The sequence below is a fragment of the Aquarana catesbeiana genome, linkage group LG04 (assembly GCF_042186555.1).
Source record: "Aquarana catesbeiana isolate 2022-GZ linkage group LG04, ASM4218655v1, whole genome shotgun sequence".
NCBI lineage: Eukaryota > Metazoa > Chordata > Amphibia > Anura > Ranidae > Aquarana > Aquarana catesbeiana.
The window spans coordinates 21,442,224-21,514,312 of NC_133327.1; the positions used below are offsets into that span (position 1 = coordinate 21,442,224).

A 72,089-nucleotide genomic window follows, 5' to 3' on the forward strand; every position below is an offset into this window, starting at 1 on the left:
TTTTGATCGGTACTCGCTCTCCACCAGCTTCCGGGTCTTCAGAGAGTTTCATTGGAAATCCGGTGACGTCACGGACATCTACGTTGCGTTGGGTTCCACCGACATAATTTCCAGACGATGCGTCATCACAGAGGTTTGTCCTTCCGTGATTGGCGTCATTTGCTATCTAGCCATTAGGAAGTGTTAGGCGATGAGGCACAGGCGCTGTGCGTGTTGCGCTCCACCGACCTCGCTTCCTGTTGACACACCATCCATGGGGTTCGGTCTTCCTGGACTGCTGAGAACTGGGGAGCTAAAACAGTGGAGGAGTACTCAGTCATAAAAACTGCATTATTCATCAGGTTCAATGAATTACAAATACTGCAGGAAAATGATTGAAATTTAAAATAAGTGTCATGGTTATGCAATAGAGTTGTCTATCAGCATACCTGTCTCCATGTGTTCATCTCTAGAGACCAGCTGACCCTCACCTGACTGCTTTTGTAACCTCTCCTCTAAGCATGGCCCCACCCCAGGCCCTATCAGGGAACCCTATATTAACCTGTGCACTGCAAGCCAGCAGTGCTGATCAACTATTGTGTGTTAGCCTCTGTTTGTACTTGCTGTGTTTCCTACATCTGATTCCTGTTACCGACTTTGGCCTGTTCTTAACTATTCCTGTCTGCTCGTGACCCTGACCTTTGGCGTGTTCTCGACCATCCCTGTTTGCCTGTGACCCTGAACCTTGGCGTGTACTCTGTTGTCCTTGTCTGCTTGTGGCCCTGACCTTGGCTTGTCCCTTACTTTCCCTGCTGCCTCCTTCCTCTTCTCCTGTATTCTACCCTGAGCGTGAGCTGTAAGACCCTGGGGGCTGCGACCTGGAGCCAGACTGCAACACAGTCCATCCTTACCATTAAAGGCTCTGGTGAACACCTGCTGGCTCTTAGACTCTGCACCCTGGGAATCTATGCTCTAGCTCCCAGTGGGATCTGTGTCAGTGATCCAGTAGACCTGCTTCCTGAACCTCCCAGGGTTCAATCCGCAGCAGTCAACCGTAGGGTCCACTACCTTGCGGTGCACTCCTGATCCCAACGGTGTGCATCTGTCACCCAGCCTCTAGGTGACCTGACAGTTTGATCAGCCATGGACCCGGCTGATGTGCCGCTACCTGCAGATGATCCGTTGCAGGGCTTAGTTCGCAGACTTGAGACCCAGGAATCGCATCAGACCCAGGTGATGCGATTCCTTCAGGATTTGGCATCCCGTTTTGAACAGGTTCAGGACCCATTAGGATCCCCGCTTCAACAACCTCAACCGCTATCTACTGCTGCACCTATCGCACCAGTCGCAGCCACACATTCATTACATCTGCCAGCTCCAGCCCATTTCTCTGGGGACTCCAAGGCCTGCAGGGGGTTCCTTAGCCAGTGCACAATTCATTTTGAGCTTCAGCCCCAAAACTTCCTGTCCGATCAGGCAAAGGTAGCCTATATTATATCCCTCCTGTCCGGCGAGGCGTTAGCCTGGGCTGCGCCTCTGTGGGATCTAAATGATCCAGTGGTTTCTAGCCTGTCTGATTTCTTGAAACTTTTTCGGAATATCTTCGAGGAACCGGGTCGTGTCTCCTCAGCGGCCAGCGCCCTTTTACGTCTCCGTCAAGAGTCTGCTTCTGTGGGACAGTATGCTCTTCATTTTCGTACTTTGACTGCTGAGCTGAGTTGGAATAATGAGGCCCTAGTTGCAACCTTTTTACATGGCCTCTCTGATAGAGTGAAGGATGAATTGGCAGGAAGATCTCTCCCTGCTGATCTGGATGGTGTCATCACCTTGTGTAACCAGATCGATATTCGCTTTCAGGAGAGGGCCCTGGAAAAACGACGCCAGCACTCCCCGTCCTCTAGGCAGCCTGAGCTCCATGTCCCTTCTCTTCATTCCGAGGAGCACCTCCTGCCTGCTGAGGAACCTATGCAGCTGGGCCGGACCAAGTTATCTCCCAAAGAACGCACTAGGCACAGAACTCTGGGCCTGTGCCTCTACTGTGGCGTCAAAGGTCATTTTCGTGATACTTGTTCTCTTCGTCCAGAAAAACGATCGGGGCTAATACATCTGGAAGGTGGAGTATTAGACCCTGAAGTATCATCTTCACCTTCTCGTCTTCTTCTTTCTTTGTTCCTTCATGTCAGCGCTTCCTCTCGTTCGGTCTCGGCACATCTGGATTCCGGAGCCGCTGGCAATTTCATGGACTGGGGAACTGCGTCTTCCATGAGACTTACCCTTTTGCCCCTTACAATGCCATTGGTGGTCTTGGTGATTGATGGCACTGTTCTCCCAGGGGGCCCTATCCGCTTCCAGACCCTCCCTGTTAGGATGTCGGTAGGGACACTCCACCAGGAGTGGATATCCTTCCTTGTCTTACCTAAGGCTTCGTCTCCTATCATATTAGGTCTTCCTTGGTTACGGCTCCATTCTCCACATGTTGACTGGACTACTGGACAGATCTTGACTTGGGGTTCCTCCTGTTCCTCCTCCTGCCTACTCAAGGTTACCCCAAAAGAGAATCCTCCTGTTGCCACCATCCCAGTATCTTCTGCTCTTCCCACTGCGTATAGCAATTTCTGGAATGTCTCCTGCAATAGTCGGCCTGAGGCACTCTCTGGGTCGTGTGGCACTCTGGATGAGGAGCCTACCTGTGAACCTGAGCCGATCATTCACTCCAGTTTGCATGGCCATTTCCCTTTGCCTGTCCCTGGACCCCTTTGGACACACACCCAGGCTGACTCGTCCACCAGTTCCACAGTCGCTACGCCCTGCGATGCAATTCTGGTTGTCGCTGCACCTGGCAATGCTGTTCAGTCAGCCTTTGCACCAGTCCAGCCTATGCCCAGTGAGCTTCCTTGCTTCTTGTTCAGGACCTTCTGTAACCTGGCCTCACCCTACTGCTACTACGTCCGTTCAATCCTGTTTAAGGGACTCTATCCATCCTTTGGATAGACTGCCTCATTCGGCCAGGTGGGGTTTTCAATCTTTTGTTCAGGGCTCTCTGCATTCTGTTTGTGTTCCAGCTATCCAGCTTAACTCTTGCGACAGGTCACCTTTTAACCAACCTGACCTCAGGGATCCACTGACCTCTACCCAGTCTGATGGTCCTGTGTTGGATGTCCAGCACATCTTTAAGCGTCTGGGGGAGCCTGCTCAGACTTCTGATGGTCTTCTCGTGCCCTTACCCATTTCTAAAAAGCCTTTAGTCCTCAATAAGTCCTTTTGTCCTCTCCTTACCTTGGTTCCGGCCTCTGAGGATAATCTAAAGAACGAGGTTAGTCAAGTTTTGGATTCCCAGCTCCGTAAAGGCATTCTTCAGTACCTCGTACATTGGAAAGGGTTTGGTCCTGAGGAGAGGTCTTGAATCACTGCATCTGAGGTCTTTGCTCCTCGTCTATTGAGGAGGTTCCATCTGGAGTTTCCCTTTAAGCCTGGGCACAGGCGGGGGAGGGGGAGGTGTTAAGAGGGGGGTACTGTCATGGTTATGCAATAGAGTTGTCTATCAGCATACCTGTCTCCATGTGTTCATCTCTGGAGACCAGCTGACCCTCACCTGACTGCTTTTATAACCTCTCCTCTAAGCATGGCCCCACCCCAGGCCCTATCAGGGAACCCTATATTAACCTGTGCACTGCAAGCCAGCAGTGCAGATCAACCATTGTGTGTTAGCCTCTGTGTGTACTTCCTGTGTTTCCTACATCTGATTCCTGTTACCGACTTTGGCCGGTTCTTAACTATTCCTGTCTGCTCGTGACCCTGACCTTTGGCATGTTCCCGACCATCCCTGTTTGCCTGTGACCCTGAACCTTGGCGTGTACTCTGTTGTCCTTGTCTGCTTGTGGCCCCGACCTTGGCTTGTCCCTTACTTTCCCTGCTGCCTCCTTCCTCTTCTCCTGTAGTCTACCGTGAGCGTGAGCTGTGAGACCCTGGGGGCCGCGACCTGGAGCCAGACTGCAGCACAGTCCATCCTTACCATTAAAGGCTCTGGTGAACACCTGCTGGCTCTTAGACTCCGCGTCCTGGGGAATCTATGCTCTAGCTCCCAGTGGGATCTGTGTCAGTGATCCAGTAGACCTGCTTCCTGAACCTCCCAGGGTTCAATCCGCAGCAGTCAGCAGTAGGGTCCACTACCTTGCGGTGCACTCCTGATCCCAACGGTGTGCATCCGTCACCCAGCCTCTAGGTGACCTGACAATAAGTTCTCCTTCAGATGGACAATAAGAGCAAATACATCCTATTCTCATTCTATGCCATACTGGAAAAAATACATTTTTTACATAAATTTATCCAGGATCTGTATGTGCGTTATACTTAATCGCAATTAGTCAATTAATCAATTAAAAAAGAATCGATTAATCGAACACGAAAATGTTAATCAGTAACAACCCTATATTTTACCCATGTTTTGGTGAACATGAGAAAAGCAATTTTGCTCCTTTATATTGTTTCTTAAGAGGTTAAATTGAGTTCATACTGGCGGACAGAGATTTTTCTTAAGAGACTTCAAGGCCCCATGCACATTACCCCCGATCGTAAATTAAAGGTCTGGACATTTAGACACTTAAAGATAAGAACCATTGGCTAATGTCTATTGCCAAAAGGAATGTTTATGTTAGAAAAAAATAAAAATGGGGGTTAGGTTTCATATATTACTGAACAGAAAGACATCAATATTTTTTTTTCTCCTTAACTGAAATAAGGTAAAGGACGTATTTAAACAGTGGTTAAAAAGTGCCTTGTATAATCTGCTGATCCCGTGCACCGCAGTTCTGATCCCTGTCCTGCGCCCTGCTGACTCCTGTATACTGCCCTGCTGATCTCTTATCCTCTGCCCCCGACATTTTTTATTGCACCCCACCTCAGACAGGCTAGATCTGGCCCTGCTTGGACCTTCCAAGACATATAGTAACAAGTAACAAGCTGTAACAAGCTAACATCTGTACATGACCTCTTCATCTCTCATGGCTTTAACATACTCGCCATAACAGAAACCTGGCTTCAAAATTTTGACTCAGTTTCTCCTGCTGCCCTCTCCCATGGTGGTCTCCATTGGACTCATTCCCCAGACCCAACAGACAGAAAGGAGGTGGAGGTGGCTTTCTTCTATCCCCACAAAGCACCTTCAAAGTCCTTCCTGTCCCTCCCTCTCAATCCCTCTCTTCTTTCGAGATGCACTGTATTCGTCTGTTTTCTCCCATTTCTCTGAGGATTGCAGCAATTTATCGGCCTCCTGGACCAGCATCATGCTTTCTTGATGACTTTGCTGCCTGGCTACCCTACTTTCTCTCCTTTGAAATACCCACAATCATTCTTGCTGACTTTCCTGTCAATGTTAACAGCCCAACTACAGCTAAACTTCTCGACTTAACCTCATCTTTTGACCTAACCCAATGGACACATACTTCCACTCACTCCAATGGCAATACCCTTGACCTTGTATCCTCTCATCTCTGCAACCCCGGCAATCTCACCAACACCCCTTTTCCTCTCTCTGATCACAACCTCATTACTTTCACTGTATCCTTGCCTCCAACCACCCATCCCTCCAAGCAGCAAACAATTACTTGTATAAACCTTTGTCACTTTAATCCTTCTCTTCTCTATTCTGCTACTGACCACTAGGGATGAGCTTCAAGTTCGAGTCGAACTCATGTTCGACTCGAACATTGGCTGTTCGCAAGTTTGCCGAACAGCGAACAATTTGGGGTGTTCGCGGCAAATTCGAATGCCGCGGAACACCCTTTAAAAGTCTATGGGAGAAATCAAAAGTGCTAATTTTAAAGGCTTATATGCAAGTTATTGTCATAAAAAGTGTTTGGGGACCCGGGTCCTGCCCCAGGGGACATGGATCAATGCAGAAAAAAGTTTTAAAAACGGCCGTTTTTTCAGGAGCAGTGATTTTAATAATGCTTAAAGTCAAACAATAAAAGTGTAATATCCCTTTAAATTTCGTACTTGGGGGGTGTCTATAGTATGCCTATAAAGGGGCGCATGTTTCCCGTGTTTAGAACAGTCTGACAGCAAAATGAAATTTCGAAGGAAAAAACCCATTTAAAACTACTCGCGGCTATTGCATTGCCGACAATACACATAGAAGTTCATTGATAAAAATGGCATGGGAATTCCCCACAGGGGAACCCCGAACCAAAATTAAAAAAAAAAATGACGTGGGAGTCCCCCTAAATTCCATACCAGGCCCTTCAGGTCTGGTATGGATATTAAGGGGAACCCCGGCCAAAATTTAAAAAAAATGACGTGGGATTCCCCCTAAATTCCATACCAGACCCTTCAGGTCTGGTATGGATTTTAAGGGGAACCCCGCGCCAAAAAAAAAAAAACGGCGTGGGGTCCCCCCAAAAATCCATACCAGACCCTTATCTGAGCACGCAACCTGGCAGGCCGCAGGAAAAGAGGGGGGGACGAGAGTGTGCCCCCCCTCCTGAACCATACCAGGCCACATGCCCTCAACATTGGAAGGGTGCTTTGGGGTAGTCCCCCAAAACACCTTGTCCCCATGTTGATGAGGACAAGGGCCTCATCCCCACAACCCTGGCCGGTGGTTGTGGGGGTCTGCGGGCGGGGGGCTTATCGGAATCTGGAAGGTCCCTTTAACAAGGGGACCCCCAGATCCCGCCCCCCCTGTGTGAAATGGTAAGGGGGTAATTACCCCTACCATTTCACTAAAAAACTGTCAAAAATGTTAAAAATGACAAGAGACAGTTTTTGACAATTCCTTTATTTAAATACCTCTTCTTTCTTCTATCTTCCTTCATCTTCTTCTTCTTCTGGTTCTTCTGGTTCTTCCTCCGGCGTTCTCGTCCAGCATCTCCTCCGCGGCGTCTTCTATCTTCTTCTCCTTGGGCCGCTCCGCACCCATGGCATGGGGGAGGCTCCCGCTCTTCTCTTCATCTTCTTCTTCATCTTCTTCTCTTCTTCCTTCTTCTCTTCTTTTCTTCTTCTCTTCTTCATTTTATTCTCCGGGCCGCTCCGCACCCATGCTGGCATGGAGGGAGGCTCCCGCTGTGTGACGGCGTCTTCTCATCTGACGGTTCTTAAATAACGGGGGGCGGGGCCACCCGGTGACCTTGTCCTCCTCTGACTGACGGGACTTCCCTGTGGCATTCCCCGTGATGTCACAGGGAAGTCCCGTCAAGTCACCGTGCGTCAGAGGGGGCAGGGTCACCGGGTGGCCCCGCCCCCATTTTTTAAGAACCGTCAGACGAGGAGACGCCGTCACACAGCGGGAGCCTCCCTCCATGCCAGCATGGGCGCGGAGCGGCCCGGAGAAGAAAATGAAGAAGAGAAGAAAAGAAGAAGAGAAGAAGATGAAGAAGATGAAGAGAAGAGCGGGAGCCTCCCCCATGCCATAGGTGCGGAGTGGCCCGAGGAAAAGAAGATAGAAGACGCCGCGGAGGAGATGCTGGACGAGAACGCCGGAGAACCAGAAGAGCCAGAAGAACCAGAAGAAGAAGATGAAGGAAGATAGAAGAAAGAAGAAGCATTTAAATAAAGGAATTGTCAAAAACTGTCTCTTGTCATTTTCAACATTTTTGACAGTTTTTTAGTGAAATGGTAGGGGTAAGTACCCCCTTACCATTTCACACGGGGGGGGCCAGGATCTGGGGGTCCCCTTGTTAAAGGGGGCTTCCAGATTCCAATAAGCCCCCCGCCCGCAGACCCCCACAACCACTGACCAGGGTTGTGGGGATAAGGCCCTTGTCCTCATCAACATGGGGACAAGGTGTTTTGGGGGGCTACCCCAAAGCACCCTCCCAATGTTGAGGGCATGCGGCCTGGTACGGTTCAGGAGGGGGGGGCGCACTCTCATCCCCCCCTCTTTTCCTGCGGCCTGCCAGGTTGTGTGCTCGGATAAGGTTCTGGTATGGATTTTTGGGGGGACCCCACGCCGTTTTTTTTTTTTTTTTTTTTGGTGCGGGGTTCCCCTTAAAATCCATACCAGACCTGAAGGGTCTGGTATGGAATTTAGGGGAAACCCCACGTCATTTTTTTTTTTTTAATTTTGGCCGGGGTTCCCCTAATATCCATACCAGACCTGAAGGGCCTGGTATGGAATTTAGGGGGACTCCCACGTCATTTTTTTTTTTTAAATTTTGGTTCGGGGTTCCCCTGTGGGGAATTCCCATGCCGTTTTTATCAATGAACTTCTATGTGTATTGTCGGCAATGCAATAGCCGCGAGTAGTTTTAAATGGGTCTTTTCCTTCGAAATGTCATTTTGCTGTCAGACTGTTCTAAACACGGGAAACATGCGCCCCTTTACAGGCATACTATAGACACCCCCCAGGTACGAAATTTAAAGGGATATTACACTTTTATTGTTTGACTGTAAGCATTATTAAAATCACTGCTCCTGAAAAAACGTCCATTTTTAAAACTTTTTTTTGCATTGATCCATGTCCCCTGGGGCAGGACCCAGGTCCCCAAACACTTTTTATGACAATAACTTGCATATAAGCCTTTAAAATTAGCACTTTTGATTATTCATGTTCGTGTCCCATAGACTTTAACGGTGTTCGCGTGTTCGAACAAACTTTTTTCCTGTTCGCATGTTCTGGTGCGAACCGAACAGGGGGGTGTTCGGCTCATCCCTACTGACCACCTATATAACATAATCTCTCCACTGTCCTGTCCTGACCTGGCCACCTCTGTCTACAACAGTTCACTTTCATCATCACCAGATGCTCTTGCTCCTCTAACCACACACAGAATTAGGCCCTGACCATTACAACCCTGGCAAACTGACAACACTAGAAATCTCAAGAGACATTGCCGTGCTCTTGAATGACTGTGGCGTAAAACCAAATGCCTGCAAGACTTCACCCTATATAAATCTGCCCTTCTAAAATACAATTCCTGCCTCCATGCTGCCAAACAAGCCTACTTTGTCTCTCTTATTAATTCCTTATCATCCAGTCCCTGCCGGCTCTTCTCAACCTTTAACTCTCTGCTTCGCCCCCCACCCCCTCTACCCACTAACTCACTCACTGCTCAAGAGATTGCCAATCCCTTCAAAGACAAGATTGATGCAATTCATGAGGACACCTCCACTGTGCGTACATCTTCCCCACCTAACATACCTTGCCTAACAGAACATTCATCACTCTCCTGAATTGGCTACTACTGAAGAGGTTACAAAACTTTTCTCAGATGCCCACCTAACCAATAGTCCCTTGGATCCTGTTCCCTCACAACTACTATGGTGACCCTCTTCTTCTATCCTATGCTCCCTCACTCACATCTTCAATCTCTCCCTTTCAAGTGGCACCTTCCCCTCCCCTCTAAAACATACGCAGATCACTCCCATACTTAAAAAGCCCTCACTGGACCCTACCAACCTGAACAACTTAAGACCCATCTCATTGCTCCCATTCACTTCTAAACTTCTAGAACACTTAGTCTACAACCGTCTTAGCTCCTACCTCAGTGAAAATAACCTTCTTGACCCCTTACAGTCTGGCTTTCGCTCGCAGCACTCCACGGAAACTGCTTTACTAAAACTCACTAACGATTTACTAACTGCTAAAACCAACAGCCAGTACTCCATACTCCTACTACTTGACCTCTCTGCGGCCTTCGATACTGTTGACCACCCGCTCCTTTTCAATAAACTACATTCCCTTGGCCTCCGAGATTCTACTCTATCCTGGTTCTCTGCCTATTTATCACAGCGCTCCTTCAGTGTCACCTACAACTATGTCTCCTCCTCTCCATTGCCCCTTTCTGTGGGGGTCTCCCAAGGCTCTGTTCTTGGACCCCTTCTCTTCTCTATCTACACCTCCTCCCTTGGTCACTTGATAACCGCCCACGGCTTCCAATACCACTTATATGCTGATGACACCCAAATCTATCTGTCTACTCCTCACCTCACGCCTTCAGTCTCCTCTTGCATTCTAACTTACTAACTGACGTATCAGCATGGATGTCGCACCACTTCCTTAAACTAAATCTCTCTAAAACTGAGCTATTAATATTCCCCCCCACCCGTGCCCCCCTCCATGACTTTTCCATCAAAATCAACAATGTAACTATCAGTCCCTCCCCTCAAGCCAGGATACTAGGTGTAATCCTAGACTATGACTTGTCATTTCAGCCTCAAATCCAATCATTGTCAAAAATTTGTAGAATTCACCTCCATAACATCTCTAAAATTCACCCCTTTTTAACAAATGAAACCACCAAGCTCCTCATTCACTCCCTTGTTATCTCTCGCCTTGACTATTGCAATTCCCATCTCATTGGCCTGCCTCTCCATAGGCTATCCCCTCTTCAGTCTATCATGAATGCTGCTGCCAGACTTATCCACTTTACCAACCGCTCAGTGTCTGCCAACCCTCTCCTCCAATCCCTACATTGGCTCCCAATCACCCAGCGAATTAATTTCAAAATACTAACCAAAACATACAAAGCCATTCACAACTCTGCCCCAAGCTACATCACCAATCTTGTCTCCAAATATCACCCAAATCGTCCTCTCCACTCTTCTCAAGACCTCCTGCTCTCAAGCTCTCTCATCTCCTCCTCCCATGCTCGTCTCCAGGATTTCTCCAGAGCCTCTCCCATCCTCTGGAACTTGCTACCTCAACCTGTCCGGCTATCCCCTACCCTTGCTACCTTCAGGCGATCCCTGAAAACTCATCTCTTCAGGAAAGCCTATGACGTCTCCAACAAATCTTCTACCACGTCCATCAGCTCATTCCCCACAGTTACAACCTTTTGTACCACCTGCCCCACCCTATTAGATTGTAAGCTCTTCTGAGCAGGGCCCTTTTAATCCTCTTGTATTTTATTGTATTATAACTGTATTGTCTCCCTTTTATATTGTAAAGCACTGCGTAAACTGTTGGCACTATATAAATCCTGTATTATAATAATAATAATAATAATAATATAGGAAGTCAGGGGCTGACTGGCTACATCTCAAACTGAAATACCTTAAAGTTTCAGTATTCAGGGTCAGCGCCGCAGATACCTGGTTCATACAATAACTAGAATTATGAGCTCAAACCTTTCCATAATATGCCTTGTTAAAGTTTAACGACCTTGTTAACCTAACATTAGTACTAGCTGCATACCAACCTTTCCTGGTTTGCGTATGATGGCTTTGTATTCCAATTGTTTTCTAACAATAGCAATGGCTATTGAGATTAGGAAAACATACTGTCCCTCCAGGTTGGACTGGGAAACGACCAGCTAGATACGCACTGACACGCAGTGACAAGGTTTAATGCTCTAGGAAGGCTACCTAGGTTCCTTCAATGGGAAGTGAGATTGTTGTGCCCTTGTTTTATTGGGTTGCAGATAATGGTAGAAGCACAGCCTTATCCCAGCTACATCTGTGTCATGCATTCCTCTAGAACAGCCATTCCCAACCAGGGTTCCATGGAAAACAAGGGTTCCTTATAAGGTTACTAGGGGATTCTTAAGCTGTGGCTGAGCTGATTCCCATCTGATGGTGCTTGCATGATTCCAAGTCCAATGCCACTTGGCAGAGCTAGCAGCATGACACCACTGATCATTTTTTATGTGTCTATAAGGGTGGTATTGTGACCACCACTATAAGGGTCATCCTTCCATCTGACCCCAATTATTTAATTTTAGTAGGGGTTCCTCTAGGATGTGAAGATTATTTTAAGAGTTCCTCTGAGGTATAAAGGTTGAGAAAGGCTGCTCTAGAAACAGATTCTTTTCTGCAATCATTTTAAGGCTTGCTTCTGAATTTTCATCTTCTTTTGGTAGCACTTTTACATTAGCAATTAGGAATGCGCTCAGGCATGTTCTGATCCTAGTCCAAAACCACTTGAGCAAACCCACCAGGAAGCTGTCATCTGTGTTGAGTCTATGAGTGGGGCCAGTTGGTTGGTACCCAAATTAGAGGAATGGCTCACAGTTCCTTGAGTTGCAGGGAAACAGATATCAAGCGGAGTAAAAATCGTCAATCACCAGCACTAGTAATGTGTCTGCAGGGACTGTGGCAAATCATTTAACATTGTCCAAATAGTATGGTTATCAAAGAACACAGTGACACTGGCAGAATTTCAACATAAAGGTCGTCAGTTTGGCATAGATTACATTATGGAGCAGCTTCTGCGTGGGGGGTAGCTGATAGGCAGAGTAGCAGTGCAAGCGGCACTTAGGGGACTGCTGCAAGTCCTATGACACAGCACAGCACAGAAGATAGCAAAGTTGACATTGGTGTCCCAAATCTGTCCCTCCTTGAACAGGAACCTTTCCCTAGGGCCAATCCACTGTCCCTGACATGCGTGGTTCTTTCCTACTCTAGCCACGCACAAAATATGTGCCAAATACATTGGAGCATTGCTATCTATTAGCATTGCCTCTATTAAAGATGGCCACAAAGTCACCCAGTGTTGCAGTGTCCAATCAGACCACTGCTCCTCTGGTGAAATATATACGGAATCTGCAGAGGAACAATCCTCTACTCCCTCTGTACAACAGCCAGCATCACAGCACTACCTACAGAAGGGGGGGGTAAACTGCACCCAGGGCCATCTTTAAGGCAGGGCAAAATGGGCAGCTGCCCCAGGCCCAGACATTGTTGTGGGGCCAAACATCCTACCAATTTCTCCCTGTCACATAGTGCAGCTGCAGGAAAAGGAAAGCAGTAAGCGGTGATGTCTATGAAGCTGGCCGAGAGGAGGGACACACTGACAAGTAGGGGCAGGGGCTGGAGGAGTGAGAGAGGATCGCAGGAAGGCAGGAAGCAGGCAATGACATTTTCCTAAGGTGGCTTCGATGAGCAGAAAGCCAAAATTACAATCTGAATGAGCACATGTATATGGCTGGGATGGCGTTCTCCACTGTTTAAACTGCTAATCTATTATCACCCTTCTTTGCCTCTTTTATTGCTATTAAAGGGTTTGTAAAGGTTAGTTTTTTCTTTAAATAACAAATATGTTATACTTACCTCTTCTGTGCAAGGGTTTTGCACAGAGTAGCCCCGATGTTCCTCTTCTGGGGTCCCCCAGCTGCGCTCCTGGCTCCTTCCCACATCGAGTGCCCCTTGGAGACCTGCATTCCAAGGGGACACCCATGCGGGCGCACTCCCGAGACCTGCTGCTGTGTCCATTGACACAGACAGCAGGACTCGGCCCGGCTCCCATGTCACTGGATTTGATTGACAGCAGCAGGAGCCAATGGCTGCCCTGCTATCAATCTATCCAATGAGGACCTGACAATGGAACGATCAGGTTCAGGTAAGTAAAAGGGGGGCTCTGGGGGTGTGCTGCACTAGAGAAGATTTTTCACCTTAATGCATAGAAACCACAAGGGTTTACAACCCCTTTAACATTAATAGCTCTGCCTGTGCATAACACTTGTCAGCATGGATGCGTGGACAGCTAAGTTAAGTTAAACTTTTACTGCTTTAGCTGTTAAACTATATCATGTCATCTCTGCCTCTCTGATTGCTAAGATCATTGATAGTACTGTTTTGAATGTAATCCTGGTTGGCTTCGTTAACCCCATCTTTTCTGCCAAAACGCTTGAGAAAAAATGCAGGCTGAGGACACCTATTGCTTGAACAGCAATACTGTAAATTCTCTCACCAGCAATGTCTGGAGCACAGTTTGAGGAAGAGCAGAGCAATCTAAGACCTCAGCAGTTGAAAACCATAGAAAATCTTAAACAAAGTTCAGGGCTAACTGAAACAGTCACTATCCGCAGCTGGGTACCATGAAGCTCTACTCCCAAAACTAAAGAAGAGTTCTCCGGAGCTCACCCTCCTGGAACAACGATTCAAATAATAGAGTAGATTAGAAAACCCTGGACGTGGCACTTTCAGTTGAACAAGGAGGATTTTGTCTATATAGTGTTTTCTTTTTCCACTTCATATGGATGCCTTTTATTGGGGACAATACTACGCCAGAGCAGGATAAAGCACGGAGGATTACTTCCCGGTTCCGCCATTGCAGGATTGTCTGCATATGCCTTTTACCCCTGCAGGGGTTAGGCAGTCCGGTGAGTGCAAACACAAGTGGGGGTGCAGGGAAGGACGGGATATTAACAGTTGAATGCTGTGACTATGCTTTTCTTCACCAGAAGGACACTTTTTTAGGACTTTTTTGTGGACATTTACTTTTCATAAATTCTTGTTTTTTACACATCAACATTTTTCCTGTTTGGATTTTTATGCACATATGCTGGGAATTTACATTTTATATTTTTTCACATCTTCTTTCTAATTAATTGTTTGCATTGGTTGCTTTGATTGCCATAATTGTAATTTTTATGCACACATGCTGGGGCTTTTTATTTTTTATTTCTATTTTTATTTATTTATTTTTTATTTTTTCACTTTTTATTTTCCACATTGGTTTCCCTAAATAATTGTTCGCTTTGATTACCATTATTGTTTATATATTGGATTTTGTTTTTTTCTGCCATTTTTCAAGATATAGGTATTTTCTCTATACACATATAATTGTTGAATATAGGATTTTTGCACGCACTTTAGCAGCACGTTGCACTTTACCGTATTACACCGTATAGGTGGACTATTTACACTTGATACACTTCAGTTTTTTGCTAAACACTCTGTTATATGCACATTAATATTTTTTGATATGAATATTTGTGATATACATGTTGATCAAACACTTTTTTCATTTATAAGAATCACCACCTATACACACACAGTTGGACAGCGCCAATTCCCCTACTTATAATAACTTTTATGTTTTGGATTTCACCTCAGTGATTTTCATGTATAGGGGGCAGCAGTCCTTTCCTAGGTTCTATATTCCTAAACGCGGAACTACTGTCATTTATTTTTTCACCTTAATGCATTCTATTGGAATGCTTTTACCTCAGATGTAATGATGTAACCCTTGATGATCGTTGGTCATATATAAGTACCAATAATAAATAAATCAATAAGGGAGTCTGCTTCCTATATACAGGATGTGCTCCTTGTTGATTGTGTTGAAAATCAAATAAAACCTATTTTTTTTTTAAAAATGAGTAGTTCAGCAAGAGCAAAGAGCAATAATCTGGTTTTAGCCCTTTGAAAAGGGACATCGAGACAAAAACTGCAGAAAGAGCTCGTCTTTTAGCATTTAAAGAAAAAATAAATTAACGTATTACACAACCTACAAGTGTCGAACCAAAATGAAAAATCAATTTTGTTTTCAAAAGTTTTATTGAAGAAAAAGGTTATGCCAAATTTATAAACAGCACTAAAAATAAATCAAGTTACAATAGGTAAAAATGTTAAAGGGCAATCAGTTAAATAAGGTAGTTCGTTGTAAGAAGCGTGTTAAGCTTTCTGGCCCCTTTCTTCTCAGTAGTGTGTAACTTAGATCCTGTTCTATGGATGGCTGAAATCTTCCACCAATTAGTAGATACATATAGTGCCATTTTCGATGGATGAGGAACTCTATAGAGGCTGTTAGGGGAGTAAGAACTTGCAATTGGGCCTGCCATGTGAGCAAAAACTGTTGAGTCCCCTCTCCTGTGGAGAGCATGAGTTGGGGACAATGTCCCCCAAGGTTTCCTTGTTCTCAGAAACTTAATTGGGATGCATGCCAAGAACGCAAAAGTTTCACTGATCATAGACCATCTGTCCCTACTGTTCCTGGAACAGCCTTTGTCACGGTCAGGGATCAGGCTTGGAGACCAGTAGCTATTTAGCCATAGAGAAGTCCCACCAACCAACTGGATAAGTGTTCAAGCAGGTCTCCCTGGCAGATGACGTTGGTTGATCTGAGGTTTGGTGTCTAAGCACTAACTGGTATTCACCAGAGCTCCTGATGGTGGAGATGGGTTTTGCTGCGTGTTAGTACCCAGAGGGCTGTAGTCAGTGCTGGGTTTAGGAGTACATGACACAGAGAGAGCAGGGTCCAGGAGTCTGTAATGCACAGAATGCAGGGTCCAGGAGTACATAATGCACAGAATGCAGGGAACAGGATTGTTATCCACAAAATGCAGGAGTTAAGGAGTATGTAATGCACAGAATGCAGGGGACAGGCGTATTATTCACAGAATGCAGAGAGTCAGGAGAATGAAATGCACAGAAAGCAGGGGGCAGGATTAAGTAATACACAGAATGAAGGGGACAGGAGTACATAATGCACAGAATGCAGGGGACAGGAGTATTTAATGCACAGAATGCAGGGGACAGGAGTATATAATGCACAAAATACAGGGGTCAATAGTATGTGTTAATGCACAGAATGCAGGGGACAGGAGTATATAATGCACAGGATGCAGAGGACAGGAGTATGTAATGCACAGAATGAAGGGGACAGGAGTATATAATGCACAGAATGCAGGGGACAGGAGTATGTAATGTACAGAATGCAGGGGACAGGAGTATATAATGCACAGAATGCAGGGACAGGGGTATGTAATGCACAGAATGCAGGGGACAGATGTATATGATGCACATAATGCAGGGGTCAGGAGTATGTAATGGTAAAAATGCAGGGAACAGGAGTATGCAATGCACAGAATGCAGGGGAAAGGAGTGTCATTCACAGAATGCAAGAAGCAGGAGTATATAATGCACAGAATGCAGGGGACAGGTGTGTTATCCACAGAATGCAGGGGGTAGGAGTATGTAATACTCAGAATGCAAGGGACAGAAGTGTGCAATGCACAGAATGCAGGGGACAGGAGTGTTATCCACAGAATATAGGAGTCAGGAGTATGTAATATTCAGAGTGCAGGGAACAGGAGTGTTATCCACAGAATGCAGGGGTCAGGAGTATGCAATACACAGAGTGCAGAGGACAGGAGTGTTATCCACAGAATGCCGGGGTCAGGAGTATGTAATACACATAATTCAGGGGACAGGAGTGTTATCCACAGAATGCAGGGGACAGGAGTATGTAATGCACATAATGTAGGAGACAGGAGTGTTATCCACAGAATGCAAAGGGCAGGAGTGTGTAATGCATAGTAGGAGTCCTGAGTACAAAACAAAAAGAGTGCAGAGGTATGTAACGCACAGTGTAGAGGTAGAGCGAGTGCAAAATCCCCCACCTCCGCAAGCAATACTCTCCTCCCCTTTACCCTTTCAAGGAAAAATCTTACTCCCTCCTTTTCAAAAAGAATAATAAAAATAAGAACAAAAGACTAATGTGCACACTCACCCCACCCCCGAGTACAAATCCAATGTTACCCTCCCAGAACAAATCCTTGACAAGCAAATCCCCCCTCCTAACACAAGGTTCCCCCTCACAGAAATAATCCTTCTAACCCCCAGTATCCCTCTCAAAATAAATCCTCTGACACCCCCCAAATCCTCAGTCCCAGCACAACTCCCCATTCTAGTAAAAATCCTCTCCCACCCAATTGCCCCTCTCTGAACCCTCCGCAACAAATCTTCTTTCCCTCACCAATCCCCTTTCTCAGAACAACAAATCCCCCCAATTTTGTTTCCCAGCAAACATTCTCTCCCCCCTTCAAGCAGCCCCCTGAATCTCTATTTTAGTGCAGATCCTCCTCCTCCCAGCGTAAATCCTTTCTTCACTTCTATCACAAATTATTTCCCCCAGCACAGATCTTCCACCCCCCAAATGCCCTCTCCTAGCACAACTCTTCATCCTGGCACAAATGATCCACTCCCAAATCCCCTCCCAGCACATATCCTCTTCCTGCTTTTAGCACAAAGCCACCCCTCCATCTCAACACAAATCCTTCTTCCCCCTCTTCAAAACCCTCCAGGACAAATCTGCCTCCAAATCTCCCTCCCAGCAAAAATTCTCTTCCCACTTCTAGCACAGATCCTGTGTCTCAAGTCCTCCCTTCCACAACCTCTCTCCAATCTTGGGTAAAAGACTCTCCCCCCATCCTCCACAGCATAAATCCTCTTTCCCTCAAATCCCCCATGCCTGCAAAAGTCTTCTTCCCAGTTCTATCACAAATCCTCCCACCTAATCACCCCCCCTCCCAGAGCAAATCTTCGTCCCCTTCCCCAGGACAAATTTTCCTCCACCACCCCGAATCCCCCTCCCAGCACAAGCCACCCTTCTTCCCAATCTCAGCACAAATCCCCACCCCCACCCACCTTAGTTCCCCTCCCAGAACAAATCCTTTTGCCCTTCAATTTCTCCCCAGGACAAATCCACTTTCTCTTTAATTCCTCCTCACAAAATAATTCCTCTTCCATCACACAAATCCTCCCTCATGACACCCCCCCTTTCCAGTAAAAGTCCCCCTCCCCAAATTCCCCCAGCATGAATCCTCCTTTCCTCCAATCCCTCTATCCAACCAAATCTCTCTCCCCCTCTTCAAGCACAAGTCCCCTCAACCTCCATTTTTAGCACAGACTCTCTCTTCCACCCTGCTCTCCCTGTCACTGTGCCCCCCCATCAGTGTACCTCCATGTCATTTTTCTGATGCAGAATAGGTAAGTGGGCTGGGGGTGTTAGGGAGTTATAGGTGGATGGTGGGGGTTGGGCTAGGGTGTGAGTTGGGGGTAGGTATGGGGAAATGGTAAGTGGAGGTGGGGTAGGGATAGGAAAAGCTTAAGTTGGGGCGGGGCGGGCGTTTTAACTGGAAGGTATTGAAGTCTCTGGGGAGAGGGTGGAAGAGGGTGGGAGGGTTGTGGGAAAATTGGTTGGTGGCTGGAAAGGATCACTGAAAACAATGCTTCAGGCTAGTGGGAGGTGAGGACTGGGCTAGAGGATGGATTTCAATGTTGACTGGTGAGCGGGAATGAAAGAGGATGCTGGAAGAGCCTGTGGGGGGGAAGAGGAGCCACGGAGGGGGAAGAGGGAAGATTCTGGGAGGCAGTTGTAACAGCTGGTAAGGGGATTCAATACTGTCGGCTATGTAGGTTTACTGCATGGTAGGGAAATGAGTGCAGGTGGCAAAGTGTGCGAGTGCAAAAATGAAGCATGTAATTGGAATGACAGGCATGTAGGCATCAAACAGTGGTGACAGCGGGAGAGACTGCAGAAATGGCTGGGAGCAGTGGCAGATAGAAGAGTGATGGATTTAATTGAAATGACAGGCAGGGAGGCATCAAGCAGGAGAGGGAGTAGCACGCTGCCTGGCTTGGATGGAGTGTTGCTGGCAGTGGAAGCTAGCAGAAGAGCGATTGGCAGACCATCTGGCTGATAGTTGGGTTGGAGCGGGAGTGATGCTGGTGGAGGGGTTAAAGGGGAGATGGAATAGGAAGGGTAGTGGATGGTATAAGGAGGTAATGATACTAACTAAATCACTGGCTGGGCTTGCATAGGCAGTGTAGAGGATGGCTCCGGTCCCTGTGCTTCTCTCACTGTGCTGTCTCTGTCCTTCACTGTCCTTTCACTTTTTGAAGCTACTTCATGGCTCCTCTTCAAAGGTGGATGCTGCTAAGAGATAGGAAGCCAGAGGCAGTGGTCGAAGCTGGGAGGTGGTCTGCAAATTGTGTGATTGGTTGCTAGGATGTTGGCAGTCCTAGCAACCAATGACAGTATTGAAGATTGGGGGGGGGGCAGAGATTCCCACTTTGAGGATACCACCACAAAATGGAGCCCAGTACTGGAACTTGTTACGGGAACTGGAACTGGAACTCTGGATTCCAGCACTCCAGCCCAGATCTGTGGGGCACCGGGACTTACTTAAAATCTCGGGACGGTCCTGCGGAATCTGGGATGGTTGGGAAGTATGAGAATATACAATAAAAAGTTTCACCTTCATTATTACAGGATCATGCATTTGCACCTCCATTTATGGGGTGTACCTCATTCAATCAAACAAGTGCAACCAGGATGAAACAGGACAAAAAAGACAAAAAAGAATGAATATATACACACATTATAAATAAAGAGAAGTGAGATGATTTTTGCACATCTGTGGGGCATAATTTCTCACAACTAGGCCATTCTATTGAAGACATGAATATTTTGGTTCATAAGGGAGATTTTAGGAATACTTAGAAAAAGAAAACCTTTGAACTGCAAATGTTAATTCTGCTTGATGCAAGAGATAATGGATTAAATGTGGACCTTTGTTTTTGAAGCCACTATCAAATAATTCTCATCTCTCTAGCTTTACCTCTCCCCTCCCATTAATTTATTGCTATTAAAATTACCTTTCATTTTCACTCTGCAGCTGTTATAATTGTCTGTAAAATTAAGTGCAATATGGCTACTTGGAGGTGTTCTGTAAATCAGTGAGCCAATCACACAAGAAATTACATTTATGGGTGTGTTTTGTACACTGTTGGTATACAAATTGCTCCAAGAAATGTAATTTCCTGCTTGTGTGATTGGCTCACAGATTTTCCCAGAAGTCTGCATTATAAGTAATTTTTAGGGACCTCCTGCAATAGGAATGTTATTTTTGGCAAATACTCCCCAAGGGTTAAATCATTCTAAAGAGATGCAGACACTGCAGTTTTTCTCAGAATAGGGTAAGTTCATTTACAATGAACCAGACCCTTTCATTCTGAATATGTCTACAAGGGACATGGTGAAACACAGAAACAGAAGAAAACAGGAGGAATATGCAATAAAGTTTGTTAAAATCCCTGCAATGTACATTGATCATCCAGAGGGGATTTTCTTTTTATTAACAAAAATTGAGTTACATTTTAAATGAGCCAAATACCCTCAATTTAAGTTACAGGTGAGTTTTCTCATTTGTCAAGATATATCCATAAGTAATAGGGCACTGTTTCTGGTAGAGATGTTCCACCAATGTGTTGCTTCCAGTTACCATGGATTTACCTTCTTTATTCATGAAATTCCAAAGATGTAAGGCATAGGAATCATTAAATGTTGGCAAATTCTGCCAGACTGCAAAGTACCTTCTCCATGCTGGATACGAGATGGGGTAGAAACGTTGAGGATGAAAATAACTGATGTTTCCACACATGACATCATCCGTAGAGGTAAATACCGGCATGCCACAGAATTTCTTCACAACACGAGTGAAAACCCCCGGCCCTTGGTGTCCCCATATTTCTCCCCTGTAGTTCTCAACAAAGTTCTCCATAAACCGCCACGCCAACTGGTAATGTGAGGAGAGGCCAAAAACACTACTGCTAGTAGTTGTGAAATCCTGGGCTGCTAGAAAATGGTCCTGGGGTATTGGATGAAGTGAGATGACATCAGCATCCATGTAAATTCCACCGTATTTCCACATTAGAGCAAACCTACAGGCATCTGAGCTAACATGGGTCCAGTAGACTTCTTTTTCAGGGTTTACCTGGTAATTCAGAAAAGTACAGCATTTCATGAGATCATGACATTAGCAAATTTTTTTCACATTTAAAATACCATGTTAATTACCCTCCCTCTGCCCCTTTTCTCACTTCTCTGTTACAGCTGGTGGGTGGCCACCCTGTTTGCCTGGGCGTTGGCCTGGCTCTGACTTATGGTAGTTTATTTACTTTATTTTGTGTTCTGTGTGTTTTTTCCTTTTTTTTTCTTGGTGTGGTGTTTTAGTTGTGTATTTTTCATTTTCTATTTTTTTTTAAGAAAAAAAAAAAACATAGCATAATGAGGCTAATGAGGGGTAATTGAATGGGGCTTCTGTAACTAGGGATAAACTGAAGGTGCCTGGGTTCTGTTCAAGGCAGATTTGCAGAACATGAGTAAAGTATGGATGCCATATCTGCACCCTACTTCTAAGGTAATAGGCAAGAGATTGTTAAACATGGGGGGGGGGCTGGGGAAAATGTACCAAAAGCAAAAACATGTTTTCTAAACTTACGTTTGGTGGAGAGTAGCAATTTAAAAAAAAAAAATGAACAAACTCTAAATAAGCTGCCTGGGTGATGCCCTTAAAGTGGTTGTAAAGGCTGAAGTTGTTTTTACCTTCATGCATGACCTGTGAAGGACTAACTTCAGTCCTAGAAGCTACCCATTAACCATTAACCTCTAATACTTCCCACAAATGACGCGACAAGGTGTTGGAGTAAATGGCCTTGTCGGCCTTTTATTAATAAAATATAAAACCAATAAATAACATTTTTTATAAATAACTTTTAAATAACTTTTTATAATAACTTCACGGAATTATTGGAGTCTAGGAGGGGAATCCACCCACAGGTCACTGCATAGGAACTCTTAAACTTTTTAAGGCCTCCAGTCGCTAACCCCAGACTGTGAGACAGTACCCAACCTTCTCAGTGACCAAACTTTTCCCCTTCCTGGTTAACCCCTCGTAACCGGAAGGTACATAAAACAGCCCATATTATATATGGGTACCAACCGTGTAAACTCTAAACAGCCCATATTATATATGGGTACCAACCGTGTAAACTCTCCATACCATCAATCTCCTCCTCCTCACAGACCCAAACCACTGCCACCGCTCACAAGGGGTAAAACCTTACCCTTGCGAGCACCTCCACACCCTCAAAGCTCGCTGTACCCCCTCCTGCAAACCAAGCGCCCAAAGATCAGTGCCCACCTCATTAAGATGCACCCCATCACTTCTAAGGTACCTCCAGGTATCCACCTCCAACTCCCTATGTCGTATGGTCACTCCCCCATTCCTCATAACAAATTTGCTGACCTCCTTATTTACCTTCACACGGGCCCTATCAACCTTTTTATCGGACAAAGCCCAGCGCCATGACCTCCTACCCACCATGTCCGACCATACTATCACCATCCCAGGGAAAGCCGCCTGTAAACGTAAGACATCACATTTTATGTCACGTATGAGGTCTCTCATAGACCTGACCCCCATGTCATTGCCCCCCGCATGTAAAACTAAGACATCCGGGGCCCTGTCCCACCGAGCAAACTTGTGGACCTCTGACCTTACCCGGTTCCACATCATCCCTGACAACCCTATCCACCTTACCCGTGCTTCCTGCCTTGGGATACCCAGCTGCCTACCATTCGGCCGAACGTTGGCCCGCTTGGCACCCCAGAACACGAATGAGTGGCCCAATATCCAAACGAGGGCCACCGAGTCACCTGTAAAGTAAGGTTAACAGAACACAACAATAAATCACCAAAACTTTACCCGGACCCCCCAAAATTCAAGAAGAAACACCCCCCCCTTTTTTTTTTAACAAGCCTATAATAAATGTGGGCGGATGTAAAGCTTAAACCTATCTGAGTCCCACCTGCCAATACGCTTAACTGCCTCAGAACCCAGGCCCGCCCTGGCCGCTTCAGTAGCAGCCCCAATACGAAAGGAATGGGACGAGTATCTAATGGGGTCATACCCAGCTGCCGATAAACACCTTTTGAACACGGCAACAAACTGGAATTTTGACAAAGAGGATCTGTCCGCATGTATCAGAAATGAACCCGGGCAACGCGGGCGCAAATCACTAAATTTCTTTACCGCTGCTACCGGACAAATCTGTGATCCCGCGATCCGGAACACCTCCAGTTGTACTCCCTTCCCTGCCTGATCTGTTTTTGACCGTTTTATGTAAATCCTAACTGATTCCTGTGTACAAACCAAATCATCCCATTGCAGTCCTCCATTTGCACGTTTGGACGGGCTGACCAGTTCTCCCACCCGTAGCGCCCCAAAGAACGCTAAAGCAAAAGCCGCTCAAAAAAGTGCGCTTTCAAAACTAGAATTACAAATGCCTTCTATCTGACTAAATAGCCCGTGTAACATTTCAAACGACACAGGTCGTCGCCCATCCCTGCTCTTATGACCTTTTCTGTAACCCTTCAAAGCCTGCCTAACCCAAAAATCCTTTGTATGGTCTCGCAGCCCCTGCAACTTAAAGAGAAAGGCCAAACCCGCCATTTTTTTATCGATGGCGGCTGCCGAGATGCCCCGCTCGAAACCTAAATTGAGAAAGTATAGCATCGCCTGAGGTATCTCCCGGCTCACAGGGTCGATGTTTAAACTTTTTAAGCATGCCAACCATTCTTGCCATACCTTAGAGTAAGCGTCCCAAGTGACCTTACTCACGGAGTTTTGGATTCACCTGGCCGCGCTCCCAAGGCAACGGTCCATATCCAGTCCGGGCAGGTAACCCCCTGCTGCTCCGCATCTGGTGCCAGTTCCCGAAACTTGTCCCACTGAAAACGAGACAGTGCATCAGCTACGGTGTTGTCCACTCCAGGTAAGTGTACAGCGTAGATGAAAACATTCATTTTCAAACAGCGCAACACTAAATGCCTCAGCAACCTGACCACTGGCAAAGACTTGGCCGACAAACGATTAATCACCTGAACCACGCCTAGGTTGTCACAGTTCAGGCGCACCTTCAAATTCCTAAAAGACTCTCCCCATATTTCCATTGCCACCACAATTGGAAACAATTCCAGCAGGACCAGGTTCTTCAAGAACCCTGCCTCCACCCAAGTTGTGGGCCAACGGGCGGCGCTCCAAGTTCTTTGGAAAATTGCCCCATAGCCCGTAGAACCTGCCGCATCAGTAAATAGTTCGAGATCCCAATTACTGATGGGACCCGACATCCACAAGGCCCGCCCGTTAAAGGAGTCTAAGAACTCGTGCCATACCTCTAAGTCCTCTCTGTGCTCCTTATTGAGCGTCACAAAGTGAGTGGGGGCGGTGACCCCTGCGGTCGCTGCCGACAACCGTCGGCAGAACGCCCTGCCCATTGGCATTATTCGGCAAGCAAAATTCAGCTTGCCCAATAATGATTGCAGCTGCCGCAATTGCACCTTACGCTTGCCAATGGTCCCACGTACTTCCGCCTTGAGATTTTCCAGCTTGTCCACCGGTAGCCGACACTCCATCCCCATGGAGTCTATCTCAATACCCAGAAAGACAATGGTGGACGTAGGGCCCTCCGTCTTTTCCGGTGCTAACGGGACGCCGAAACGGTCTGCTATGTGCTGCAAAGTCCCTAATAGGACCGCACAAACGTTGGAACCCGCTGGGCCAACACAAAGGAAATCGTCCAGGTAATGGATTACCGATTGGATCCCCGACACGTCTCTGACCACCCATTCGAGAAATGAACTGAATTTCTCGAAAAAGGCGCATGAGATAGAACATCCCATTGGAAGGCAGCGATCCACGTAGAACGCGCCATTCCATGTGCACCCAAGCAAGTGAAAACTATCCGGATGAACCGGCAAAAGCCTGAAAGCAGACTCAATATCCGCCTTTGCTAGCAGCGCCCCCCGCCCGTAGCGCCGCACCCATGATACTGCAGCATCAAAGGAAGTGTACGTCACCGCACACATTTCCGGCGCAATTGCATCGTTGACCGAAGCACCCTTCGGAAAGGAAAGGTGGTGGATCAACCGGAATTTGTTGGGCTCCTTCTTAGGAACTACCCCCAACAGAGAAACCACCAATCCCGGCAGGGGTGCGGAGGTAAAAGGGCCCGCCATGCGCCCCAAATGTACCTCTTTTCCCAATTTTTCGGCAACCACCGATGAGTGCATGAGAGCCGACCGTAAATTCTTTGCTAAGGGGGGCACCGCCTCCAAGGAAGCTGGTATTTTGAAACCGCTCTCAAAACCCGAGTCCAATAACCGTGCTGCCTCCCGATCGGGATATCTACTGAGAAAAGGACGCATCCTTTCCACCCGTACTGGGGTCTTCCCTTTTGTTCGAAGGCTCTCCTCCACGACCTTTTCCCCTTCTAAAGCATTTGGACAGGGCATGGGATCCCCCGCAACCTGAGCACGTGTGCTTGAACCGGCAGGTTGCACCAAACTTACAGGTGCCCTCATTGAACTGCCAGCAGAAGCCCCATTTTTTGTCGGTCGGCTGTCCTGGAGCTGCGCTACCTCCGACCCCTGCCTGAAAAAACTGGTTCGGAGCCCTCGCCGCTGTCATAAGCTTCATCCACAGGCTGATGTCATTATGATCCCAGCGTAGTGACGGTCGGACGGCCATCCGTTGTCTAAACTGTTCATCGTACCGCAGCCATGCCACTCCGCCGTACGTCCGATGAGCCTCGCTAATAGCGTCCAAGTACACAAACAAGGCCGAGCAGTGCTCGGGAGCCTTCTCCCCCACCACACTCGCCAGGATAGCGAACGCTTGTAACCAATTGGAAAAGGTACGCGGAATCAGCCGATACCTGCGTTTTTCCTCATCCTCTTTTTTGCGTTCTTCTGGCTTCAATCTATCCAGATTGAATTTTTCTAAGGGCAACAACGTGAATATCTCCACATATTTCCCCTTCCAAATTTTCTCTTTTACCTCTGCTTTAAGATGTGCACCCAATGGGCCTTCAAAGCAAACGTACACTTCACTTTTCGCCGCATCCGCCAATCTGACGGACTCGGCTTTCTTATCTCCAGGTTTACCCTGGCTGTTCGTGGCGGAATCGCCACTTGACGTCCCAGGCGACTCAACGGTCGCCGACCCTGCGGCCGCTGACTCCGCACTTCCATCCACCATGACCGCCGGTACTGGCGTACTTACCCCAGCCGTCTCCTTTTCTGGGGTTGAGACCCACGCCCGCGCCGGTGACACTCCGTCTCCCGTGGGTGGATCAAAACGCTGCACTAGATCCCGCAAACCAGCCAACAAATCCTGCAAGCTCTTACTACTCGCCCTCTCACTTGCCTCCCTAGTATGTGTAGCCGGTGACCTACCCCCACTCACCCCCCGGGGACCATCCCCCCCAGAGGGAGCCCCTTTTCTACCCTGTTCTAACAATTGTTCTAATAAAGAAGAAATGGTAACATTAGATCTGCACTCACCAGGCTGCCCAGGACTGGGCCGAACAGCCGCCCTTCCGGAATCCACCGCCGACGCTTGTCCCTGGTCCTCGTCTCTCTCTGACCCGGACAGTTCACCTTCCGACCTGTCGCTGACTTCCTCCTGGCGAACGACCGATGCCTGCACTCCAGAGGTTCCCGCTCTGGCTGCCGGGGGTCTCCGCTGTTGCTCTCTCCCTGCACACTGCGCCGCAACACCGGACCCGCGTCCTGGCCTTGTAGACGGACTTCTGTTCCTCTGACTATGCTGGGCCTCCGCTGTTCTCCTTTTACCTCTGTTCACCACCGACACTGTGCTTCTCAAGGTTCCACTTCTGGCTGGCGTAGGGCTGCTGGCCGCCTGGACCCCCTGACCAGCCCCCCGATCGACCGATGATGATCGACGGTCCGACTGACTGCTTGCTGACCCCATCGACTCTCCATCCGGTTGTTCCTGTCGCCTGCGACGCGCTGAGGGGGGGGAACCGAGGGTTGCGCTGGTCTCCCCCATCCCTGCACTTCTTCCTCTGCGCTGTGAACGCTGTACCTCTGCCATGCTGGCTCCCCGAGCTTGCTGAGCACTGGGGGGGGTGGCTGATTCGGTCTGCCTCTGTGCTGGTCCCTGTGCCTCTGACTCACAGGAGAAGAGTCAGGGCTGAAGCGCTGTGGCGGCCTGGAACGGCGCCCACGTGGAGTCTCCTGGCCCCCCCCGCTCGGTGCCGCTCTGTCCTCTTGTATTATGGCTGCGACCTGAGCCTGCAGCCAGTCTGCCCCTTGAGTTGCGGCCACCGCTCTGAGCTGTTCGAGCAGAGCCGCCGCCGTTATATCAGACATGGTGGTTGATTTTTTTTTTTTTTTTTTAGGAGCAGTGTGAGAGCGTGTCTAATCTTCTTCCCCGACGCTCTCCACTGACGTCACATCCCCCCTTCTCCTCTCTACATTACTTCTGCCTCCTCTTCTGCTCCAGCCCCTCCCTTATCCTTAAAGGGGAAAGCGACCAGCTCAAACAGCCAGACTGTGCAGTCCACACCAGTCATGCTGTCCCTGCGCTGATCCCCTGCCCCTCTCTGCTCCGGGACCTTCTTTCTATGCACGAAGGTAAAAAAACTTTCTGTGTGTTGCTCCCCCCACAGGCCCCCTAATACTCACCTGAGCCCCCTCTCAATCCAGCAATGTGCACGAGAGCCTTGGCTGTTCAGAGGTTCCCTCTCCTCTTTGGCTGAGACAGCAGTGGGAGCCAATGGCAATCACAGCCAGTGAGAGATTGGGGCGACCTTATAGATGCATAGAGCAGGGCTCGGGATAGAGCATGCACCAGTGCCCTCATAGCAAGCAGCCTGCAATTGGGGGCATTGGTCAAGAGGGAAGAGCCACGAGCACCAGCAGAGGAATCCGAGAAGAGAAGGATCAGGGCTGCTCTGTGCAAAACCACTGCATAGAGCAGGTAAGTCCAACATGTTTGTTATTTAAAAAAAAAAAAAAACAAACAAACTTTTTATACCACTTTACCCTGCCTGTGAAGTGGCACATCTGTACAATGTATACAGCCTACTACTATGGTTTGGCCTAAGCATGAGTTTGGGCCAATCATTGGCTGTTCACCGCATTTAGGGAATACCTGAATTTGCAGGGTGTTCAGCAGGTGTTCGCCCCGCTGAACACCCTGCAATGCACTGCGTGCTGCACAGTGCATTTTGCGCCCTGCTTGGGCAAAGCTTTGGGTAAAAGCTGGTTGTTAAGGAGTGGGGACAGGAAGCCGACCGTGGCGTCCTTAACAACCAATGAGTCATCAGCTACAATGGGCTTCCCCGCTGACAGCTGAATAGAAAAAAAAACATTTGCCGGTAAAACAATAGCAAAACAAAAATGGCGGGGGGTCGCCCCCAAATTCATACCAGACCCCTATCGGAGCATGCAGCCTGGCAGGTCAGCAAAGGGGTGGGGGGGGACAAGCAAGCGCAACCCCACCTGAACCATACCAGGCCACATGCCCTCAACATAGGGCGGAGGGTGGTTGCTTTGAGCCCCCCACCCCAAAGCACCTTGTCCCTATGTTGATGGGGACAGGGGTCTCTTCCCCACAACTCTGGGCTGTGGTTGTGGGGGTCTGCGAATGGGGCCCCCAGATCCCGGTGCCCCATTCACCAAAAAAGTGTCAAAAAGTAATAAAAACACAGACAGTTTTTACAATTAAGGTTTGTTCTTGGATAGAAAACTGGTTAAAGGGGTGCGTCCAAAGGGTAGTGATAAATAACGTGTACTCAGACTGGTCTGGAGTGGTAAGTGGGGTACCCAAAGGTTCTGTCTTGGGACCAATTCTGTTTAATTTATGCATAAATGATATAGAGGATGGGATAAATAGATCAATCTCAGTTTTTGCGGATGACACAAAAGTAAGCAGGAAAATAACTTCACATCAGGAGGATATAGAACTTTTACAGAAAGACTTGAACAAAATAATGGGAGTGGGCAACTACATGGCAAAGGAGGTTTAATGTGGAAAAATGTAAAATAATGAGATTAATAAATAAATAAATGCAAACTACTCACTAGGAGGAGAACCTCTGGGGGAATCAAGGATGGAGAAAGATCTAGGGGTCCTAGTGGAAGAGAGACTGTGAAATAGCATGCAACGTCAAACTGCAGCTACCAAAGCCACCAGAATATTAGCATGCATAAAAAAGGGTTTATACTCCAGAGAAAAAACTATAATCCTGCCACTTTACAAATCTCTGGTCCGATCTGGAGTACTCCATGCAGTTCTGATCACCAGTCCTCAGAAGGGATGTTCTGGAGCTGGAGAGAGAGTCCAAAGAAGGGTAACTAAATTAATAAGGGGGATGGAGGACCTCAAATACGAGGAGCGACTACAAGCATTAAATTTATTCTTGCTGGAGAAAAGACGCTTGAGAGGGGACATGACAGCGATTTACAGATACCTCAACGGTGACCCCAGAATAGGAAAAAAGCTATTCAATCTCAGGGGTTGTAAGAGGATACGGGGCCACACAATGAGATTGGAGGAGGAGTGGTTTAATCTTAAGCAGCACAGTGGATTTTCACTGTCAGGGCGGTAAGAATGTGGAACTCTCTTCCACAAGTGGTGGTGTCAGTGTGGAGCATTGATATTTTTAAAAGACTCTTGGATGCGCATCTTAAAGAACACAACGCACAGGGATATGGGAAATGATTATCAATGCATACACCTACACAGGTTGAACTGGATGGACTGTTGTCTTTATTCAACATTACCTACTATGTAACTATGTAACAGATACTATATTAAAAAAATTAAAAAACAGTGTCCCCTGTTGTAAATCCATCATGAATCACGCACCCAGAAAAAAAAAAAAACGCTCTGCATTCATTGACAGCCGACCTTCGAATGCATCCTCTGCTGTTTGACAGTTCTTATGTAGGTAAGGGCGGGGCCACCTGGCAACATCACCTGGTGGCGTAGCCCTCTTGTGACGTCTCCGACCCAGCATGCACTAGTCCGTGACATCACAAAGGGGAGGCGGTGCCACCAACAACGAGTCAATTTAAATGTGATTTAAATGTAATTTTTGCTGCAGCATATTATATTTGTATATTTGTATAGCATATATATATTTGTAAACAAAGAGGCAGGGGACTCTCTTCATCTATACCAGATCCTTATCCTGGATGAGGGTCTGATATACTGTAGATGTTAATGGGGGACCCCCACACTAAACACATTGTGGCTTTCACCCTAAAAATACATGGCAGACCCTTATCCTTGATGAGGGTCTGGTATGGATGAAACAGGGGACCCCATGCAATGAAGTCTGGTAGCAACTATTACCAGAATGGACGCTGTCATGGCTAGCAGCATTATTTCTACAGTTCCTATGTGAAAGAGGTGGTTGAGAGCCACTCTAATATATATTTATTGTTTTGGGTTATTACTCCTTTAAATATATTGTTGCTCTCAAGTTAGAAGTAAGAGGGATGTTTCTACTGAGAAGATGGAAGTCTTGTTTAGGTTTGTGTCAACCACAAAGCTAATGCCTTGATCAAAGTGATGTGATAGCCTGTGTAGTGTTAAAAAAGCTGTTATAAAAACTGTATGAACATTGACAGGTGAGAAATGCTATGAATAACTGTATGTTCATGGATGAGGTGTTTGGCTTGGCTTGGATTGGTAATATCCTATGGGAGGGCGAGATCTTAAATGTATACTCTAAATATGCTGTAACAGGACCAATAAATCGAGCAGTGTGTAGATCTAATCTGTGTTAATTCACTTTTGTATATACACTGTTCCCTGCACAGATCTGGGTGTGATGAACGGAGACGTGCCGGCAATAAAAATAAGGTAAGATTAACAATAATAAGGTGATAGATAGGACTAGAGTTTGTAGGATCCAGAAGTATCCTATCAGTTTGGTGGCAGTGGTTAAAAACTCAGGTTTGGTAGGGACTTAGGTTAAAAGAGTTCATTGTTAACTACTTGCTGCCCGCCGTATAGCAAAATGATGGCGGTAAAATGGTTTAGTTATCCTGATCGGACGTCATATGATGTGGTCAAAAAAACAGAGCCGAAACGCGCCTGTGGGGGTGCGCACCACGGCGATCGGAGGTACTGTGTGTCAGTCTGACACGCTGCAACTCCAATCGTGGTATGAAGCCTCTGACAGAGGTTTATACCTGTGATCAGCTGTGACCAATCATAGCTGAAAATCGCATGAACCAGGAAGTGCCGGTAAATGGCTTTCCTCGGTTCACACTGTCAGAGGGGGGTCTGTGCTGATAAGCAGCACATTGATTATCAGCACAGCCCCCATCAAAATGTGCCCATCAGTTGCCAATCAGTGCCCATCCCCTGCCAGCATGTCCCCCTTTATAAAGCCTGTCAGTGCCCATAAAAATGCAGATCGGTGCCCACAACAGTGCCCAAAAAAGTGCCAATCAGTGCCCCATCAGTAATGGCTGTCAGTGCCCTATCAAAGTGCCAATCAGTGTCACTCAGTAAAGCCTGTCAGTAGCTCCTCATCAGTGCTGCCTACCCAGTGCCACCTATCAGTGCCAATAAGTGCTGCCTATCAGTGCCCATCAGTGCCGCCTATCAGTGCTGCCTATCAGTGCCCATTGTTTTTTTCAAAATTGTCGATTTTTTCGTTTATAGCGCAAAAATTAAAAAACGCAGATGTGATCAAATACCACAAAAAGAAATCTCTATTTGTGGGAATAAAATGATAAACATTTAGTTTGGGTACAGTGTTGCATGACTGAGTAATTGTCATTCAAAGTGCGACAGCGCTGAAAGCTAAAAAATGTCCTGGGCAGGAAGGGTGGAAAGTGCCTGGTATTGAAATGGTTAAAAGAGAAAAAGTTGTTTTGCTTGAGTATTTTTGGTTGGGAGGGGATGCCGCCGCTAAGGTGACTAAATTGTTTAACTACTGAATTGCACCTGGGCCCCCCCCCCCAGGACAGACGCCTCCAAAGAAGTTGCGTACTGTTTGGTGTGGCAGCCTGAGACATCTATAGTGTTGTGCCCAGGTTGGCCTTAAGCGTTGGGGTAACGCTGTAAAAGTGTACAGCATTGGTGCTCAAGGGTAAGTTAAGGAGCCCAGGCAGGTAGGGACTTAGTTAGAAATGGGGACAAAAGTAAATTCGGGATCTCCCTTCCACACACCCAGATATTGTGACAGTGGGAAGTGCTTTTATATGTACATTTGCATAATCTGCTAAGTTTTCCTTACAGGATGAAAGAATATCAAGGTAAGGGGGAGATATCAAATTTATCTTTGGCATCACATAAGGTGTTAAAAAAACTGAGAAAAGGAAGAAAACCTCTATTGTTATGGTGCATATGGGAGAAAGGGGTTTTAGCTGTGCGATCTAAACTTAAAGCGGAGGTCCGGCGAAAAAATATTAAAAGCCAGCAGCTACAAATACTGCAGCTGCTGACTTTTAATATATGGACACTTACCTGTCCAGGGAGCCCACGATGTCGGCAGCCGAACCAGATCTGTCCGTCAGCTCTCGGCTGCTGCCGCTGCCATCTTCGTTAAGGGAATCAGGAAGTGAAGCCGTGCGGCTTCACTTCCTGGTTCCCTACTGCGCATGCACGAGTCGCGCTGCGCGTCCTCACTGGTCCCTGCTGTTTTCTGGGACCTGTGTGTCTCCCAGAAGACAGTGGGGGAGGACAGAGTAGGCGCCGGAAGTGGCATAGGTCTATCTATGCCAGGAAGTGGGAGCAAATACCTGTATTAGACAGGTATCTGCTCCCCCCTCCCCCCTGAAAGGTGCCAAATGTGACACCGGAGGGGGGGGGGATTCCAAAAAGTGGAAGTTCCATTTTTGGGTGGAACTCCACTTTAAAGCATTAACTTACATACAAAAGATTATAGCTAAAGTGACAGCCAGAATTCAGAGGGAGATGATAAAGATTAAAGAGGAGGACAATTCTTTAATTATAGTACCTCAGCACTCAGGTGCTGGAACTCAGGTAGCTTATCCCTGATGATGTCAGAACGCACTGACGAAACCGGTTGGACGTACCGAATATGACACACCACTTGCGTTCGCAACATAGTTTAATTGTTTGTTCGTATGTACCCACACGTGGGTGATACCGTTTTTAGCTTGTTTTTAGCCTGTTCAATACATTTTTTTTTGCCATACTTCACGATGGGAATTTTCCATTTAATTTCTCCCCGTTCATGGCACTAATGGTCTTCAATGACCCATCTCTATTCGGGAGTTCGTTTGCATGCATCCAAGTAGCTACAGTGTCACCTAAGCTACCTGAGTTCCAGCACCTGAAGTTCCAGCACCTGAACAAAGCCGTGATTGCGAGAAGCTTCTATGGCTGTTCTTGAAGCATTTTTGACTCCTGTTATGGGAGTCACTTCAATCTGGTGAGTAGGCTGTGTGGCCGGTGATGGTGGTGGATTACTGTTGTTTGATGCCTTGCTGAACCCCAGGAGGATTTATCCAGAAGTTTGATTTCATCACGATTTGAACATTTTTTGAACACATATTTTTTGAATTTTTTGGAATTCAATTTTGAATTTGAACTGTTGCTTTCACTTGTTTTGGTTTTATTTTTAATTTTTATTTTTTTAATTCTCAATATAGTTATTTGTTGATTTCACTTAGTTGTTAGCTATTTATGAGTATTACTATTGATATTATTTATACACTATAACATATGTTTTGGTTTACATTAGATTGTGATTCTGCACTTGCACTTTACAAGGAGCGTGGTTTGTAATTAATACGTTAATTATTGTCCTTTTACTTTTGTTATAACGTGCTGCTCCTCAATCAATCAATTTTACATGAATTAATTTTACATTAGTTCTATCAGCTTCCATTTGCGTGAGTTGGTAGTTTCTACCATTTACTACATAAAAATTTTAAAACAGGAAATTTTTTGCCTTCATTGATGTACGCTGATGAGGCGGCACTGATGGGCACCGATAGGTGGCAGTGATGGGTACTGATGGGTGGCAGTAATGGGCACTGATCGGTTACACTGCTAGGCAGCACTGCTAGGCAGCACTGATTGGCACCACTGGTGGGCATTGATAAGTGGCACTTGTGGGCATTGATAGGTGGCACTCATGGGCATTGATAGGTGGCACTCATGGGCATTGATAGGTGGCACTGTGGGCACTGTTAGGTGGCAATGGCAGGTGACACAGATGAGGCATAATTGCCTCTTCCTCTTTGGGACCGATGTTCCTTGCAGATGAGCCGGTGATCAGCTTTTTTTTCTCCTCATGCTATCAGCGTGCGGAGAAAAAAAAACTATTACCGAGCTTTTGTTTACATCATGTGATCAGCTGACAGCTGATCACATGCTAAGGGGCCGGGACCGGCCCCTTACTCGGATCGGTGATCACCCGAGTCTCAGTGACTCCGTGATCACAGCGTGCTCCGTGCGCGCCCTGCAGGGCATGTGCACAGGGGAGGCCATCATATGACTGCCTTCCGGAAATTCAGGTCCGCGCTGCGGCCGTCATTCAGCTATAGTGCGTATGCCAAGAGGTTAAGGATAGCAATCACATGAAGCCATTTATTATCACATAGTTTTTGGGATCCTTTTTAAATCATAATGATAACAGAAATCACCCAAATGGCCCTGATAAAAAGTTTCCATACCCTGGAATGTTTGGCCTTGGTCCAGACACAGAAGGTGGCACATGCAGGTTAAAATGGCAATTAAAGGTTAATTTCAAACATTTGTGGCTTTTTAAATCACAATTAGTGTCTGGGTATAAATAGTCAAAGAGTTTGTTAGCTCTCACATGGATGCACTAAGCAGGCTAGGCACTGCGCCATGAGTAGGTAGAAAAGAACAGTCAAAAGACCTGCGTAGCAAGGTAATGAAACGTTACAAAGATAAAAAAGGATTTAAAAAGACATCAAAGCAAAGTCAGTACTGTTCAATCACTTAATAAGAAGTGGAAATATCAGGATTTCTTGATACCAAGCCAAGGTCAGGTAGATCAAGAAAGATTTCAGCCAAAACAGCCACAGGAACTGTTCGGGATACAAAGAAAAACCCACATGTAACCTCCGTTAGTAGGGATGAGCCGGATGTTCGAGTCGAATGTAAGTTCGCCTGTTCACCGAACAGCGAACAATTTGGGGGGTTCACGGCAAATTCGAAAGCCGTGGAACACCCTTTAAAAGTCTATGGGAGAAATCAAAAGTGCTAATTTTAAAGGCTTATATGTTCGGTATTTTCATAAAAAGTGTTTGGGGATCTGGGTCCGACCCCAGGAGACATGTATCAATGCAAAAAAAAGTTGATGAAAGCAGTGATTTTAATAATACTTAAAGTGAAACAATAAAAGTGAAATATTCCTTTAAATTTCGTACCTGGGGGGTGTCCATAGTATGCCTGTAAAGTGGCACATGTTTCCCGTGTTTACAACAGTGCCTGCATAAAATGACATTTCTAAAGGAAAAAAGTCATTTAAAAGTACTCGCGGCTATAATGAATTGTCGGTCCCGGCAATACACAAAAAAGTCATTGAAAAAAAATACATGGGATTCCCCCACAGTCCATTACCAGGCACTTTGGGTCTAGTATGAATATTAAGGGGAACCCCAAACCAAAATAAAAAAAAAAAATTGCATGGGGTCCCCCCAAATTCTATACCAGGCCCTTCAGGTCTGGAATGGATATTAAGGGGAACCCCGCGCCAAAATAAAAAAAATGGCGTGGGGGTCCCCCCAAAAATTCATACCAGACCCTTATCCAAGCACATAACCTGGCAGGCAGCAGGAAAAGAGGGGGGGATGAGAGAGCGCCCCCCCTCCTGAACCGTACCAGGCCACATGCCCTCAAAATGTGGAGGGGGCTTCGGGGTAGCCTCATCCCCACAACCCTTGCCCGGTGGTTGTGGGGGTCTGCAGGCAGGGGGCTTATCGGAATCTGGAAGCCCCCTTTAACAAGGGGACCCCCAGATCCTGGCCTCCCCCCTGTGTGAAATGGTAAAAATTACATGACACTGCTTGGGACAAATCCTTTATTAAAAAATAAAAATGTCCCACGAAGTCGTCTTCTTCTTTTCTTGCTCCGCTGATGGACCGAAAAAGAAAAAAAAACCCTGCATGCCACCACCGGCGTGACGTAACTGGGTGACCCCGCCCCCCTCTGACGCTATGGGGAAGCCATAGGGATGTCTCCGTGCGTCAGAGGGGGACGGGGTCACCCGACGATGTCACTGTTTGGCCCCGCTCTCAGTTATAAAAGAACTGTCACCCGAGAGTGCGGTCATTACGAAGGGTGCCTCCCATGGAGGCGGATCGGTGGCGGCATGCAGGGTTTTTTTTTTTTCAGCCCATCGGCGGAGCAAGAGAAGAAGAAGAAGACTTCATGGGACATTTTTATTTTTTTTAATAAAGGACTTGTCCCAAGCCGTGTCATGTCATTTTTACAATTTTCACACTTATTTTGTGAAATGGTAGGGGTACATTTGTACCCGTTACCATTTCACATGGGGAGAGGCCGGGATCTGGGGGTCCCCTTGTTAAAGGGGGCTTCCAAATTCCAGTAAGCCCCCCGTCCTCAGACCCCCAGGAGGGGGGGCTCTCTCAGGAGGGTTCAGGAGGGGGGGCGCTCTCTTGCCCCCCCTTTTCCTGCGGCCTGCCAGGTTGCATGTTCGGATGAGGGTCTGGTATGGATTTTTAGGGGGACCCCATGCCATTTTTTTTTTTATTTTGTCATGGGTTTCCCCTTAATATCCATACCAGACATGAAGGGCCTGGTATGGAATTTGGGGGGACCCCTACGCAATTTTTTTTTTTTTAATTTTGTTTCGGGGTTCCCCTTAATATTCATACCAGACCTGAAGGGCCTGGTAATGGTCTGTGGGGGAATCCCATGCTGTTTTTTTCAATAATTTTTATGTGTATTGCTGGGACCAACAATTCATTATAACCGCGAGTACTTTTAAATGACTTTTTTTCCTTTAGAAATGTCATTTTGTTCAGGCACTGTTGTAAACACGGGAAACATGCGCCACTTTACAGGCATACTATAGACACCCCCCTGGTATGAAATTTAAAGGAATATTTCACTTTTATTGTTTCACTTTAAGCATTATTAAAATCACTGCTCCCGAAAAAACGGACATTTTTAAAACTTTTTTTTGCATTGATACATGTCCCCTGGGGCAGGACCCAGATCCCCAAACACTTTTTATGACAATAACTTGCATATAAGCCTTCGTGTCCCATAGACTTTAACGGTGTTCGTGTGTTCGAACACATTTTTTGCCTGTTCGTATGTTCTGCTGTGACCGAACCGGGGGGTGTGCGGCTCATCCCTACTCTGGAGAAATACAGGCTGCTCTGTAAAAAGATGGCGTGGTTGTTTTTAAGGAGCACAATACGATGATACTTGAAAAAAAAAGAGCTGTATGGTCATGTTGCCAGAAAGAAGCCTTTACTGTACAAGTTCCACAAAAAACCTGGTTACAATATTCCCAACAACACCTTGACATGCCTCATTGGATTTGTGGTATTGGCGCAGTAAAGGCTTCCTTCTGGCAGCTGAACCATGAAGCTCTTTTTTGTTCAAGTGTTGTTGAATTATGCTCTTTAAAAACAACCAAACCGTCTTTTTGGAGAGAAGCCTGTATTTCTCCTGAGGTTACCTGTGGGTTTTTCTTTGTATCCTGAGCAATTCTTCCACCAGTTGTGGCTGCAAACTTTCTTGGTCTACCAGCCCTGGCATGGTAGCAAAAGAGCCCCTAATTTTCCATTTCTTATTAAGTGATTGAACAGTACTGACAGGCTTTGGATGTCTTGTTATATCCTTTTCCATTTTTATAAAGTTTCATTACCTTGTTACACAGGTCTTTTTGCTGTTCTTTTCTACTTCCTCATGGCTCAGTGTCTAGCCTGCTTAGTGCATCCATGTGAGAGCTAACAAACTGATTGACTATTTATACAGAGACACTAATTGTGATTTAAAAAGTCACAAATGTGGGAAATTAATCTTTAATTGCCTTTTAACCTGTGTGTGCCACCTTCTGTGTCTGTACCAAGGCCAAACATTTGAGGGTATGTAAACTTTTTTATCAGGGCTATTTGGGTGATTTCTGTTATTAGGATTTAAAAAGGATCCAAAAAAAAATATGTGATAATAAATGGCTTCATGTGATTGTTATCCTTAAATAAAAGACAGTTTTTTGGCATGATCAGTCATATTTTCAATATTAATGCCAAGATTTCTAAATTTTTGCCAGGGTATGCAAACTTTTGAGCATGACTGTATATACAAAAGGTGTGAATAACTGAAAAGGGGAACATTAAGAAGAATGTTCTACTGTACTGAAAAAATGCAGTTTTAACTTATTATTTCAGTTAAAGTATGACTTTAACCATTTCAGCCACTGAAGGATTTACCCCCTTCCTGACCAGAGCACTTTTTGTGATTCGGCACTGCGTCGCTTTAACTGACAGTTGCGCGGTCGTGCGATGTTGTATCCAAACAAAAGTGAAGTCTATTTTTTCCTACAAATAGAGCTTTCTTTCAGTGGTATTTGATCACCTCTACAGTTTTAAACAAAAAAAAGAGCAAACAAAAAATTTTTGAAAAAATATTTTTTACTTTTTGCTATAATAAATATCCCCAAAAAATATATAACAAACATATAGCAAACAAACTAAACAAATTTCTTTCTCAGTTTAGGCCAATATGTATTCTTCTACATATATTTGGTTAAAAAAAAAACGCAATAAGCGTATATTGATTGGTTTACGCAAAAGTTATAGCATTTACAAAATAGGGGATAGATTTATGGCATTTTTATTATAATTTTATTAGTAATGGTGGCAATCTGCGATTATTATCGTGACTGCGACATTATGGCGGACACATCGGACTCTTTTGACACTATTTTGGGACCATTGTCATTTATACAGCGATCAGTGCTATAAAAATGCACTGATTACTGTATAAATGACACTGGCAGGGAAGGGGTTAAACACTAGGGGGCGATCAAGGGGTTAAGTGTGTCCTAGGGAGTGATTCTAACTGTGGAGGGGATGGGCTACCATTGACATGACAGCAATCACTGCTCCCGATTAGAGATGAGCTTCGAGTTCGAGTCGAACCCATGTTCGACTCGAACATCGCATGTTCGTCAAATTATGAACGATATGGGCCGTTCGCGTCAAATTCGAGTGGCACGTCATGGCCCATAATTCACTGCGGCATCGCAGTGCATTGCTGGCTGATGATTGGCCAAGCATGCACTATGACCCACATGCTTGGCCAATCATAGCGTCGTCTGTACAGAGAACCATAATTGGCCAAAGCCAGCGCTTTGGCCAATTATGGCTCAGGGGTTTTGGTACACGTCCCACACGATATAAGGTCGCCTGCACGTCAGCCCTGTGCAGTGTGTTCCGGTGTAGAGAGAGATAGAGAGAGAGAGAGAGAGACAGTGCCATTTGATTTAAGTTAGAGCAGGCAGCCGAGTTAGTTAGCTGCACTTACAGTGTATTGTGTATATATATGCATCCTAGGTGTTGTGTGTGTGTATATATATATATATATATATATATACATATATACACTGTATTCAGTTTAGCTAGATCTGTTTCTGTTAGGGTCCTTTCACACTGGGGCGGTTTGCAGGTGCTATTGCGCTAATAATAGCGCCTGCAAACCGACCCGAAAGTGCCGCTGCTTTCATTCCAGTGTGAAAGCCCCGAGGGCTTTCACACTGGAGCGATGCGCTGGCAGGACGGTAAGAAAAGTCTTTGGAGCGGTGAAGGAGTGGAGTGTATACCGCTCCTTCACCGCTCCTTCCCATTGAAATCAATGGGACGGCGTGGCTATACCGCCGGCAAAGCGCCTCTGCGGAGGCGCTTTGCGGTGGTTTTTAACCATTTCTCGGCCGCTAGCGGGGCAGTTTTACAATACAATACAATAGCGGCGCTTTACCGCCGACAGCGGCCCCGCCCCAGTGTGAAAGGAGCCTTATTCTCTTCCTACTGACAGACAGGCAGGTGTTTTTACAGTATATACAGCTACCTGAAGAAAATTGCTGGTGTTCTTCTGATCCTATTATTAGTCCTATTAGCTACATTATTTACTGTTAGTATAGTGCGTCCTCTGCACAGTGTGCATCTAAAGCTACCTGAAGAAAATTGGTGGTGTTCTTCTGATCCTATTAGTACCGCAGGCAGCTGCAGTATTTACAAGTTAGTGTAGTGCGTCCTCTGCACAGTGCGCACCTAAAGCTACCTGAAGAAAATTGGTGGTGTTCTTCTGATCCTATTAGTCCTATTAGCTACAGTATTTACAGTTAGTGTAGTGCATCCTCTGCACAGTGTGCACCTAAAGCTACCTGAAGAAAATTGGTGGTGTTCTTCTGATCCTATTAGTACCACAGGCAGTACCACAAATTAGTGTAAGGCGTCCACTGCACAGTGTGCACCTAAAGCTACCTGAAGAAAATTGGTGGTGTTCTTCTGATCCTATTAGTACCGCAGGCAGCTGCAGTATTTACAAGTTAGTGTAGTGCATCCTCCGCACAGTGCGCACCTAAAGCTACCTGAAGAAAATTGGTGGTGTTCTTCTGATCCTATTAGTCCTATTAGCTACAGTATTTACAGTTAGTGTAGTGCGTCCTCTGCACAGTGTGCACCTAAAGCTACCTGAAGAAAATTGGTGGTGTTCTTTTGATCCTATTAGAACCGCAGGCAGCTGCAGTATTTACAAGTTAGTGTAGTGCGTCCTCTGCACAGTGTGCACCTAAAGCTACCTGAAGAAAATTGGTGGTGTTCTTCTGATCCTATTAGTACTGCAGGCAGCTGCAGTATTTACAAGTTAATGTAGTGCGTCCTCTGCACAGTGTGCACCTAAAGCTACCTGAAGAAAATTGGTGGTGTTCTTCTGATCCTATTAATACCGCAGGCAGCTGCAGTATTTACAAGTTAGTGTAGTGCGTCCTCTGCACTGTGTGCACCTAAAGCTACCTGAAGAAAATTGGTGGTGTTCTTCTGATCCTCTTATTCCTATTAGTTACAGTATTTACAGTTAGTGTAGTGCGTCCTCTGCACAGTGTGCACCTAAAGCTACCTGAAGAAAATTGGTGGTGTTCTTCTGATCCTATTAGTACCGCAGGCAGCTGCAGCATTTACAAGTTAGTGTAGTGCGTCCTCTGCACAGTGCGCACCTAAAGCTACCTGAAGAAAATTGATGGTGTTCTTCTGATCCTATTAGTCCTATTAGCTACAGTAATTACAGTTAGTGTAGTGCGTCCTCTGCACAGTGTGCACCTAAAGCTACCTGAAGACAAGTGCTGTTGTTCTCCTGACCATATTAGTACCGCAGGCAGCTGCAGTATTTACAAGTTAGTGTAGTGCGTCCTTGCACAGTGTGCACTTAAAGCTACCTGAAGAAAATTGGTGTTGTTCTTCTGATCCTATTAGTACCGCAGGCAGCTGCAGTATTTACAAGTTAGTGTAGTGCATCCTCCGCACAGTGCGCACCTAAAGCTACCTGAAGAAAATTGGTGGTGTTTTTCTGATCCTATTAGTTCTATTAGCTACAGTATTTACAGTTATTGTAGTGCGTCCTCTGCACAGTGTGCACCTAAAGCTACCTGAGGAAAATTGGTGGTGTTCTTCTGATCCTATTAGTACCACAGGCAGTACCACAAATTAGTGTAAGGCGTCCACTGCACAGTGTGCACCTAAAGCTACCTGAAGAAAATTGGTGGTGTTCTTCTGATCCTATTAGTACCGCAGGCAGCTGCAGTATTTACAAGTTAGTGTAGTGCATCCTCCGCACAGTGCGCACCTAAAGCTACCTGAAGAAAATTGGTGGTGTTCTTCTGATCCTATTAGTCCTATTAGCTACAGTATTTACAGTTAGTGTAGTGCGTCCTCTGCACAGTGTGCACCTAAAGCTACCTGAAGACAATTGCTGTTGTTCTCCTGACCCTATTAGTACCACAGGCAGCTGCAGTATTTACAAGTTAGTGTAGTGCATCCTCTGCACAGTGTGCACCTAAAGCTACCTGAAGAAAATTGGTGGTGTTCTTTTGATCCTATTAGTACCGCAGGCAGCTGCAGTATTTACAAGTTAGTGTAGTGCGTCCTCTGCACAGTGTGCACCTAAAGCTACCTGAAGAAAATTGGTGGTGTTCTTCTGATCCTATTAATACCGCAGGCAGCTGCAGTATTTACAAGTTAGTGTAGTGCGTCCTCTGCACTGTGTGCACCTAAAGCTACCTGAAGAAAATTGGTGGTGTTCTTCTGATCCTCTTATTCCTATTAGCTACAGTATTTACAGTTAGTGTAGTGCGTCCTCTGCACAGTGTGCACCTAAAGCTACCTGAAGAAAATTGGTGGTGTTCTTCTGATCCTATTAGTACCGCAGGCAGCTGCAGCATTTACAAGTTAGTGTAGTGCGTCCTCTGCACAGTGCGCACCTAAAGCTACCTGAAGAAAATTGATGGTGTTCTTCTGATCCTATTAGTCCTATTAGCTACAGTAATTACAGTTAGTGTAGTGCGTCCTCTGCACAGTGTGCACCTAAAGCTACCTGAAGACAATTGCTGTTGTTCTCCTGACCATATTAGTACCGCAGGCAGCTGCAGTATTTACAAGTTAGTGTAGTGCGTCCTTGCACAGTGTGCACTTAAAGCTACCTGAAGAAAATTGGTGTTGTTCTTCTGATCCTATTAGTACCGCAGGCAGCTGCAGTATTTACAAGTTAGTGTAGTGCATCCTCCGCACAGTGCGCACCTAAAGCTACCTGAAGAAAATTGGTGGTGTTTTTCTGATCCTATTAGTTCTATTAGCTACAGTATTTACAGTTAGTGTAGTGCGTCCTCTGCACAGTGTGCACCTAAAGCTACCTGAGGAAAATTGGTGGTGTTCTTCTGATCCTATTAGTACCACAGGCAGTACCACAAGTTAGTGTAGTGCGTCCTCTGCACAGTGTGCACCTAAAGCTACCTGAAGAAAATTGGTGGTGTTCTTCTGATCCTATTAGTACTGCAGGCAGCTGCAGTATTTACAAGTTAGTGTACTGTGTTCTCTGCACAGTGTGCACCTAAAGCTACCTACAGGTTGCTTTAGATGCGCCTGTCCACCGACTCGGTCGATCGACTGACCTTCATAATAATGAATCAGTCTTGGATCACCACCAGCTACCAGGTACCTGATGCTAATATAACCGAATAATTTTTTTTTAAATGTAGGATCCCTTCAAGACTGCCTATGCTGATGTTGAGTGACTATCCTGTTATGCTGAGTGATTATCCTCTTCCTCCTCAATGATCATGCTGATAGCTTGTAAGAACATTTTTGGTTCTGGGCGCCGCCACCAGTGGCTAAGGCCCAATTTTTCAGCCCTTGTTTAACAGAGGCGTGTAATTGCAATTTTTGGTGCAATATTTTGCAGGAGGGTTTGTTGCTGCATTCAACAAGAGAATCTATGAGGGGTTGCAGTGTTGTGGCACCAGCACCAATGCCAAAGGCCCAATTTTTCAGCCCCTGTTTAACAGGGGCGTGTAATTACAATTTTTGATGCAATACTTTTCAGCAGGGCTCATTCCTGCGCTCCAACTAGAGTATCTGTGATGTGCATGGTTGCAGTCTGGATGACTCCTACTGGTACACAATGAATCTATGAGGGGTTGCAGTGTTGTGGCACCAGCACCAGTGCCCAAGGCCCAATTTTTCTGCCCCTGTACAACAGGGACATGTAATTACAATTCTTGATCTAATATTTCACAGCAGGGCCCATTCCTGCGCCCATCAAGAGTAATTGTGAGGGCTTACAGTGTTGTGGCAACACCACCACCACCACCACCACAGGCCCAATCTTTCCTCCCCTGTTCAACAGGTGCATGTAATTACAATTCTTGATATAATATTTCACAGCAGGGTCCGTTCCAGTGGCCACCAAGAGTAACTGTGAGGACTTACAGTGTTGTGGCACCAGCACCACCACCACCACCAAAGGCCCAATTTTTCTGCCCCTGTTCAACAATGGCATGTCATTACAATTCTTGATCTAATATTTCACAGTAGGGCCGTTCCTGCACCCACCAAGAGTAACTGTGAGGGCTTACAGTGTTGTAGCAACACCAACACCTAAGGCCCCAATTTCTGCAGAGTATATAGGGCAGGCCCTACTTTCAAACATCCAACTTACAGACGACTCCTACTTGCAAACAGAAGGCGACAACAGGAAGTGAGATGAAATCTACCCCTAGGAAGGAAAATTCTCTCCTGTAAGAGTTAATATGGGAAAAACGTGTCTCATCTCCACTGATGCTTTATCACCAAACCTTGTTTCACTAAAAACCCCAAATTTTCAAAAAACATTTGTCATGGGGACAGAAAGTGAGGTGAAATCTTCTGAAGAGGTGCACAGACACCAAAACAAATGTTCCAGGGGTGATAACCCTTCCCTATGTTTTCCAAAAAAGCTTAAAAATAGATTTTTTTGGCTTGAGCTATACTTTAAAAATGTACCAGTTCAAAATTACAAACAGATTCTACTTAACAACAAACCATACCGCCTGTATACTGCTGTTCAGAGTATATAGGGCCTGGGGGACCCACGCCTTTCCTTTTTTTAATTTGGGTGCGGGGTTTCCCTAATACCCATACAAGACCCAAAGAGCCTGCTAATGGACTGGGGGGGTACCCATGCCGTTTGTCTCACTAATTTTCATCCATATTGCTGGGACCTGACATCACATTAAAGCCGCAAGCAGTTTTAAATGACTTTTATTCCTTTAAAAATGTCATTTTGTGCAGGGACTTTTCTAAGCACGGGAAACATGCGCTACAGGCATACTATAGACACCCCCTAGGTACGATATTTAAAGGAATATTTCACTTTAAGCATCATTTAAATCACTGCTCCCGAAAAAAACTTTTTTTTTTGCATTGATACATGTCCCCTGGGGCAGGACCCGGGTCCCCAAACCCTTTTTAGGACAATACCATGCATATTAGCCTTTAAAATTAGCACTTTTGATTTTGAACGTTCGAGTCCCATAGACTTTAATGGGGTTCTAAAGTTTGTGCAAACTTTCGGTCCGTTCACAGGTTCTGGTGCAAACCGAACCGGGGGGGTGTTCGGCTCATCCCTACTCCCGATGACAGGGAGCAGTAGATCCCTGTCATGTCACTAGGCAGTGTAGTGATATAGTATTATATTGGGTGGTGGTACGATATATTATCGTATAATGTAGTGATATATCGTATAGTTGTATCGTGGATAGATAATTAATTAGTAGTTATTATAATGATGATGTAAGTACTCTTTCTGCAGCAACCCAATTCTTCCAGAGAGATGCACTTTATGACTTCCAACACAGAACAAAGTCCAAAGTCCACAGATGACAAAAATCCAACAGAGTAAATATAATTTAGAGTCCCATTTTTCCTAGATTTGCGCCTTCATAGTCATACACAGACAAAACAAAACTATAGACTGAACGCCATGTTATATTCACTAGACACTGAATGGCTGAGCAATTTGATTGGCCGTCTCCATTCAGGCCTTTGATATGCTTTAGTCTTTCAGACAGACAACAACCCACAGCCGCGAACAGCTGCAGTCATAAACCGCCCCAATCTGCACTCCCGCATATCAACATCAACAAGTCCCCTTTGATATGTGTAATTAGATTAACATATACCACCTGAACACCCTTTTGAGTCCTGGAATGCCTACATTCCTAATCTGTATTCTTGCATATTAACATCAACAAGTCCCCTTTGATACGCTAGTACCCTGGTAGGGAGTTTCTGCTAGGTCAATATTGTACTGTATGTGTACTTATATATAAAAATATAATATTCCACATAAATAGGCGAACATATTACAACAGGCAGAACGGGAAAATGCCTTGTTTACGTAGGCATCTTCCCATTCTGCCCCTCCGTGACACGATCACAGACCCCCGGTGGACATCGAGTCCATGGGACCTGCTGGCACGGTAAGGGAGAAGTTTGATGAATGCGCATAGTTTACCATTTAAACTTTGAGATACTTAAGGCAAGGTTATTTTTTATATATCTTAAAATGTGTATAAGGTAAAGAGGGGTTTCTAATCCTACCTAAGAGTAGGAGAAAGGGAAAGGGTGACATTATAAGTTCAAGAGATTGTGAAATTAAGCAATTAGGACCAAAATAAAGTGTTATATATATTAAATGTGTGTATAGCTAAGGTTTTTTTGGTGGGAAAGTTTAAATACATTCTTAACCACTTGCTTACAGGGCTCTTAAACCCCCTTCCTGCCCAGACCAATTTTCAGATTTCAGCGATGTCACTCTTCGAATGACAATTGCGCCGTCATGCAACACTGTACCCAGAATTTTTATCATTTTTTTCACACAAAGGTGTCCTTTTATGAAGCAGTGAAATCTATTCACTGCTTCGTTCATCCGGCATTCACAGTGAAGATCTTTCTCCTCTGTGTGCCAGTTTATGAAGCGGTGTAGATCGCTTCACCTTTGGAGGAGTGAAGCGATCTACAAACGCTTCAAACAGTGGAGAACGGCCCCTGATACTGGAATCTCGTGAGACTTTACGAGATTACAGCACCAGAAATTCACTGAAATACAGAGATGTCAGTTTATTAAGCAGTGATAAATTAATCAATACACTGATAGACGGTGTGGTTATATATATATATATATATATGTATACACACACACACACACATTATATATACATGTATATGCACACACATTATATATATATATATATATATATATATATATATATATATATATATATATATATATATATATATATATATATATATATATATATATATATATATATACATATAAACATTATATATATATATATATATATATATATATATATATATATATATATATATACATATATATAAACACATAAATATGACAGGGGGACATGGTTACAGTGTTGGGGGGTCTGAACAAGGTAGAAGGAAGTTAAAAATCTTCATCCTTCCCCCTCAGATCCCCCGGGATTCTCTCTTCACTCCCCGATTCTCCACCTCTGAGCTGGTGAATCTGGGAGAGTGAATTCTGACACAGATCACCAGTGAAGCGCTGAGATCACAGCTTCATAAACTGGCCGTTAGTGTGTCATTCAATGAGGATTCTCCTAGTGTAGAGATCATCGGCGGGAGAACAAGTTCAAACACTTCTCCCCCGATTATCTCTGTTTCATAAACTGTTTATGGACTGTGATCAGCGGCGATCCTTGGGATCACCGCTGATCACTGCTTCATAAACGGACACCAGTTAGAGCTTTCTTTTGGTGGTATTTTATCACCACTGCATTTTTTATTTTATGTTAACAAAATTAATAAAGACTGAAAATTTTGAAAAACAAAACAGTTTTATATTTTTTATAAAATTTTGCAAACAGGTAATTTTTCTCCTTCATTGATGTATGCTGATGACTGCACTGATGGGAATTAATAGGTGGCATTGATGGGCACCGATAGGCTGCACTGATGGACACTGATAGATGGCACTGGTGGGCACTGATGAGGCGGCACTGGTGGGCACTGATAGGTGGCACTGAGAGGTGGCACTGATGGTTGGCACTGATGGGTATTGATAGGTGGCACTGAAGGGCACTGAAAGGTGGCACTGATGGGCACTGATGGGTGGCAGTGATTGGCAGCGATGGGCACTGATGGGCCCTGGTAGGTGAGACTGATAGGCAGCACTGCTAGCTGGCACTGATGAGGCACTGATTGGCACCACTGGTGGGCATTGTTAGGTGGCACTGGTGGGCATTGATAGGTGGCACTGATTGGTGGCGCTGATATGCACTGGTGGGCACTGGCAGGTGCCACTGATATCCACTGGTGAACACTGGCAGGTGGCACTGGCAGGCAGCACTGGTGGGCACAGGTGAGGGGGCTGCATCTCTTCCTCTTCGGGACCGATGTCCCTTTCACAGAAGCTGGTGATCGTCTGTCAGCGTGAGGAGAAAAAAAACGATTACCGGTCGTTTGTTTACATCACGTGATCAGCTGTCATTGGCTGACAGCTGATCACATGGTAAGGGGCTGGGATAGGCCCCTTATTCCGAGATGTGATCACCTGAGTCTCATTGACACGTGATCACAGACCACGCCATGTGCGCCTCACAGGGGGCACATGGGGAGCGTGCAAAGGGGAGGACGTCTATTGACGGTCCGCGCTGTAGCCGTCATTCGGCTATAGCATGGACAGGAAAGGGTTAAAGTATTTTTTGGACATCTTACTTTTTTAAGCCCCAGAATTTCAGTTGGAAAGTGTTATGCTGCTTATTCAGTACTATTTTATTTTGTTTATGATAGTCAGATACATTTATGTGCTTGAGTAAAATGTTCTGTTCTGAGACCCTTGGCCTCCACTTGGGCCCAGAGCGAATAAGGAACTAAAGATGTTATGTTTTATTGAATCCTTAGGCAATATTGGGGGTTGAGAAAAATGTTCAGTTAAATATATTGAATCTATAGAATAAAAACCATTGCTAGGAAACATTTTATTTCTGCATGCTAAATGGACTAATGGACTTATGTTTGAACTAATGAAAGAATATTATACCTCCAATGGGTAAGGAAGGCTATATTTTAAAAAGTTCAGGTGATTCTGTGGTTATACATGTTGGATGGAGAGACTTCACCCCCTCCAGCCCCATTCATGTGAAGAAATGACCCCCCATTCATGCCTCTATCCAGGTGCCCGCTACTTGAGGAGATAGAAATTACTACATCTTTTACATGGAAATCTTTGTTGAAATGACATCTTTGTTGTTCACCTTTGTTCTGCTAATGCCACAGGAGGTCCTGGGAGGAGTTCAAGCCATCATTTCAGTAAGATCTTTCCTCCAGTTTTTGAACTTGAAGGTATAAGGGGAACTTCTGCTGGAAAAATGTTGGGAATGATGCCTTGAGGGGGAGCCATGACGCAAACCCGAGGTCTAAGAATTCCAGTGAACACTGCAAGAAAGAGATCTGAAGTGCCAGCCCAAAGACCCAAGTCTAGCCCAATGCATCAGTTCCAGTCTGTCTGTGGATGTCAAGCTCTGTCCTTACAAAGAGGCAACCCCCTCTTAATCTTATTTATATTTATTGTTTTGGGTTATTACTCCTTCAAATATATTGTTGCTCTGAAGTTAGACGTAACAGAGATGTTTCTAATGAGAAGATGAAAGTCTTTTTTAGGTTTGTGTTAACCACAAAACTAATGCCTTGAACAAAAGTGATGTGATAACCTGTGTAGTGTTATAAAAGTTGTTATAAAAATTGTCTGAACATTGACAGGCAAGAAATGCTTTGAATAACTGTATGTACATGGGGGGGTGGGTGTGTTTGGCATGGCTTGGATTGGTAATACCCTATGGGTGGGCTTGATCTTGAATGTATACTATAAATATTCTGTACCAGGACCAATAAATCGAACAGTGTGTAGACCTAATCTGTGTTGAGTCACTTTTGTATATACACTGTTCCCTGAGCAGATCTGGGTGTGGCGAACGGAAAAGTGCCGGCAATAAAAATAAGGTAAGATTAACAATAATAAGGTGATAGATAGGACTAGAGGTTGTAGGATCCAGAAGTATCCTATCACTATGCATGCCATACAGCTCCTGCCAAACAAGTAAAAGGTGTAGCGTTTAGAAAAATGCCTGAACAGCCAAAATTCGCTTTGAACTTGTGTTCTGACAAAATGTTGAGCTCATCCTTATCTGTAACACTCATAAGCTATATAAACCCATTGCATCCTTAAAAAAACACCTTAATTGCACCTTCCCCATTGATTCAAATACATTTTTACAAAAATCACAAAACTGCAGTAAGAATAAGACTCTGCATTTCTTTCATTCCCAGTAGCCAGTGTATTTTCATTAGGACAAGTTTACTTTAAACCAGAATTTCAGCTTTATTGTCACTTAAAATCGATTGTTTGGGCCATTGTGGCTAAATCAAATGCTTACCATTGAGGAATGGTCCGCCTGCTGGGAATGCTGCTATACACTGCAGTGTACTTAGGGTACTTAGGGAAGTCAGTCAAGTAATTGCCAGACCATTGTTCCTAATTTTTACTAACAGTCTACTGACTGGAATGGTACCAGCTGATTGGAGAAAAGCCAATGTAGCACCAATTTTTAAAAAGGGCCCAAAATACATCCCTGGGAATTACAGACCAGTTAGCCTAACATCAATAGTATGTAAACTCTTGTAGGGGGTGATAAGGGACTATATACAAGATTTTAGTAATGAGAACGGTATCATTAGCAGTAATCAGCATGGATTCATGAAGAATCGTTCTTGCCAAACCAATCTATTAACCTTCTATGAGGAGGTTAGTTGCCATCTAGATAAAGGAAGGCTCATAGACGTGGTGTATCTGGATTTGCAAAAGCATTTGACACAGTTCCCCATAAACGTTTACTGTACAAAATAAGGTCCGTTGACATGGACCATAGGGTGAGTACATGGATTGAAAACTGGCTACAAGGGCGAGTTCAGAGGGTGGTGATAAATGGGAAGTACTCAGAATGGTCAGGGGTGGGTAGTGGGGTCCCCCAGGGTTCTGTGCTGGGACCAATCCTATTTAATTTGTTCATAAATGACCTGGAGGATGGGGTAAACAGTTCAATCTCTGTATTTGCAGACAATACTAAGCTAAGCAGGGCAATACCGTCTCCGCAGGATGTAGAAACCTTGCAAAAAGATCTGAACAAATTAATGGGGTGGGCAACTACAATGCAAATGAGGTTCAATGTAGAAAAATGTAAAATAATGCATTTGGGTGGCAAAAATATGAATGCAATCTATACACTGGGTGGAGAACCCCTGGGGGAATCTAGGATGGAAAAGGACCTGGGGGTCCTAGTACATGATAGACTCAGCAATGGCATGCAATGCCAAGCTGCTGCTAACAAAGCAAACAGAATATTGGCATGCATTAAAAAGGGGATCAACTCCGGAGATAAAACGATAATTCTCCCACTCTACAAGACTCAGGTCCGGCCGCACCTAGAGTATGCTGTCCTGTTCTGGGCACCAGTCCTCAGGAAGGATGTACTGGAAATGGAGCGAGTATAAAGAAGGGCAACAAAGCTAATAAAGGGTCTGGAGGATATTAGTTATGAGGAAAGGTTGCGAGCACTGAACTTATTCTCTCTGGAGAAGAGACGTTTGAGAGGGGATATGATTTCAATATACAAATAACATACTGGTGAACCCACAATAGGGATAAAACTTTTTCGCAGAAGGGAGTTTAACAAGACTCGTGGTCACTCATTAAAATTAGAAGAAAAGAGGTTTAACCCTAAACTACTTAGAGGGTTCTTTACTGTAAAATCCGCCGTATACACGGGCGGACTTTTCGACCGGACTTGTCCGATGTTCTTCATTGGACCTTCAGCTGACTTTTTTTTGTCAAAAATCAGACTGACTTTAGATTTGGAACATGTTTCAAATCTTTCCGACGGACTCGAGTCCGGTAGAAAAATCAGTTTGTCTGTATGCTAGTCCGACGGACAAAAAAGGACGCAAGGGCAGCTATTGGCTACTGGCTATGAACTTCCTTATTCTAGTCCCTTCGTACATTATCACATTCAAACCAACGGACTTTCGAACAGACTTTGGTCATTCGAAAGTCCATCGTAACTCCGTTGAAAGTCCGTCGGAAAGACTGTCGGACCTTTGATGCTGAAAAGTTTGTTCGTGTGTACGTGACATTAGAGCGGCAAGGATGTGGAATTCCCTTCCCCAGGTGGTGGTCTCAGAAGGGAGCATTGATAGCTTCAAGAAACTATTAGATAAGCACCTGAATGACCGCAACATACAGGGATATACAATGTAATACTGACATATAATCACACACATGGGTTGGACTTAATGGACTTGTGTCTTTTTTCAACCTCACCTACTATGTAACTATGTAGCTTGTGCTCCGTACAGAAAGCAGCTTTATCTTCCTGCACAAATTTCAAACCCTTCCTCCCTGTTGCCAGAAAGAAAAAGAGTTGGCATCTTGGCTTTTCAAGAACAGCCTTGTATTTTTGTCAATGAATACAAGGCATTGTTTGATTGGCCGAGGTAGGGAGGTAGATAATGTAATGAGTGTCTGGTACCCGTGCAGGAAGACAGCATCATTTACTATATGTAGCACCAGCTACCACAATGTATTACAGCATCACCAGCATCCAGACCATTCTATAGTTGTAAGAGTTAGTTTCAACCAAGCTAGCCCAAACTGTTTATTTAATGTTGAAGTTATTATTTAATACATTTAAGAGCTTCATTCTCCTGTAAAGAAGCTTCCTGCAGAGTAATTTTATCCAACTTTTAACCTACAAACATTCAAATATTTTTCTGTAATGGCTTTTCCCAGTTTTTATTATGTACCTTATCAAACCATGGTTTAAGGGGTGTTTCATCCAATAGTTGATCCATTCTAAGTGGGAAGAGGTAGACATTGCTATAAGATGACAGGGTTGGAAAGTGCTGTCTTGCTCTCTTCTCATCTTCTTCTGTGTTAATATTCTCCAGTCCTTTCATGAAGAAGACCACCGGTCGGTCAGGGTAGACTCGGGCAGCTGATTCAATAGCACACAGTACCAGGGATGGAGGATCCATTCTGTCCGTGGTCTCCATAAATAAGATTCCATTTCCTTCTCTTAGAATGGTGTTTGCACTAAAAGAACTCGACATTCCATTAGTGTTGTCCCTGATTACTAATTTCGATTCATTAGGAAGAAGAGAATTCAAGATGCAATAGCTTTTTTGTCTAAAATTAGTATTAATGATAAAGCCAAAGGCTACCATCATCAAGAAAATTGCCAATAGTTGTATTGCTTTCAACATAATGGTGCTGTACAATTGCTGAGCTGTAACAAGAACAGATAGAAGCATAAACAAATGTTAAGGACACGTTTATTAAAGGCAATCATAAAAACTTTGTGGCCCAGTACATTTTCCACTGACCTAGAACACACATGCATATCAGGAATCCCAACTTCACTGGCTGCATTGGCTAAAGTACAAAAAAGTCCAGCACACTGAATCACTGAATTTCATAGTATCACCATTGGTCATGCCCCCTCACCCCTCACCCCTCACCCACCCCCCAATCATCAAAGGCATATAAAGGTATGGTGCAAGGTAGAGTTTTGTGTTGTTTAGCTGCATTACCTAACATTCATGGGTTGATGTCGTCTTCAGTAGGGATGAGCTGAACACCTCCCGGTTCGGTTCGCATCCAGAACATGCGAACAGGCAAAAAATTTGTTCGAACACGTGAACACTGTTAAAGTCTATGGGACACGAAAATTAATAATCAAAAGTGCTCATTTTAAAGGCTTATATGCAAGTTATTGTCATAAAAAAGTGTTTGGGGACCTGGGTCTTGCCCCAGGGGACATGTATCAATGCAAAAAGAAGTTTTACAAACTGATGTTTTTTTGGGAGCAGTGATTTTAATAATGCTTAAAGTGAAACAATAAAATGTAATATTCCTTTAAATTTCGTACCTGGGGGTGTCTATAGTATGCCTGTAAAGGGGTGCATGTTTCCCGTGTTTAGAAGAGTCTGACAGCAAAATGACATTTCTAAAGGAAAAAAAATCATGTAATACTACTATCGCTACTATCACTACTAACTGTCGCTAGCACCAGCTATAATGAATTGTCGGTCCGGCAATACACATAAAAGTTAATTGATACAAACGGCATGGGATTCCCCCACAGGGGAACCCCGAACCAAAATTTAAAAAAAAATGCATGGGGGTCCCCCTAAATTCCATACCAGGCCCTTCAGGTCTGGTATGGATTTTAAGGGGAACCCCGCACCAAAATAAAAAAAAAAATGGCGTGAGGTCCCCCCAAAAATCCATACCAGACCCTTATCCAAGCACGCAACCTGGCAGGCCGCAGGAAAAGAGGGGGGATGAGAGAGCCCCCCTGAACCGTACCAGGCCACATACCCTTAACAAAGCACCTTGTCCCCGTGTTGATGGGGAGAAGGGCCTCATCCCCACAACCCTTGCCTGGTGGTTGTGGGGGTCTGCGTGTGGGGGGCTTATCGGAATATGGAAGCCCCCTTTAACAAGGGGACCCCCAGATCCCACCCCCCCGGTGTGAATTGGTAATGGGGTACAAATGTAGCCCTACCATTTCACAAAAAAGTGTCAAAAAGGTTAAAAACACAAGAGACGGTTTTTGACAAGTCCTTTATTAATTTCTTCTTCCATCTTCTTTCTTCTGGTCTTCCTTCGGTGTTCTTCTTCTTCCTCCATCTTCTTCTTCTCCATCTTCTTCTTCTCCATCTTCTTCTTCTCCTCCATCTTCTTCCTCCGTTCTTCTCCTCCCGCATCTTCCTCCAGCTTCTTCTCTGCTCTGTCCGCACGATCCGCCTCAGTGGGAGTCTTCCGCCGTGTGACGCTTCGGTTCTTCTGACACTTCTTATATAATGGAGGGTGGGGCCTCCTCTGACGCACAGGGACTTGACGGGGACTTCCCTGTGGCTTTCCCCGTGTTGTCAGAGGGGGCGGGGTCACCCATTTATGTAACTGGGTGACCCCGCCCCCTCTGACAACATGGGGAACGCCACAGGGAAGTCCCCTGAAGTCCCCGTGTGTCAGAGGAGGGCAGGATCACCATGTGGCCCCACCCTCCGTTATATAAGAAGTGTCAGAAGAACCAAAGCATCACACGGCAGAAGACTCCCACTGAGGCGGATCGTGCGGACGGAGCGGAGAAGAAGCCCGAGGAAGATGCGGGACGAGAAGAGCGGAGGAAGAAGAAGATGGAGAAGAAGAAGATGGAGGAAGAAGAAGAACACCGAAGGCAGACTAGAAGAAAGAAGATGGAAGAAGAAGCGGAAAGAAGAAGAAATTTATAAAGGACTTGTCAAAAACTGTCTCTTGTGTTTTTTAACTTTTGACACTTTTTTTGTGAAATGGTAGGGGTACATTTGTACCCCATTACCAATTCACACGGGGGGTGGGATTCTGATAAGCCCCCTGCCCACAGACCCCCACAACCACCGGGCAAGGGTTGTGGGGATGAGGCCCTTCTCCCCATCAACATGGGGACAAGGTGCTTTGGGGGGCTACCCCAAAGCACCCTCCCAATGTTGAGGGAATGTGGCCTGGTACGGTTCAGGAGGGGGGGGCGCTCTCTCGTCCCTCCCTCTTTTCCTGCAGCCTGCCAGGTTGCGTGCTCGGATAAGGGTCTGGTATAGATTTTGAGAGGGACCCCCACGCCATTTTTTAAAAAATTTTGGCGTGGGGTTCCCCTTAAAATCCACACCAGACCTAAAGGGTATGGTATGGATTTTGGGGGGACCCCCATGCCATTTTTTTAAAAATTTTGGTGCGGGGTTCCTCTTAATATCTAAACCAGACCTGAAGGGCCTGGTATGGAATCTAGGGGGACCCCCATGCATTTTTTTTTTACATTTCGGTTCGGGGTTACCCTGTGGGGCAATCCCATGCCGTTTTTATCAATGAACTCTTATGTGTATTGCCGGACCGACAATTCATTATAGCCGGCGCTAGTGATAGTAGTTTTACAGTAGTTAGTAGTGATAGTAGCGATAGTAGTTTTACATGACTTTTTTCCTTTAGAAATGCCATTTTGCTGTCAGACTGTTCTAAACACGGGAAACATGCGCCCCTTTACAGGCATACTATAGACACCCCCCAGCTACGAAATTTATAGGAATATTACACTTTTATTGTTTCACTTTAAGCATTATTAAAATCACTGTTCCCGAAAAAATGGCCGTTTTTAATACTTTTTTTTGCATTGATACATGTCCCCTGCGGCAGGACCCAGGTCTCCAAACACTTTTTATGACAATACCATGCATATAAGCCTTTACAATTAGCACTTTTGATTTCTCCCATAGACTTTTAAAGGGTGTTCCGCGGCTTTCGAATTTGCTGCAAACACCCAAATTGTTCGCTGTTCGGCGAATGGGCGAACAGCCAATGTTCAAGTCGAACTCATGTTCGACCCGAACATAAAGCCCATCTCTAGTCTTCAGTAAGTCAGACCTATAGAGGTAAATGGTTTGTCCATCCATTGGGGTACAGTGTTGGGCAGCACTACAGAGGAAAAAAATCTGAGGGTACTGTAGAATTGCAAAAATTGATATGAATGCTGATAAGACATGAGAATAACATGGATCGGACAATATAACTTTGGATGGACTTTAATATGAGGCAAATTACAGCATCCACAGCCAGCCCACAGTAAACAGGGCTAGAACAATGTACAACAGGGATATGCAATTCCCATGAGGCATAGCAAGTAGGGATGAGCTTCGTGTTCGAGTCGAACCCATGTTCGACTCGAACATCGGCTGTTCGATCGTTCGCCGAATTGCGAACATTATGGGCCGTTCGCGCTAAATTCGTGTGGCGTGTCACGGCCCATAATTCACTGCGGCATCGCAGTGCATTGCTGGCTGATGATTGGCCAAGCATGCACTATGACCCGCATGCTTGGCCAATCACAGCGCCGTCAGTAGAGAGAGCTGTAATTGGCCAAAGCCAGGGTGGCTTTGGCCAATTATGGCTCAGGGGATTTAGTACACACCCCACACTATATAAGGCCGCCTGCACGGTGGCCCTGTGTAGTGTGTGTTCCGGTGTGCTGAGAGATAGAGAGAGAGAGAGACAGTGTCATTTGATTTGAGTTAGATAGATTAGGCAGAACAGTCAGTCAGTTAGCTGCACTTACAGTGTATTGTGTATATATATGCATCCCAGGTGTTGCATATATATATATACACTGTATTCAGTTTAGCTAGATCCGTTCCTGTTATCTTCTATCTAGACTATTTACATTTAATGCAGTGCGTCCTGCTCACAGTGTTCAGCTAGATCCGTTCCTGCTATTTACATTTAGTGCAGTGCGTCCTGCTCACAGTGTTCAGCTAGATCCGTTCCTGTTATCTTCTAGACTATTTACATTTAGTGCAGTGCGTCCTGCTCACAGTGTTCAGCTAGATCCGTTCCTGCAATTTACATTTAGTGCAGTGCGTCCTGCTCACAGTGTTCAGCTAGATCCGTTCCTGCTATTTACATTTAGTGCAGTGCGTCCTGCTCACAGTGTTCAGCTAGATCCGTTCCTGCTATTTACATTTAGTGCAGTGCGTCCTGCTCACAGTGTTCAGCTAGATCCGTTCCTGTTATTTACATTTAGTGCAGTGCGTCCTGCTCACAGTGTTCAGCTAGATCCGTTCCTGCTATTTACATTTAGTGCAGTGCGTCCTGCTCACAGTGTTCAGCTAGATCCGTTCCTGCTATTTACATTTAGTGCAGTGCGTCCTGCTCACAGTGTTCAGCTAGATCCTTTCCTGCTATTTACATTTAGTGCAGTGCGTCCTGCTCACAGTGTTCAGCTAGATCCGTTCCTGTTATCTTCTAGACTATTTACATTTAGTGCAGTGCGTCCTGCTCACAGTGTTCAGCTAGATCCGTTCCTGCTTTTTACATTTAGTGCAGTGCGTCCTGCTCACAGTGTTCAGCTAGAGCCGTTCCTGCTATTTACATTTAGTGCAGTGCGTCCTGCTCACAGTGTTCAGCTAGATCCGTTCCTGTTATCTTCTAGACTATTTACATTTAGTGCAGTGCGTCCTGCTCACAGTGTTCAGCTAGATCCGTTCCTGCTATTTACATTTAGTGCAGTGCGTCCTGCTCACAGTGTTCAGCTAGATCCGTTCCTGTTATCTTCTAGACTATTTACATTTAGTGCAGTGCGTCCTGCTCACAGTGTTCAGCTAGATCCGTTCCTGTTATCTTCTAGACTATTTACATTTAGTGCAGTGCGTCCTGCTCACAGTGTTCAGCTAGATCCGTTCCTGTTATCTTCTAGACTATTTACATTTAGTGCAGTGCGTCCTGCTCACAGTGTTCAGCTAGATCCGTTCCTGTTATCTTCTAGACTATTTACATTTAGTGCAGTGCGTCCTGCTCACAGTGTTCAGCTAGATCCGTTCCTGTTAAATTCCTACTGACAGGCAGGCTTGTCTGGTTACAGTATATAAAGCTACCTGAAGAAAATTACAGGTGTTCTATTTGATCCTATTAGTACCACGGTCAGGCAGCTAGACTATTTACATTTAGTACAGTGCGTCCTGCTCACAGTGTTCAGCTAGATCCGTTCCTGTTATCTTCCTACTGACAGGCAGGCTTGTCTGGTTACAGTATATAAAGCTACCTGAAGAAAATTACAGGTGTTCTATTTGATCCTATTAGTACCACGGTCAGGCAGCTAGACTATTTACATTTAGTACAGTGCGTCCTGCTCACAGTGTTCAGCTAGATCCGTTCCTGTTATCTTCCTACTGACAGGCAGGCTTTTCTGGTTACAGTATATAAAGCTACTTGAAGAAAATTACAGGTGTTCTATCCCAGCTTAGTGCAGCTACAGGCCATTAGTATGTCTGGAAGGCCAAGAAGGAGAGGCAGACAGTCACAAGCCAATAAGAGAGGGCAAGCAGGCTCTGTGTCTAGTGCTGGTCGTGGAGACGGTGCATCCTCATCAGCACGTGGCCATGGGACACGCTTGGCCTTTTTTTCGGCAGCTGGCCGTGTTGAGCCGCAACAGGCGGAAGACTTGGTCGAGTGAATGACCAAGCCGTCCTCATCCTCCTCATCCTCTCTCACCCATGCCCAGGGTGCTTTGTCTGGCAAAGCAGCGGCCTCTTCCCTCAGCTCAATGTCATCAGTGACTCCTTCCCTAGCTCCACCATGTCCTCATGAGGATTCCCTCGAACTGTTTGACCACAGAGTTGGGTACATGCTCCAGGAGGATGCCCAGCGTTTGGAAGGCTCTGATGACGATACTGAGCTCGATGAAGGCAGTAACATGAGCACGGACAGAGGGGGTGCCCAAGAAGGACAGCAATCTGGCAGTCATGCTCCCCCTGCTGCAGCATACTGCCAGGTTTGCTCCAGTGATGAGGAGGGAGGGGATGATGAGGTCACTGACTCAACGTGGGTGCCTGATAGGAGAGAGGAGGAGGAGGAGGAGGAGGAGGAGGAGGCGGCGGCACATCACCAACGAGGCAGGATGCCCTCCAGGGGCCAGCCTAAGGGCAGCACATTGACTGCATCACACCCCAAAGCTCCACATGTGCAGGGCGCTGCAGTCTCTGCGCGTTATTCAAAAAGTTCTTTGGTGTGGGCCTTTTTTGAGACGAGTGCATCAGATCGCACCGCTGCTATTTGCAACATATGTCTCAAGCGTATCTCGCGTGGCCAAAACATCTCCCGCTTGGGTACCACATGCTTGACCAGACATATGTTGACCTGCCATGCAGTTCGTTGGCAAGCGTATCTAAAAGACCCACACCAAAGAACAAAGAGGATCTCTCCTTGCTCCTCATCAGCTGAGATTTCCAACCCCACTAGACCTTCAGTCCTCTCTGAGACCTGCAGTGAGAGGAATGAAGGTGTAGAATTAGGTGTGTCACAGCCAAGTACTTGTGGGCAATCTGCTTTTGGTACACCGACGTCAGATTGTACCAGGCAAATTTCCCTGCCCCAGCTGCTGCACCGCCGAAAGAAGTTTGCTCCCAGCCATCCACATGCCCAGCGGTTGAATGCTAGCTTGGCAAAATTGCTAGCACTTCAACTGCTGCCTTTTCAGTTGGTAGACTCTGCCCCCTTCCGTGAGTTTGTGGAATGTGCGGTTCCTCAGTGGCAGGTACCCAAACGCCACTTTTTCTCACGGAAGGCGATTCCGGCTCTCTACCGGCATGTGGAAGGCAATGTCCATGCCTCGCTGGACAGGGCGGTCAGCGGTAAGGTGCATATTACCGCTGACTCATGGTCCAGCAGGCATGGACAGGGACGTTATCTAAGTTTCACGGCGCATTGGGTGACTCTGCTGGCAGCTGGGAAGGATGCAGGACAAGGTGCAGTAGTGTTGGAGGTTGTTCCGCCACCACGCCTCCAAAATGCTGATTGTGACACACCTCTCTCCTCCACCCCCTCCTCTTCTTCTTCCTCCATGGCTTCTTCCTCGGAACCAGCGGTGCTCCGTAGGCATTCAAGGGGCTACGCAAGTACGCAGGCCAAAAGATGCCATGCGGTGCTTGAGCTGGTGTGCTTGGGGGACAGGAGCCACACTGGGGCAGAGGTTCTGTCAGCTCTGCAGGGGCAGGTTCAGAGGTGGTTGATGCCACGCCAACTTAAGGCAGGAATGGTGGTTTGCGACAATGGCACCAACCTCCTCTCTGCCCTCCGACAGGGACAAATGACCCATGTGCCCTGTTTGGCTCACGTCCTTAACTTGGTGGTGCAGCGGTTCTTGGGCAGGTACCCGGGCTTACAGGATGTCCTGAGGCAGGCCAGGAAAGTCTGTGTGCATTTCCGCCGGTCATATAATGCCAGTGCTCGGCTGACGGACCTCCAAAAGGAGTTTAACCTGCCCAAGAACCGCCTAATCTGTGACATGCCCACCAGGTGGAACTCAACGTTGGCCATGCTGCAGTGGCTGCACACGCAGCAGAGGGCCATCAATGAGTACCTGTGCGACTATGGCACCAGGACAGGGTCAGGGGAGCTTGGTTTTTTTTCCCCACGCCAGTGGGCCATGATCAGGGATGCATGCACTGTCCTGTCACCATTCGAGGAGGCCACGAGGATGGTGAGCAGTGACAGTGCATGCATCAGTGACACTGTCCCCCTTGTCCACCTGTTGGAGCACACGCTGCATGGAATAATGGACAGGGCACTTGAGGCAGAACAGAGGCAGGAAGAGGAGGACTTCCTTAGCTCTCAAGGCCCCCTTTATCCAGACAGTGTTCCTGCGTGCCCGCCGATCACACAGGAAGAGGACGAGGAGGAAGAGGAGGAGGAGGAGGAGGAAGATTGTGTCAGTATGGAGGTGGAGCCTGGCACTCAGCATCAGCAGCAGTCTTTAAGGGATCAGTCCCAAGAAACACATGGACTTGTACGTGGCTGGGAGGAGGTGGCTGCGGACCATGTCGTTCTTAGTGACCCAGAGGACTCCGGACCGAATGCCTCAGCAAACCTACGCTGCATGGCCTCCCTGATCCTGCAAAGCCTGCATAAGGATCCTCGTATTCGTGGTATCAAGGAGAAGGACCAATACTGGCTGGCAACCCTCCTTGATCCACGTTACAAGGGTAAGGTTGCGGACCTTATCTTGCCATCGCAGAGGGAGCAGAGGATGAAACATCTTCGGGAGGCCTTGCAGAAAGGTCTGTGCAACGCGTTCCCAGAGACTGGGAGGTTACAAACTCCTGTTTCTGGACAACGTGTTGCTGAGGCTTCGGTCAGTCAAAGAAGGAGCGGTGGAGAAGGTGGCCGTCTGACCGATGCGTTCAGACAATTTTTTGGTCCGCAGCCCCAAGGTATGATCGGTTCCAGCAACCATCGCCAGCGTCTGTTTTACATGGTGCAGGAATACCTAGGGGCAAGATCAGACTTGGACACCTTTCCCACCGAAAATCCTCTGGGTTACTGGGTCTTGAGGATGGATCACTGGCCAGAGCTTGCACAGTATGCAATTGAGCTACTGGCCTGTCCTGCATCCAGCGTTCTTTCGGAACGCACATTCAGTGCTGCTGGAGGCGTGGTAACCGATCACAGGGTGCGTCTGTCCACCGACTCGGTCGATCGGCTGACCTTCATAAAAATGAATGAGTCTTGGATCACCACCAGCTACCAAGCACCTGATGCTGATGTAACCGAATAATTTTTTTTGAAATCTCAGATCCCTTCAAAGACTGCCTATGCTGATGCTGAGTGACTATCCCTGAGTAATTATCCTCTTCCTCCTCAATCATCACGCTGATAGCTTGTAAGAACATTTTTGGTTCTGGGCGCCACCACCAGTGCCTAAGGCACAATTTTTCAGCCCCTGTTTAACAGGGGCGTGTAATTACAATTTTTGATGTAATACTTTGCAGCAGGGCTCGTTCCTGCATTCCAACTAGAGTGTCTGTGAGGGGTTGCAGTGTTGTGGCACCAGCACCAGTGCCTAAGGCCCAATTTTTCTGCCCCTGTCTAACAGGGGCGTGTAATTACAATTTTTGATGCAATACTTTGCAGCAGGGCTCGTTCCTGCGTTCCAACTAGAGTGTCTGTGAGGGGTTGCAGTGTTGTGGCACCAGCACCAGTGCCTAAGGCCCAATTTTTCTGCCCCTGTCTAACAGGGGCGTGTAATTACAATTTTTGATGCAATACTTTGCAGCAGGGCTCGTTCCTGCGTTCCAACTAGAGTGTCTGTGAGGGGTTGCAGTGTTGTGGCACCAGCACCAGTGCCTAAGGCCCAATTTTTCTGCCCCTGTCTAACAGGGGCGTGTAATTACAATTTTTGAAGCAATACTTTGCAGCAGGGCTCGTTCCTGCGTTCCAACTAGAGTGTCTGTGAGGGGTTGCAGTGTTGTGGCACCAGCACCAGTGCCTAAGGCCTAATTTTTCAGCTCCTGTTCAACAGGGGCATGTAATTACAATTCTTGATCTAATATTTCACAGCAGGGCCCTGTGAGGGCTTACAGTGTTGTGGCCACAGCAACACCTAAGGCCCAAATTTCTGCTGAGTATATAGGGCAGGACCCTACTTTCAAACATCTAACTTACAAACGACTCCTACTTGCAAACGGAAGGAGACAACAGGAAGTGAGATGAAATCTACCCCTAGGAAGGGAAATTCTCTCCTGTAAGAGTTAATATGGGAAAACAATTTCTCCTTTCCACTGATGCTTTCCAATCCTTGTTCCACAAAAAAACCCAAATTTTCAAAAAACATTTTTCATTGGGACAAAAAAGTGAGGTGAAATCTTCTGAAGAGGAGGAAAGACAGCAAAACAAATGTCACAGGGGTGATAACCCTTCCCTATGTTTTCCAAAAAGCTTAGAAAAGATTTTTTGGCTGGAGCTAAACACGTTAAAAATGTTCAAAATTACAAACAGATTCTACTTAACAACAAACCTACAGTCCCTGTCTTGTTTGCACCGCCTGTATACTGCTGTTCAGAGTATATAGGGCCTGGTGGCCCCACACCTTTCCTTATTTTAATTTGGGTGCGGGGTTCCCCTTAATATCCATACAAGACCCAAAGGGCCTGGTAATGGACTGGGGGGTACCCATGCCGTTTGTCTCATTGATTTTCATCCATATTGCCATGACCCGACATGACATTAAACCCGCAAGCAGTTTTAAATGAGATTTTTTCCTTTAAAAATGACATTTGGTGCAGGGACTGTTCTAAACATGGGAAACACGCGTCACTTTACAGGCATACTATAGACACCCCCCAGGTACGATATTTAAAGGAATATTTCACTTTTTTTTTTTTTACTTTAAGCATCATTAAAATCACTGCTCCCGAAAAAACGGCCGTTTTTAAAAGTTTTTTTTGCATTGATACATGTCCCCTGGGGTAGGACCCGGGTCCCCAAACCCTTTTTAGGACAATACCATGCAAATTAGCCTTTAAAATGAGCACTTTTGATTTCGAACGTTCGAGTCCCATAGACGTCAATGGGGTTCTAACGTTCGTGCGAACTTTCGGTCCGTTCGCGGGTTCTGGTGCGAACCGAACCGGGGGGTGTTCGGCTCATCCCTAATAGCAAGACTTTGACAGCCACAAGCATGACACCCAGAGGCAGAGGCATGATGGGACTTGTAGTTTTGCAACAGCTGGAGGTCCGCTAATTGCATATCCCTGATGTACAAGGTCGTTTATTATCTGCCTAATGGGACTCCTGAGGCAATTCAACTGCCCCCTCACACCTGGCCAGCATGGAACCTGAGAGGTGATGAATTGGATGGGCACGTGTGTCTATCTGCTCAAGAGGAGTCTGGGAGAGGAATGAACTTCTTATGACTTTTGGTTCAAACGTCTTCAATGACTGTGATTACCAACCCCCCCCCCCAGCCAGAGTGTGGGTCTCAAGTCTGGATAATGTAATATATTGATATTCCTATTGTAAGTAAATCCAACCTTTATTCTAAGAATTCGTCGTCCTTTTATTGGAAGCCAGACACCCCAAACAGAGCACATTTTACATTTGGCACCCCAGAAAGCGTGTGGTAATCCTAAGAGCCGCATAAAACCTACAGGGCAGAAGTTTCATGGTTCCATAAGGACAAGCAGGACTTCTATGAAGCTTTCATAGTAAAATCAGCTGATAACGCCACAGAAACCAGAAGCGCTGCAAGTGTGGTGAGTCTTTTCTATGGATATGCAAACATTTTAATTATTTTGAATGATATCTGGTAAAAGCGGTAATGAATGAAGAATACTGAATGCTAGAAGTGCAATTTGTTTTTTTGTTTACTTGTGATTTGTAAGAGCTAAAGGCAATTGAGTTTGGTTTGTTGCTCAGTGCAGTGTTGGAACGTTAGTACTAGTAGAATTGTGTATTTGTGCATTGTGTTATGCTTTGCTATTATAGTTTATAAGATCTTGTCAAGCTTGTCATTTTAGCTTAAACCTGCAATTATGAAAGAATGCACATAGAAATGCTGGCACAGCACTACATGCTATATATATATATATATATCATTATGGTTTAGCTTGTCTTTTCCTGTTCCCTGTTCTGTAGGCCATGGGACAAGGTGCATGACTTATGACTGTCTGTCGACTCCTGTAACCTCATGATATATGTATCTTAGAGGTCACAGACTTGTATAACCATATATTTTATACCAACATATCATTTACTAATCACTCCCCCCTCCCCTCTTTTGATTGGTAAGATGAACCATATATAAGCTGTATACGCACCTATTTACCACTTCAGCCCCAGAGGATTTTATCCCCTTCCTGACCAGAGCACTTTTTTTGCGATTCGGCACTGCGTCGTTTTAACTGACAATTGTGCGGTCATGTGACGTTGTACCCAAACAAAATTGATGTCCTTTTTCTCCCACAAATAGAGCTTTCTTTTGGTGGTATTTGATTGCCTCTGCGGTTTTTATTTTTTGCGCTATAAACAAAAAAAGAGAGACAATTTTGGAAAAAACGCAATATTTTTTACTTTTTGCTATAATAAATATCCCCCAAAAATATATATAAAAAAAAACCAATTTTTTCCTCAGTTTAGGCTGATGTATTCTTCTACATATTTTTGGTAAAAAAAAACCGCAATAACCGTATATTGATTGGTTTGCGCAAAAGCGTCTACAAAATAGGGGATAGTTTAAAGGCATTTTAAATTTTTTTTTTTATTAGTAATGGCAGCGACCTGCAAATTTTTTTGGGACTGCGACATTATGGCGGACAAATCGGAGATTTTTGACACTATTTTAGGACCATTGTCATTTATACAGCAATCGATGCTATAAAAATGCATTGATTACTGTGTAAATGACACTGGCAGTGAAGGGGTTAACCACTAGGGGGCAGTGAAGTGGTTTAAGTGTGTCCTAGGGAGTGATTCTAACTGTTAGGGGGCTGGACTTCAACACACAGGACAGTGATCACAGCTCTCGATGCGAGAGAGCTGTAATCACTGTCCTGTCACTGGGCAGAACAGGAAAATGCTTTGTTTACAAAAGCATCTCCCCATTCTTCCTCTCCATAACACGATCATGGACACGCGGTGGACATCGAGTCCGCGGGACCTGTGGTCATGAAGCAACATTGCTTCTTAAAGGGGACGTACCTGTATGCCCTTTTGGCTACTAGCGCCATTCTGCCAACATACATCGGCGTGCGAAGGTCGACAAACGGTTAAAGGTAAACATTTTACTAATGCACAACCTGCCTCTCGTTTCATTCGGTGTCTCCAGATATCTGAGGGCCCTGTTGGTGTACCTATATGTAGCGCCCACCTACTTAGGTGTGTGCTAAAGTAGGCAGATAGGATTAGTGTCAGGTAAAATTGCCAGTGTTTTACCCTGTTGGTTTAAACCTGGTTGGGTTAAATTGGTTGGGAGAAATTACAGAATAGCAAGAGGGTGTGACCACCTGCATTCTGTCTGATTGATGCCCTGTTCTTCCAGTGAGAGGTTCTGGAGGGAGCATGGGTTGCACACAGGATGCAGTTAGTTTGTGTAGGTCACCCTGAACCAACCGTTAGACATGTGCATTCGTTTTCGTCCGAATGCATTTTCGTCCGAATTTCAGGTATTTTCGTTATCATTTTAACAAACGATAACGAAAGTGCAGAATCCGAAAAACGAAAGATCCGACATAAACAAATGCTTTATTTTCGTTTTCGTTGCTACAACAGTTCGATATAGATAGGAGATTCGACATGATGATGACAATAACAATCTGTGTCCATCAAACCTGTGGTCGAATGTGCCTAACCTTAACTCTATTAGTCCAAGATTATTCTACATAGAGAGAAAAGATTCGACATAGAGAGAAAAGATTCGACGTAGGGGAGAAAAGATTCGACGTAGGGGAAAAAAGATTCGATGTAGGGGAGAAAAGATATATAAAAATAATGATGATGATGAATGTTATTGGCTGATTGTAACCAAAGAGGAGGAGCAGTAAAATAGCTAGAACTAAGTACACACGTACTTTGGCTTATGGTGTCTGTTGAAAGTTCTGAGAAGATTCGAAGGAGCAGGTAAACTATATGGCATCGTACAGTTTAGCTGCTCCGTCGAATCTTCTTTGAACATTCGACAGACACCATAAGCCTTCAATGACAGATTCGACCTTAATTTAGATTTTCGGACGAATGCAATTTTTAACGAAAAACGAAATAAATAAAAACGAATTTCGGGAGTAACTAAATACATTTATCTTTCAGACGAAAACGAAATTCCGAAACAAAATATTTCAGTGTGCACATGTCTACCAACCGTTAATTTGAATGGGCAGGGGCTTTCAGGCCTATATAAACTGCAGGTCACATGCTCAAGAGGAGGATGGGAATTGTAAGAGAAGAAGACAGCATGTAGGGGCTGGTGCAGCTCAGGAACTCTCCCCTCTAGGGAGGGGAACGTGCCACGCAGGGAAGAGAAATGGAGGAGAAATCAGGAGGAAACTGCTATGTCTAACAGGAGGAAGACTGGGTGTTCAACATTCTGTGGCAAACATGGACTGTTGACAAGGAGTTCAAGTGATTGGAAACCCAGGGAAACAGTAATTCCAAAGACTGAGGGTGTTAAAGTGCGGGTCTTAAAGGAGGAGGTGTAGACCTTGTGCCGTAAACAATCAATACCTTGCAAAAAGTATTGGTGTGCGGGTCAATACAGAAGTTTTTGCAAAGTTTGTTGGGCCTTAAAGAATTACCACCCTGGAGAAATCCAATCAGTCAGTCTAAGAACTTTATTCAGAGTAACGTTCTTTGGACATAATTTGGAAGTGCTGTACGGTTGGGAAGTAGCAGTAAACATGAGGGAGAAGATATGTGGAGTATAACGGGAAGCAAGTGCAGATTAATGCCCCGTACACACGGTCGGATTTTCCGATGGAAAATGTCCGATCGGAGCGTGTTGTCGGAAATTCCGACCGTGTGTAGGCTCCATCGGACATTTTCCATCGGATTTTCCGACACACAAAGTTGGAGAGCAGGAGATAAAATTTTCCGACAACAAAATCTGTTGTCGGAAATTCCGATCGTGTGTACACAAATCCGACGGACAAAGTGCCACGCATGCTCAGAATAAATAAAGAGATGAAAGCTATTGGCCACTGCCCCGTTTATAGTCCCGGCGCACATGTTTTACGTCACCGCGTTTAGAACGATCGGATTTTCCGACAACTTTGTGTGACCGTGTGTATGCAAGACAAGTTTGAGCCAACATCCGTCGGAAAAAATCCTAGGATTTTGTTGTTGGAATGTCCGAACAAAGTCCGACCGTGTGTACACCCTATTAGAGTTATTCAGTGTGGTTCTATATAATCTGGACATGTGAAGCGGGAAGTTGCTGTCAAAAGGAACCAAAGATGTAGAGGCAGCTCATACTTCTTGAAGATACAGACTGTACATATTGCACATTCTTTTCTGCTATGCATCAAGAGAAAGGAACAAAGTTAATGTTTTACTGTTCTGGAGTGTTTGCTGTATGATTCGTGCAGTGAAGGGGTAATGGGGTCACACTACAGGAAAGAACGAACTAACTAGCAGCTCCTACGGGGGTAGTGTACATATATAGAATACCTACTATTTCCTTTCGGTGTGGATGGTATAGTTGTGAAATGGAACTTGTGTATACAAAAATATGCCTCTGCCAGTTATCATTCATGTGCAGATGAACCTCTTAAAAGCCAGTATAATGTACTATTGTCTCAGTGTCAGCAACATAATAGCAGATTATTGGGTAAACAGCTAACAAAGAAAGTGAAGAAAGAGAGGTTGGCAAATGAAATTGCAGTGTTGCTCAGAATTAAATTTATATCTGAGCAAATGGGGGGAAGTGGGAAGCAGAGAGTAGACATCTCGGAGAAGACATAGAGAAAATTAGTGAAAACCTTCTAAAAGTTGCAACAGCCTCCAGTTTTGAGATGGATGAATTGCGGGCTACAGCAGGCAATTTGTCAGAAACAGTGAGCTACAAGAACAGCTTCAGAGGTGCAGCATGGACTGTGATATGAAGAGCAAACTTTTAGAGTCATTGCGAATAAAGTTGGCAGAGATGGAAGAGTTGGTTGTCTTTAGAAAGAAAATTAGCAAATGCAGACTCCCAGCTTCTTACTAAAGAGCAATGTATATTATCGCTCAATGAGCACAAAGGAACATGTCAATTGGCCAATATCTGCACAGTCAATGAGGGGAAGGGCCGTGATGAAAGACAGTCAGCGGTTGCACCTATAGCTTCAAATCAGAATCAGTTGGATTGTAATCAAAGAGAGACTTACTTTGTGCCAGATTCTGGGTGAATTTAATGCCCTGGAATCACCAGTGAGTCTGTCTAATAAATTTGAGGCTCTAGTGCTTAAATTCCATTTGAGTAATGAGGATGCATGCTCTCTTCTAAAAGCATGGCTACCAGGACCGTTGGTATGCCAGTTATCTGTACAGGTAACTTAGATAACATAGCAGATGCAGAGGTGCGGAGGAAAGAGTTGCAGTGTATTGTGGACAGTCGTGATAGCGGTATAAGTGATTTACAACAAATGAAATTTAGGAGAGGAGCTGACCCAATATTGTTCTGCACTGAGTATCTTGCATTGTATACGAAAGTGTTCAACTGTCCTGACTTATTGGAGGATGATGCAAGTTTCATATACTCAATGGCCAATAAGTGTTATGTAAGCTATCCCACTAGAATGGCTCTGAGGAATGCTAGGTCCTACCAAAATGTCAGTATCCTGCGAGACTTCTGTCAAGACTCCAGTGATAGGGAATACGGGTCAAAGGCAGATGTATTCGTAATAAGTAGAGGTACAGGAAGGCAGAGAGAGTTCAGAAGTTATAAATAGAATAGACATGCACGGAGATTTTGTAACGCTCAGGGGCAGGCTGGGCCGGGGGGCAGTATACAATTGCCCCCCTGGGCCGCACTGATATGCTGTACAAAGACAGCACATGCACAGTTTTTGAGCTGGCCGACTGCGGGAGCCCCATCCAGTATCAGTGGCGGCTGGTGCTCAAAATTTTTTGAGGGGGCGCAAACAAACTGAAAAAAAAACATCAATTGCAGCCACTGTGCCCATCCCATGCAGCCACTGTGACAATCAAGCGCAGCCACTGTGCCCATCAAGCGCAGCCACTGTGCCCATCAAATGCAGCCACTGTGCCCATCAATTGCTGCTACTGTGCCCCATCAATTGCCGCTACTGTGCCCCATCAATTTGTTGCCAGTGTGCCCATCAATCGCTGCCAGTGTGCCCATCAATTGCTGCCATTGTGCCCCATCAATTGCCGCTAGTGTGCCCCATCAAATTCTGCCAGTGTGCATCGCCTGGGAGTCGGGACGTACCTGTCTCGCAGCGGGTATCGGTGGTGTCCTCCACGTCCATGCTCCTCGATGTCTCTGGTCCTCTCTATCAGGCATCCAATCACAGCGCCTGTTGTTTCAGCCAGTCAGGTGACAGGTAACCAGACCCAAGCACCTGATTGGCTGAGAGGCAGATCAGTGTTAGGAAAGTGATTTATTCGCTTTCCTAACACAACACTGAGTAAACAGCGAACGCACAGAATTGCGCCCGCTGTTTACTATTTTGGAAGCCTATTAGAGCCTACGGCTCTAATCAGGATGTCCATTAGAGCCCACGGCACTAATCAGGCGCTTCCATAAAAAAAACCCTGCAGCTGTAATTCAGGTGCCCGGTGCCCGACAAGGGGCCGTACACCTGAATAGGGGGCGGCAGCAGCGACCATAGATAGATTCATGCAATGCATGAATCTATCTATGGTGAGAGAGAGGTGACAGGAGAGAGGGGGCAGCGCTCCTGCACCCTTTATGGTTGCACCGCCACTGTCCAGTACTGTGAGCCAGCAATGTCTTCTCTATCACAGGGCTGACAGTCTGTGTTACAGAGCACGGCCCCGCCCAGCCCCTCTCTCCTCCATACATATTGCTGGCAGAGGCTGGACCTGCTCTCTCTTTCCTTGCCCACACTCCGCGCAGCCCGTTTGCTCTCTGTGAAGAGGGTGTGTGGGCAGGAAAGTTAAATCTGAGCAGTCGGCTGGAATCCAGTGAGTCTCCTGGGAGGCTGGGACCATCCAAGTAAGTGAACTTCTCCTCCCTCCCCCTCTCTGCAGCTAAAAAGTTTTTTTCTAGCAGCCTGTGACAGTACCTTGCCCTCCTAGGCGTTATGATGTGGGCTCACATTGGCTTGCTGTGGTTTGGCTGCAGTGCTGATGTACTGTCATTCTTCCTGCATGTTGCCCCTGGTCCCATAAAGGTCGCACATTTTTACTGCATGTTCTGAAAGTGCACAAAATGTCCCGCAAGCTGCATTTTTGGTGCAATTTCAGTCTGAGGGAAGTCTGAGGGACTGTGACACCCGCCAGTACACCTGCACTGCAGCCAAACCGCAACACACCAGTGTGAGCCCAAAGGCTTGTATTCGCTTGCCGCAGGCACTGTCACTCCTCTGAAAAGTGATCCATGCTCACTTTTCAGAGGCATTCGACAGGCAGTGAGGAGTTGATATCACATTTTCTCCCTGCCTGTTTTAACCCCCTAAATGCCAATCCCTGCAGGTAATGGCACGGTTCACTTTGAACTCCACCTTATTTTCCATTACTCTCTGTAGGTATTATGCCGCGTACACACGGTCGGACTTTTCAGCTACAAAAGTCCGACAGCCTGTCCGACAGATTTTCGACAGACTTTTGGCGGACTTTCAACAGACTTTCTAACGAACGGACTTGCCTACACACGATCACACCAAAGTCCGACGGATTCTTACGTGATGATGTACACCGGACTAAAATAAGGAAGTTGATAGCCAATAGCCAATAGCTGCCCTAGCGTGGGTTTTTGTCCGTCGGACTAGCATACAGACGAGCGGATTTCTGCGTCCGGTGGAGTTACGATGTAAAGATTTGAAGCATGTTCCAAATCTAAAGTCCGTCAGATTTGCGACTGGAAAAGTCCGCTGAAGGTCCGGTGAAGCCCACACAAGATCGGATTGTCCACTGGTTTTGGTCCGTCTGCGTCCGTCGGACAAGTCCGGTCGAAAAGTCCGACCGTGTGTACGCGGCATTAGATGTGCTCTTACCTTATTTTTTGCACATCTTATACCTAAGTTCACAGTGGGGCGGTGTGGGCAGTAGTGGTAAAGTGGTGCTCGTTTTAGCAGCGCTTTACTGTTGTTTTAGCGACGCTAGCAGGGCACTTTTAACCCCCGCTAGCGGCCGAAGAAAGGGTTACAACCACCCGTGTTACATTCATTTCAATAGTCAGGGCGCTCCCAAACCGCCCCAATAATGCTGCTTCCAGGACTTTTCAGAACGTCCTGCAAGCGCACCACCCCAGTGTGAAAGCACTTGGGCTTTCACACTGGGGTGGCATGAGAGGCAGTTTACAGGCGCTATCTTTAGCGCTAAAACACCTGTAAAGCGCTTTCAGTGTGAATTTACCCT

General features: G+C 45.7%; 1 protein-coding gene and 1 long non-coding RNA gene across 4 annotated transcripts; one reads left to right on the forward strand and one right to left on the reverse strand.

The window, feature by feature from the left end:
* Window positions 1–18,046: 18,046 nt before the first annotated feature.
* Window positions 18,047–52,960, reverse strand: LOC141139092 (alpha-1,4-N-acetylglucosaminyltransferase-like). 3 transcript variants are annotated; one of them, XM_073624903.1, is made up of 3 exons: window positions 26,609–27,965; window positions 22,806–22,921; window positions 18,062–21,197 (listed from the first exon to the last, which is right to left on the reverse strand). In XM_073624903.1, exons 1-3 carry the CDS (start codon window positions 27,159–27,161, stop codon window positions 20,610–20,612), a joined length of 1,257 nt encoding a protein of 418 aa, XP_073481004.1. In that variant the 5' UTR covers window positions 27,162–27,965; the 3' UTR covers window positions 18,062–20,609. The 3 variants fall into 3 exon arrangements, 2 of the variants coding, with proteins under 2 accessions (XP_073481005.1, XP_073481004.1); XM_073624904.1 differs by lacking the exons at window positions 22,806–22,921; window positions 26,609–27,965 and adding an exon at window positions 52,502–52,960 and having other exon boundaries at window positions 18,047–21,197; XR_012243711.1 differs by lacking the exons at window positions 18,062–21,197; window positions 22,806–22,921 and adding an exon at window positions 22,960–23,995 and having other exon boundaries at window positions 26,609–26,731.
* On the forward strand, window positions 27,568–49,545 carry LOC141139093 (uncharacterized). Its single transcript, XR_012243712.1, has 3 exons — window positions 27,568–27,703; window positions 30,902–30,944; window positions 48,923–49,545. It is a non-coding gene; the product is annotated as an uncharacterized lncRNA (long non-coding RNA).
* Window positions 52,961–72,089: the final 19,129 nt, after the last annotated feature.

What these genes read in the sequence shown, in the direction of transcription:
- LOC141139092 (XM_073624903.1), bottom strand. Translation starts at nt 27,161, where the DNA reads ATGGCAGAGGTACAGCGTTCACAGCGCAGAGGAAGAAGTGCAGGGATG. An exon ending in GCCCAGTCCTGGGCAGCCTG is followed by an intron (nt 22,922 to 26,608) that starts GTGAGTGCAGAT and finishes CTTACTTTACAG; the next exon opens with GTGACTCGGTGGCCCTCGTT. An exon ending in TCCCAAGGCAGGAAGCACGG is followed by an intron (nt 21,198 to 22,805) that starts GTAAGGTGGATA and finishes CTGAATTACCAG; the next exon opens with GTAAACCCTGAAAAAGAAGT.